This window comes from Vicia villosa, linkage group LG1 (assembly GCF_029867415.1).
Source record: "Vicia villosa cultivar HV-30 ecotype Madison, WI linkage group LG1, Vvil1.0, whole genome shotgun sequence".
NCBI lineage: Eukaryota > Viridiplantae > Streptophyta > Magnoliopsida > Fabales > Fabaceae > Vicia > Vicia villosa.
The window spans coordinates 56,572,560-56,644,648 of record NC_081180.1 but is presented as its reverse complement, the minus strand read 5'-3'; the positions used below and the strand labels follow the sequence as shown (position 1 = coordinate 56,644,648).

The window sequence follows — 72,089 nt, the reverse complement described above, 5'->3', positions numbered from 1 at the left end:
ATCCATTTCCTAGGTTATCCTCCTCACATGAAAGGTTACATTCTCTTGGATTTAAACAATACAGAAGTCTTCACATCAAGGAATGTTTCCTTCCATGAACACATACTTCTCTACACTCACTCTTCTTGTCAATCTTGGTCTTACTATCCTAGTTCTTCTTCAGACCAATCCAGAGTCCAATTGTCCACTCCATCCTCCATTGAATCTCTTCACCCTTCCACATTTGACATAGCTACTAATTCTGATCCTCCTCCTCCTCATACTCCTCTTCATTCTTCAAATAATTCTCCACCCTCTAACAGTTCAAATTCAGATCCTTTACCCTTACCTACTCGTGCATCCTCTAGAGTGTCTCACAAGCCATCTTACTTGCAGCACTATGTATGCTCTCAGTCTGCCAGCTCAGATCCATCTTCTAAAGGTATGCCATATCCCATCTCAGATTCCCTATCTTATTCCAGTTTATCCATACCTCATTGTCAATATTCTCTCTCTATTTCATCTGTTACTGAGCCTAAAAACTACAATGAGGCTTGCAAATATGATTGTTGGAATCAAGCTATGCAATTGGAATTATCTGCTCTTGAGAAAACAGGTACATGGATCATTGTGGACCTGCCTCCAAATATCAAGCCAATTGGCTGCAGATGGGTGTATAAAATCAAGCACCATGCTGATGGCACTATTGAGAGATTCAAAGCTAGGTTAGTTGCTAAGGGTTATAACCAAATTGAAGGCCTAGACTACTTTGAAACTTATTCTCCTGTTGCCAAAATGACCACAGTCAGGACTGTTATTGCTCTTGCTTCTATCCACAATTGGCATCTCCACCAATTAGATGTGAACAATGCCTTTCTCCATGGGCAACTTCAAGAGGATGTATACACGACTCTTCCCCCAGGTGTTACAGCTACCAAGCCTAACCAAGTTTGCAAACTTGTTAAGTCCTTATATGGTCTTAAACAGGCTAGTAGAAAATGGCATGAGAGGTTAAATGATTTTCTTAAACATCACCACTACAAACAAGCTACTGCAGATGTTTCCTTGTTTATCAAGCAAACACATCATGAATTTACCATTATGTTAGTCTATGTAGATGATGTTATATTGGCTGGTAATTCTTTGCAGGAAATGCAACTCATCAAACAACAGTTACATCATGAATTTCAAATAAAGGATCTTGGTCAATTAAAATATTTCCTTGGAATTGAGGTGGCTCACTCCAAACAAGGAATTTCCTTATGCCAAAGGAAGTATTGCCTTGATCTTCTCCAAGATTCTGCACTCTTATCTGCCAAACCTGTCTCTACTCCATCTGATCCATCCTCTAAGATTTGTAACGCCCGTATAATTTTAATATTAATTTAATTTTATTATTGAATTAATAATTAGAATTATTAAAGAAATTGTGGAAATAATGAATAAATGAAGTTTTTGGCTTTTGGGCCATATGTGGAAATAGAGGAAGAAGGGGGGGGGGGGTGATTCTCTAAAACCTTTTTCTAATTTTATTATTTCATAAACATTGGATTTGGGAACCAAAAAGGGCGTGAAAGAAAGAAGTCTGAAGAACGAGGAACATGAAGGAGAACGGTAGAGGGAGAGACCAAGAATCCAGAATTTTCTAAGGTAAGGGGGGACTTGTCTTGGTTATCATCTATTATCGGGTTAGGGGTTGATGATGCTGAATAGATGTAGAATTCGGATCAATTGAGTCATATGATAGGTTTAGGGATTGTGTCAATTGTATGATATTGACCCCTGTGTTTGAATCTATGATGTATGTGTTGTTATAGTCTCATTTGATGTATAATTGGTGCATTACGAGTTGTAATCTGTGTTGTTTGTGCATTCTATTTCTTCATGTTCGCACTGGTATGTGTTGGGTGTTTTGGGATACATGGAATGCTGTCTTTTCTGCAGATTGGGGTTTTTAGAATCGCGGTTCGCGCCGCGTACAGAGGGGAGGCGCCGCGAACCTGAAGGCAGAAGGTCAGGAAGTTTTGTTGCGTTCAGTACACGCCGCGAATAGGTGACCGCGCTGCAAAGGCGTTGTTTCGATTCGTTCCGCGCCGCGAATGTGTGATGGCGCCGCGTGCTGTTGATGTTTTGTGATATTTTAAGAAAGTTCAAAGAGGCATAACTTTCTAATCGTTGGTTCATTTGATGCGCCGTCTTGGGTTAAATGAACCTTAATATACGAGCTATGTGATGATGATATGACTGGTTTTAGAATGATGATAATATATGTTGCTATTTCTTGATGATGATGGTGATTGTAGCAAATATGTGCATGTTTTCGACATGATGATGATAGAATTGTGGTTGAATGATGTTAATATATATGAACATACTCGAATGATGATGATGATTATTGAGGATGATGATGATAATGATATAAGTATGTTATATATGTTGCATTCATTCATGTGCATTGTTGATACTGTATCCATAAGGGGTGTGTTGGATCAGTGAAGGGCATGATTCCCATTGTGTGGAATCTGTGCTGGCAGGGCCGTATCTGGATGATGATAGATCGGTCATGGGTTATTCCCATTGGATGACGTTGGTACCACATGCATAGTGTCAGTTCATTCATATGCATGATTTATAACATGATTGGAGGTATTCCAGTGTTGTAAATGTTGATGATGCGTTGGTTGTTACTTGTTTTGTTTTGATTGTCTGTTTATGAAACAATTGGGTGAATGACGCAACTGTGACGTGTTATTGCTTTATAACCTTATAACATTTGTTAATTATGACGGGACTCACCCTTACATGTTGTCATTTTCAGATTGAGGATAGCGGCTGATCGACTCGATGAGGATTAGCTCATGAGTCAGTGTTTTTAGTTAGCGTCAGGTGTCATGCTCTGGTAGTTGTAACACTGGGAACGTTGTTTGGAGTTTTGATTGTAACTCTATATTTATCTGTGTTGGTTGAAGTCTGATACATTTAGTAATAATGTAGACTTGATGATGTATTTTTCCGCTGCGTAGAACATGGTTTGGATAATGAGTTATGATTTTCAGGTGTTCCAATGATGCATGACTTATGTGACGTGTATTTTGTTATTTTGAATTGTGATACCTCTCTACATGTTACTCTGATTTAATAATTTGTTTAATTGCCGCAGGTTAATTAGAGGGGTGTTACAATAGTGGTATCAGAGCATAGTCGGTCGTTGTGACCAGAGTCTCAGTGCCAGTGTCAGTTTTCCTGTGTATACGACTAATACGAGTTATTTGTCGATACATGTTCTGACTGGATTGTTGTATTTAAGCAGAACAAATGGCTGGAAGAGGAGGAAGAAACGATGATGCTCTTGCTGAGGCTCTGGGCATGATTGCTGGTGTGCTTGGAGGAGGGACTGTAGGAACAGGGATTGGTGCTGATAGGCAACTGGGGAATTTTCAGAGGAACAATCCTCCATTGTTCAAAGGCACGCACGATCCTGAGGGTGCTCAGAAATGGCTTAAAGAGATCGAGAGGATTTTCCGAGTCATAGATTGTGCTGAGAATCTCAAGGTGAGGTTTGGTACCCACATGTTGTCTGAGGAGGCTGATGACTGGTGGTTGACTACCAAAGCTGAACTGGATGCCGGCGGTACAGCGGTTACTTGGGCTATATTCAAAAGGGAGTTTCTGAGGAGGTATTTTCCTGAGGATGTCAGGGGCAGAAAAGAAGTGGAATTTTTGGAGTTGGTTCAGGGTAACATGACTGTACCAGAATATGCTGCCAAGTTTGTGGAGCTGGCAAAGTACTATGTGCACTACAACAACGACGAAGCCAGTGAATTCTCGAAATGTGTCAAGTTTGAGAATGGCCTTCGTGATGAGATCAAACAGGGTATCAGGTACCAAAGGATCCGGAGATTTGTTGATCTGGTGGATTGTAGCAGGATTTTTGAGGAAGATAGCATCAAGCTGAAGTCATCTCACTCTCGCGAGTTGGTTGACAGAAAGGGGAAGAAGCCTATGGATAGAGGTAAACCATATGGTAGAGGTAAACCTGTTGATTGGAAGAAACCCAGTGGGGGAGATTCCAGTGCTCGTATCAGATGCTACAATTGTGGTGAGATGGGACATCGTAGGAATGAGTGTAAGCTGAACCAGAAGAAGTGCTTCAAGTGTGAGGAAGTGGGTCATGTCGCGGCTGATTGTAAGAAGAGAGTTGTGACTTGTTACAACTGTGGTGAAGAGGGTCACATCAGTCCTAATTGTCCTAAGCCAAAGAAGAACCAATCGGGAGGAAAAGTTTTTGCTTTGACCGGGTCAGAGACTACTCCAGAGGACAGATTGATTAAAGGTACGTGTTTCATTCATGGCACACCTTTAGTTGCGATTATTGATACTGGGGCGACTCATTCTTTTATTTCTTTGGACTGTGCTACGAGGTTAAATCTTGAGATATCTGACATAAATGGAAGTATGATTATTGACACTCCTGCGTCGGGTTCAGTAACTACTTCGTCTGCATGCTTGAATTGTCCGGTTGACATTTTTGGTAGAGAATTCGGAATGGACTTAGTGTGCCTTCCGTTGAAAGAACTTGATGTAATCCTGGGAATGAACTGGTTGGAGTTCAACCGTGTTCATATCAACTGTTTTGAGAAGACGGTAATTTTTCCTGAAGAGGTTAGGGCTGATGATGTGGAAATGACAGCTAGGCAGGTGAATGAGGCTATCGGAGATGGTGCAACCGTATTTATGTTGTTCGCATTGATGAATGTGAAAGAAAAGGTGGCTAGTAGCGAACTACCTGTGGTGTGTGAATTTCCAGAAGTTTTTCCTGAAGATGTAAATGAATTACCACCGGAAAGAGAAGTGGAGTTTTCTATTGATTTAATTCCGAGAACTAGTCCAGTGTCGATGGCACCGTATCGGATGTCTCCATCTGAGTTGGCCGAACTGAAGAAGCAGTTAGAAGAATTGCTGGAGAAGAAATTTATTCGTCCTAGTGTTTCTCCATGGGGTGCGCCTGTGCTGCTAGTAAAGAAGAAAGAGGGTTCGATGAGGCTGTGCGTAGATTACAGACAATTGAACAAGGTTACTATCAAGAATCGGTATCCATTGCCGAGGATTGATGATTTGATGGATCAGTTGGTTGGAGCACGGGTATTTAGTAAAATTGATTTGAGGTCTGGGTATCACCAGATACGTGTGAAAGATGATGACATTCAGAAGACTGCTTTTAGAACAAGGTATGGACATTACGAGTATTCGGTAATGCCGTTTGGAGTTACTAATGCACCTGGTGTTTTTATGGAGTATATGAACAGAATATTTCATCCTTATCTCGACAAGTTTGTGGTGGTATTTATCGACGATATCCTGATATATTCTAAGAATGAGGAAGAACATGCCGAACACCTCAGAACTGTGTTAGAACTGTTGAAGGAGAAGCAACTTTATGCCAAACTGTCGAAGTGTGAATTCTGGTTAGAAGAAGTTAGTTTTCTTGGACATGTGATTTCTAAGAATGGTATTGCTGTTGATCCTACAAAGATAGAAGCCGTGTCTCAGTGGGAAGCTCCGAAGTCAGTATCAGAGATTCGTAGTTTTCTTGGCCTTGCAGGTTATTACAGGAAGTTTATTGAAGGATTTGCAAAGTTAGCGTTGCCGTTAACTAAACTAACCAGGAAGGGACAAGCTTTTATTTGGGATGCAAAGTGTGAAGAGGGATTCCAAGAGCTGAAGAGAAGGTTGACTAGTGCTCCTATCTTGATTTTGCCGAATCCGACAGAATCATTTGTGATTTACTGTGATGCGTCACTAATGGGTTTAGGCGGTGTGTTAATGCAAAATCAGCAAGTAGTTGCTTATGCGTCGAGACAACTTAAAGTACATGAGAGGAATTATCCGACTCATGATTTGGAGTTGGCAGCTGTAAAGTTCATTTTGAAGTTGTGGCGACACTATTTGTATGGTTCGAGATTTGAGGTATTCAGTGATCATAAGAGCCTGAAGTATCTCTTTGACCAGAAAGAGTTGAATATGAGGCAGAGAAGATGGTTAGAATTCCTGAAAGATTATGATTTTGGTTTGAATTACCATCCGGGTAAGGCAAACGTTGTTGCTGATGCATTGAGTAGGAAAACCTTGCATATGTCTATGCTAATGGTGAAGGAATTGGATTTGATTGAACAATTCAGAGACTTGAGTTTGGTATGTGAAGGTACTCCTACTAGTGTCAAATTGGGTATGTTGAAGCTGACTAGTGGCATTCTGGAAGAGATCAGAGAGGGTCAGAAAGATGATGTTGAGTTAATAGATAAGTTGACTTTGATTAATCAAGGCAAGGGTGGTGAATTTAGAATTGATGAAAATGGTATACTGAGGTTTGGTGATCGAGTGTGTGTCCCTGATATTGTTGAACTCCGGAAACGTATTTTAGAGGAAGGACACCGTAGTGGGTTGAGTATTCATCCTGGTGCTACCAAGATGTATCATGATTTGAAAAAGTTGTTTTGGTGGCCGAGAATGAAGAAAGAAATTGCCGAGTTTGTGTACTCTTGTTTAATTTGCCAGAAGTCAAAGATTGAGCATCAGAAGCCGTCTGGGTTTATGCAACCGATGTTTATTCCTGAGTGGAAGTGGGATAGCATATCAATGGATTTTGTGTCGGGTTTGCCGAGGACTGGCAAGAATTGTGAAGCTATCTGGGTCGTGGTAGACAGGTTGACGAAATCTGCACATTTTATACCGGTGAGAATGGATTATCCGATGGAGAAGCTAGCTCAGTTGTATATCGAGAAGATAGTTAGTCTTCATGGTATTCCTTCAAGTATCGTGTCAGACAGAGATCCGAGGTTTACGTCTAAGTTCTGGGAAGGTTTGCAGAAGGCTTTAGGTACAAAACTGAGGTTGAGTTCTGCTTATCATCCGCAGACGGATGGACAGACTGAGAGGACAATACAGTCGTTAGAAGATTTGTTACGTGCATGTGTGCTGGAAAAAGGAGGTACTTGGGATAGCTATCTGCCTTTGATCGAGTTTACTTACAACAATAGTTATCATTCAAGTATTGGTATGGCTCCTTTTGAGGCTTTGTATGGTAGGAGATGTAGGACGCCGTTGTGTTGGTATGAATCTGGTGAGAGTGCTGTGATCGGGCCAGAAATTGTACAACAGACTACGGAGAAGATTAAGATGATTCAGGAGAAGATGAGAGCTTCTCAGAGTCGTCAGAAGAGTTACTATGATAAAAGAAGGAAGACACTTGAGTTTCAAGAGGGAGATCATGTGTTTATGAGAGTTACTCCTATGACAGGAATTGGTCGGGCATTGAAGTCAAGGAAGTTGACTCCGCGTTTTATTGGACCGTTCCAAATTTCTGAAAAGGTGGGAGAATTGGCATATCGTGTCGCTTTGCCGCCGATGCTTGCAAACTTTCACGACGTGTTCCACGTGTCTCAATTGAGGAAGTACATTCCAGATCCGTCCCATGTGATCCAAGTAGACGATGTACAGGTAAAAGACAACTTAACGGTTGAAACGTTGCCTGTAAGGATTGAAGATAGAAGACTGAAGCAATTGCGTGGCAAGGAAATAGCTTTAGTCAGAGTAGCTTGGGGAGGACCAGCTGAAGGAAATGTTACCTGGGAGCTAGAGAGCCAGATGAAAGATTCCTATCCGGAACTCTTTGCTTGAGGTATGTTTTCGAGGACGAAAACTCTTTTAGTGGGGGAGAGTTGTAACGCCCGTATAATTTTAATATTAATTTAATTTTATTATTGAATTAATAATTAGAATTATTAAAGAAATTGTGGAAATAATGAATAAATGAAGTTTTTGGCTTTTGGGCCATATGTGGAAATAGAGGAAGAAGGGGGGGGGTGATTCTCTAAAACCTTTTTCTAATTTTATTATTTCATAAACATTGGATTTGGGAACCAAAAAGGGCGTGAAAGAAAGAAGTCTGAAGAACGAGGAACGTGAAGGAGAACGGTAGAGGGAGAGACCAAGAATCCAGAATTTTCTAAGGTAAGGGGGGACTTGTCTTGGTTATCATCTATTATCGGGTTAGGGGTTGATGATGCTGAATAGATGTAGAATTCGGATCAATTGAGTCATATGATAGGTTTAGGGATTGTGTCAATTGTATGATATTGACCCCTGTGTTTGAATCTATGATGTATGTGTTTTTATAGTCTCATTTGATGTATAATTGGTGCATTACGAGTTGTAATCTGTGTTGTTTGTGCATTCTATTTCTTCATGTTCGCACTGGTATGTGTTGGGGTGTTTTGGGATACATGGAATGCTGTCTTTTCTGCAGATTGGGGTTTTTAGAATCGCGGTTCGCGCCGCGTACAGAGGGGAGGCGCCGCGAACCTGAAGGCAGAAGGTCAGGAAGTTTTGTTGCGTTCAGTACGCGCCGCGAATAGGTGACCGCGCTGCGAAGGCGTTGTTTCGATTCGTTCCGCGCCGCGAATGTGTGATGGCGCCGCGTGCTGTTGATGTTTTGTGATATTTTAAGAAAGTTCAAAGAGGCATAACTTTCTAATCGTTGGTTCATTTGATGCGCCGTCTTGGGTTAAATGAACCTTATTATACGAGCTATGTGATGATGATATGACTGGTTTTAGAATGATGATAATATATGTTGCTATTTCTTGATGATGATGGTGATTGTAGCAAATATGTGCATGTTTTCGACATGATGATGATAGAATTGTGGTTGAATGATGTTAATATATATGAACATACTCGAATGATGATGATGATTATTGAGGATGATGATGATAATGATATAAGTATGTTATATATGTTGCATTCATTCATGTGCATTGTTGATACTGTATCCATAAGGGATGTGTTGGATCAGTGAAGGGCATGATTCCCATTGTGTGGAATCTGTGCTGGCAGGGCCGTATCTGGATGATGATAGATCGGTCATGGGTTATTCCCATTGGATGACGTTGGTACCACATGCATAGTGTCAGTTCATTCATATGCATGATTTATAACATGATTGGAGGTATTCCAGTGTTGTAAATGTTGATGATGCGTTGGTTGTTACTTGTTTTGTTTTGATTGTCTGTTTATGAAACAATTGGGTGAATGACGCAACTGTGACGTGTTATTGCTTTATAACCTTATAACATTTGTTAATTATGACGGGACTCACCCTTACATGTTGTCATTTTCAGATTGAGGATAGCGGCTGATCGATTCGATGAGGATTAGCTCATGAGTCAGTGTTTTTAGTTAGCGTCAGGTGTCATGCTCTGGTAGTTGTAACACTGGGAACGTTGTTTGGAGTTTTGATTGTAACTCTATATTTATCTGTGTTGGTTGAAGTCTGATACATTTAGTAATAATGTAGACTTGATGATGTATTTTTCCGCTGCGTAGAACATGGTTTGGATAATGAGTTATGATTTTCAGGTGTTCCAATGATGCATGACTTATGTGACGTGTATTTTGTTATTTTGAATTGTGATACCTCTCTACATGTTACTCTGATTTAATAATTTGTTTAATTGCCGCGGGTTAATTAGAGGGGTGTTACAAGATTCATCAAGATGCTAGCAGTCCATACCATGACATTCTTGCTTATCGAAGGCTAGTGGGGAGGCTCCTATATCTTAATGCCACCAGACCTGTGTCGCGGGGAAAAATCGTATCTTTTTCGAGATGAGACACCTGATGCCTTCTTTGGGCTCGAGTGCTCAAAAAATGATTTTTCTTTTGTTTCGACCAAACTTTTTATTGTTTCCAAAGTAGGAAAAGGAAAAAAGTTGCAATAACCTTAAAAGTGGGGGGAGAGATCTTTGGGTAAGAGGGTTGGTTATACGAAGGGAAGGTATTAGCACCCAACGTATCTATAGTACTCTATAGGTTTCTTTGTTATGTTTTTCATTCTATGTTATTGGGAGGTTCTGTTGTGAGATAGGTGGGACCTAAGGTGTTTGTTTGATTATGCTCACAAAGATCATCGCGATCCTCTGCATACATATCCCTTAGAGGGAATCAGAGCATCTGTAGCTCAAGGTCTACGGGTGCTAAGGTTTGAGTGGTTTGAGGGAGAAGTTTTGCTCGCCAAGGATACGACCTTGTGCCTACGTATTCTCAAAGGGATGTTGAGAAAGTCAGAGCAATCGTAGTTCCCACTTATGCTAGTGGAAGAAAAGGAAAAGAGACAAATGTCATCTAAATGTTCGATGTATCTAATCTATATCATCACATACATCTGTTTGATTTTGTTTGAAAATCTTTTCATTATAAGCCATGGGCCATGCCACTTATGGTGCTTAGAATGATAAATATGTTTTTTAGCCAGCCTTGTGGCAAAAACTTTCAATGAAGTCAGCCTTGTGACAAAAAGTTTTGATTAATCAGCCAGCCTTGTGGCAAAAGTTTCAATGAAGTCAGCCTTGTGACAAAAACTTTGATTAATCAGCCAGTATGGTGGCAAAAAGGTTTGATTGATTAGCCAGCCTTGTGGCAAAAAAGTTAAGTTGATTGATTGATTGATTGATTGTGATGATATAGAAGAGATACTCCTATCATAGAGATGATAAATGTCTAATCTCCTAGGGTTTTTGATTTGGATATTGGGGATGCTTATAAGAAGCCCGTGGGTCCTTGTACGAAGCCCAAGAGGAGGCTATCCGAGGGTCCTTGCATTGTAAGCCCAAGAGGAGGCTATGGGAGGGACAATCGAGGGTCCTTGCATTGTAAGCCCAAGAGGAGGCTATGGGAGGGACAAGTCGTTTGTACGAAGCCCAAGAGGAGGCATGGTATAGTTGGTTTGAGCTCTTAGAGCGATTTCACCGGGAAACCATACTCTATGTCCTAACCTAAACTAGGGAGATTCTTTGCACGAAGCCCAATAGGAGGCTATGGGGAACCTAGTGTTGTACTAAATTGAACAAGCATATATAACATGAACAAACACATGAACAAGTATGAACAAACATGGACAAACATGAACAAGTATGGACAATTACATATATATGTCAAGGTGTGTGTATACAATGGAGTTTATGAAGGAAATATACCTGTAAGCATGATCCATTTGTATACACGGGGGCTCGAGACTTATACTCGGGGAGAGGCCCATTTGAGTTTATTCAAAGCTATGTAAACAAGTATTCATAAAGGGGCTTGGGACTTATACCTACATGGAGGCCCATGGTATTTTTGGGAAGATTTAAAGGAAACCTTCATTTTTGATTTGTTATTCGAAGTTAAAAATCAAATTGATCGAGATATGTACAAAAAGGTGTACAATGAAATACCTAATTTCATGTACAGGAATGGGACTTATACCTATGTGGAGGCCCACTGTTTTATTTTATAAAACATGGTTGATTGTTTTGTTAACAGACGCAAGGTTTCGTCGTTTGAAAACAGTTTGAAAGTTTTGTTTTGAAAGAAGTTTTCTGTTTAAAGAAAAACTGTACAAAGAAAAAGGAATGGGACTTATACTCTCTAATATTCGAGAGGCCCAGTTATTTTGAAAAATCAATTGATCAATCCAAAAAGGATTTAATCAATAGTCTTTGAAAAGAAAACCAAAAAGAAAAGGTTTATTTGTTTTGAAAAACCGTGATCGCTTGTTTTAAAACGGTTTGAATTTTTGACAAAAGTCAACTTAATTAAGATAAAACAAATTTTATGCTTAATTAAGACCTAAGTGATTAGGGTTTGATCACAAAATATTTACAAGTGATTAAGTTTTGAAAATTAAGTGAAAAAAACTATTTTTAAAGTATTAAAACATTTAAAAACAAGTCACTTTAAACTTAATAAAAACACATTAAATAAATATTTTTTTTGTGATTTTTTTGGATATTCATAAAATATATACATTAAATAAAGAGTGTAAAAAAATGAAGTAAAAATGATTAATTTTGAGTGGTTTATTAATTAAGTGAAGTTGTGTAAAAAATGAAGAAAAATAAGTGTTAAAAAAATGGTTTTGTCTTCACAAGGGTTTGAACCCACGCACCCACGCTTGCCAACCAAAACAATGACCAACTGAGCTGCGCGCGCAACTTGTAACTTGCTTGCTTCCATTTAATTATATTTAAAAACGAATGTTTGAATTTTCTGAAGAAAAATGGCGCCAAGAACACACCCTAATTTGATTTTTGAAAATCTTTGAAACTGAACCAAATTGATCAAGTAGATAGTCTATCTTACTCGATTTTTCATAAGGAACATGATGGTGATCTTTAATTTCATTTATTTTTGCTCTAATATCATTGATTCTCTGATGAACACGAAGAACCCTAATTCTATGATTCAATCTGAAATCGTGAATGTGCAAGTTATGATGCAATTGATTGAGGGTTAATGATCCATATGTATGCAGAAACATGATGGTAAAGCAGTTTTTCATTTATGATGCATGAAGGATAGAGTTTGAAGTTCATGAAGCTTACCTTCAAAAATGTCAAAACTGAGAATTGAATTTCGAGCTGGAGGTGTTACAGATGCTTTGTAATGATCTGGATAGCTTCAATGATGATTATGGAACATGTTTGAATGCATGGAGTGGATTGAAAACATCTGGATCAGTTGGTGGTACTTGATCTGCAGTAGGGTCAATTTGAGGATCAAGCTTGATGATTCTGATGTTGCAGGCTATATGTGATGGATTGGATAGTTCATATGTGATACATGGATGATGTTAGAAGTGTTAGTTTGGACAGAAATGAGCTTGAGTTGAATTTGGCATGATAAGGCTAGTGTTATGCATATTTGGGAAGTTAGGTAGTGATTCTGAGTTCAAGGTGTTTTTGGGGTGTTTCTAAGGTTCAAACAACTTCCATATGATGTTTATGAGTTGTGGGAATCATCATTTTGCTCAGAACTCCAATGGTTTAGAGGTTGGGATTTTTACCTCTTTTGAAAACTATGAAACCTGCAATTCAAGAAAGGAAGAGAAAACCTATGCTTATGAGGTTTCAGTGTGATTTTGAATGAGGAAATGACCTCTATTTATAGGCCAAGTTTTCTGAATACAAAGCCTTGCAAGTTGATCAAAGAGTGATGATTTGGCTTAAGAGATAAAATGGAATCTTTTACATTTAATGCAAAATGGTTAAAGTGACTTAACCATGGTTATTCTTCCAAGCTTCTTATCCTCTTCCATTCTGATCTCAAATCAGAAAATATCTCTCAATTATTGCATTGGTGTATCATTACTTGCATCATTTGGTAGAATGGTTCAAAACTTTGGCAAAATGACTTGAAATTTCAAGTGAAATGATCACTAATGGCAAAATTCAAAACCATAGCTTTGCTCCATATTTTTTCATGCTCTTGGACATTTTGGAAAGCTCATGTTATGTACTTCAAAACCCTAGTTGAAAGTTTCTTCAAGATCTTTAAGGAAATGGGTGAAAAAGATCCATGAACTTTGAAGAAAGTGAGATTTTAAGTGAAATTTTCAAAAGATACCAACTTTGAAGCTCCATATCTCTTAAATGGTTGATCTTTTGGAAAATCATTTTATGTGACAAAGTTGTTTATTGGATCAAAATATACAACTTTCATGTTGGAAGTTTTTTTCAGTTTGTAGGTGAAATTTTGAGAAATTCCCTTCCAAAGTTTGGAAAAAACCATTGAAAAACACTTATAATTTTTCTAAGTATGGAAAGTCAAACTTTTGACTTTTTGATTCTTGATTGATTTTCTTGATTTTCCTTGATCAAATGACTTCATATATCATATATTGATGATTTGAAACTTCAAAAGTCATGGTTGACCAAAATTTCCAAAAAGTCAATGGTGATCTTGTACAGTTGACTTTTTCAGACGAATCGCGTTTCTGGAGATTTCAACTGAACCAAGCTATCCTTACCAAATGAATGGTATGAATGGATCATGTTGAGTTATTGGAGGACCTTGAGCCATGGTTTAAGTTGTGGCACCATGTTCTGATTAAAAAGTCAGTGGTTCAGGTGAATTAGGTCAAAAACCCTAATTGTCGACCTGATGAAATTGATGACTGTGGATCTTGAATTGAGATGTAATTTCCATTTGATATTGTCATAAGGATTATTTGAAGATGAATGAAACCTTTGAGTGATCCCCTGGGGCTTTTTAGGGTTTCCCAAATGTGATCCCTGATTTCAGTCCCTGATAGTTCAAAAACCCTAATCTGATGATTTGAAATTTCACTGTTGATCAGTCCCTGTGTTGGAGATGTCTTGAGTCAATAGATTAGGTAAAAATGATGTACTTGGGGTCTTGAGGTCATGTCCCAAGTCATTAGGTCAAATCCTGAGCAAAAGTTAGGAGTATGCTATCTTCAGTCAAAACCCTAATCTGATCGATTCAGAGCCTTTGAGCTTGTTGAAATGGATCTTTGAGGACTAAATGTTGATTATTGATGAAGATAGTCCATTTGAGATGAAGGGAGAACAAAACCCTAATTGTTACTTGTACTGATGAGTGATTTCTTGTTTAAACCCTGCTGAGTCACAAGTAACAAACACAAACTATGCAATTTGTTAGAGATGCAAATGAATGCATATGCAGATGATATGAGGTGGTATCTTAGATCAAAAATTGGGGTATGACAACCTGATATTACTTTTTGCACTCAACAACTAAGCCAGTTCTTGTCATCTCCATCCACTAATCATTTCAATGCATCTACAAGGGTCCTCAGATATTTAAAGTCATGTCCTGGGAGGGGTATCTTCCTACCAAGAAACTCACAATTGACCTTGCAGGGATATTCAGATGCAGACTGGGCTGGATGCTCAGATACTCGAAGATCAATCTCTGGCCAATGTTTCTTTCTTGGAAGATCTCTTATTTCATGGAGAACCAAGAAGCAATTGACTGTTTCAAGATCCTCCAGTGAAGCTGAGTATCGAGCTCTTGCAGCTGCTACTTGTGAGTTACAATGGATAGTGTACTTGCTCAAAGATTTGCATGTCGAGTGCACAAAGCTGCCAGTACTATATTGTGATAATCAGAGTGCATTACACATTGCTGCTAATCATGTATTCCATGAAAGAACCAAGCATCTAGAAATAGATTGTCATATAGTGAGAGAGAAGATGCTAAATGGTTTGATGAAATTGCTGCCTTGTACTTCAAAGGATCAACTTGCAGATTTCTTTACTAAACCATTGCTGCCTCAACCATTCAATCGTTTGTTAGCCAAGTTAATGATGCTTGACATTTATCAGCCCTTAACTTGTGGGAGGGTGTTACAACCTGAGCTTCCTTCAGCAGCAAGCAACAATGAAGACACAAATGGAGAGAAAGTAACTACCCAACTGATTGATTAGTTATACAGCTGGAAGTTAGTTAGTAGTTTAAGATTGTATATAGGCAGTGCATGATAAGATAAACATGCATCACTTAGTTGTGTATATAAACAACTTGTAGTCTTCTCTATCTTCTTAATGAAGCAAGTTCCATTTCTTTCAATTCATAATAGTATTCTACTGGTTTAGTATTGCTATTGTTTCATCACCATAAGCCTATTGTTTCTATTATAATGCTATCTCCTAATCACTTACTTTCCATTATATATATATATATATATTAAGCAATTGTATGAAACATGAAAATTATTAATAGACACTAATGTGAAACATAAACAAAACAATATACAGCAGAGCAGTAAAAAGAAACTAAATAGTAGCCAACAGAACAACATGAAAACGAGACGCCAACCGGCAAGGCACAAGTTCGTTCATGGCCTAAGCTGCTGATCTGCAATGAATAATCCTCAATTTCTAGCTTTGCACAGTATTCACATCATGGGCGATCTTAGATATCTACTTCCACATTCATCAATAATAAATATCATTAACAGAAGCAATAATTCAATTCCTCTTGACCCAATTCAATTTTTTTTCGTTTTCCATCAACAATCAACACAAGATAATGCAATAAATCTATACACCCAATTCCCACATACAATTGTTCATAAGCCCCATTATAGGAAGAGAATCCCACCCTTACCTTATCAATTGAAGCAACTCAATGGGTCTCCGATTCACACTTCCGATTGGGCACCATGGATGGAAATCTTCAAGCTTTGCTCATCCTCTCCAAAACTTGCCTCTTCTCTTCAAATCGTGTCTTCTCCAAAAATGACAACTACATTTCTCATCTCTAAAACCCTAATTAATATTCCAATTGGGCTTAGTCTTTCACTTTCTTTTTATTATTCTTCACAAACTAATTTATAATAACTTCAATTAACCAAAATATCACTTTTATTAATATTCCAACAATATAATAAATTTCGACTAGTAAATAATATTATTCTTAATATTATTCTTCGACTGTCCGACTAAAATCCGACTTTAAACTTAATAAATTCAAATACGCTTCTTAAAATAACACCGACAATCCAAATTCGACCAGAATATCATATTTCCGATCTAATCTTAATTACTCAGAAAATTCCCAAAACTTCAAATATTATTCCAATAATATTTCTAATATTGAAAATATTAAAACTCTTGATTAAATATCGATCCGCTATCCCGAACTAATACCGACTAAATCGTCTCAAAATAAAAACTTCACTAAACACTCTGAACATCTAGATTAAGTGAATAATCGAATTTCCGGGCGTTACACCTGGCACATGACCTTTTCCCTTTCCTTAAAGAAATAGGAAAATCATCTGTATTAGGGTCACAAGTGTTAGAGCTATATGAGTCACTAATAGGATTGTGAGTTTCAACACTTACCTCCGGTTCTGGCAATTGGAGCTGTGTTTGGAGCAGGTCGGGCTTACTTCTTCTGTGATACACCAAGGTTGGCTCACTAGCCTTAGTTTTTGTTGGTGTGGAAGATAATGGTTCCTGCAAAACAGACGACAAAGGAGGGACCAAAATAGAAGTAGGTGACTCAGATTCTGTATTTGTAGAAGCAGGATCAATAATAGGAGGACCAATAATAGGACTTAACACAAGATTCACGGTCGACTCAGGAGACTCAATTGTTGGACCGGTAATAGGACTTAAGAGAGGAGTCATGGGTAACTCAGGTAGGACTGAAAATTCGGAATCAGATTCTACATTCTGAATGCTCTCCCCCTGAAGCTCAGGACGAGTGAAGTAGGCTAAATTATCATGAAACATGACATCTTTAGAAACAAAGTACTTACGACTAGGAGGATGATAGAATTTATATCCCCTCTTGTTGGGGGATAGCCAACAAAGATGCATATGACTGCGCAGGGGTCCAACTTACTTCGGTGATGTTTATGGATATGGACAAAGGCAACGCAACCAAATACTCGAGACTCTGCCAAATAAGAATAGAAGGAAACCGTGAAGTCATAAATTGAACATGACTGACATTACCTAACATGTGTGATGGCACCTGACTAATCAAGTAGACAGCAGTCAGAACGGCTTCTCCCCAATATGAGTTGGGAACTGCCATTTGGAAGAGAATGGCTCGAGCAACTTCATGTAAATGACGATTCTTTCTTTCTGCAACACCATTTTATCGTGGGGTGTCGACACATGTAAAATCATGAACTATTCCATGTTGGCTGGTAAAATTTGAAAGGATGTGATTGACATACTCTTTACCATTGTCAGAGCGGATTCTTTTAAACCCCTTGCCATATTGTGTTTGTACCATATTTAAAAAACTAATAAATAATTCCGATACTTTTGATTTATCTTTCATCAAGAAAATCCAAGTAGTTCGAGTACAATCATCAATAAATGACACAAACCAATTAACACCCGAAATATTAGAAATAGGTGCAGGTCCCCAAACATCAGAATGTATGAGATCAAAAGGTTCAGCACTTCTATTGGAACTAGGAGTAAAAGAGACACGGTGATGTTTAACTAACTCACAAACGTCACATTTAAAAGACTCAACTGAATGATGTAAAAATAAAGAAGGAAACATAGACTTAACTAAAGAGAATGGTGGATGGCCAAGACGCTCGTGTTGAAGCCAAATTTGTGCGGCAGAATGAGAAGAGGACATAGAAGACTCAGTCTGCAAGTAGGAAGCCAACACCTTCGAACAATTTGGTTCATTAGATAGGTAGTACAACCCTCCCTTTTCCTTAGAAACTCCAATTGTCTTCCTCGTGGTAAGATCCTGAAAAACAAAATAAGAAGTGAAAATTATTACTTTACAATTTTGATCATAGGTGAGTTTACGAACATATATTAGGTTGTGAGAGAGTGTGGAAACATGTAGCACATCTTGTAATTGAAATGAAGGTTGCAAGTTAACACTCCCAGAGCATCAATACGAGCATAAGAACCATTAGTAACTGTAACATAACGGTTCTTCTCAGAGGAGGTGTAAGAGGAAATCCAATTGGGATTGAATGTCATATGGTCGGTGGCACCAAAGTCCAAAATCCAAGAATTCTTAGGGATTTTATCACAAACACTAAAGGATTGAGAGAATACACTCGAGTCGGTCGTCGGTAGAGAATAACTTCCAGAAGGCTTAATGAGACAGTCAAGTATAGTCTTTAAAGGATTCACCTCATCCTCGGTGAATGATAAAGAGTAATCAACAAATTTTTTTTAGCCATTTGTAACAAGCTAAAAAAAAGTTATAGCAAGACGAAATATTCCTCAAAGAGAGGCCTACAAGACATCAAATGGAGGTTTGACAGAGGAAATGAATAAAGAGGGGTTTGTGGGAGGTGTTTTTGGACGGTTTCTGGACAGAAAAACTGCAATGAAGGCAGAAAAATTGTCATGATGAAGGTGACTTAGGATTTACCGAAATGAAGACGGCTAGGGTTTATGCGGAAGCAAGTCTCTCTAGATCGAGAGCTCTTGATACCATGTGGAGAACTGAATATTTGATGAAATACTTGAGTTACTAATGCACTCAAGTAATCTGATTATATACACATTAGAGAGTAAATACAAGATAATATTTTCAAGGATGTTGTTAGTTCCTAGATACATGTATGTAGTTTTCTAGGCATAGACTCCTAGGTACATGTATTGACTCCTAAATACAGATTTAAAATTCCAATATTTTATAATTCCAACTTTATCATTTTTTTTATCGTTTCATTATTTAATAATTTGATTCATATATATCAATATTTTATATACTAATAAAAAATAATATAGCAAAAATTATATTATTTGTCTGCTGCTTAAACATATTAAAAAAAGTAGAGTAAAACAATCCATCTAATCATCTTTTTTCCTCCTTATTATTTAATATTTTGATTCATAAATAATAATATTTTATGTATCAATAAATATTATTATTGTGAAAATTATAATATTTTTTCTGGTGCATAGAAATATCAAATAAAATCGAGAAAATAAATTATCTAGTGCATTAACCATCAAACACAGTATAATACAAAAAATTGTCTTTTATTGTTCTGTCCAATCCTTTTTAGTTTACATATCAAACGCACCCCAAGTTTCAAAGAACAACTCGTATTTTGTATTTAAGTTTTTTTTAATTTATCCATTATAAATCTCACAAGTATTTAAAGTGTTTTCTAATATCCTTGAATATCTTTAAAGATTTTTCAAATTTCAAAAACTCCAAAGAATGTCTACTTGACTCTTTAAGTTTTTCTATTAAGATTGACATCTTTTCTTTATGTCTTTCAAACTAAATTTTAATGCTAAATGTTATTTTTCCAAGAATGATAGAGAGACATATTTATAATTAATGAAACTCAATATAGATTCATAAAGGGTAAAAAACACAACTAATTAACAAATAGTTTTGTGAACCGAAATGACTAAGCCTGATACACATCAATTGCCAAGTTTAAACCTATTGCTCGAGGACCGTAGTCCGTTAACTTAGCCACCATTTCCCTCCACCATGATACTTATATATGTCATCGCCTTCTCCAACAGTTGATCAAACACCATATATCGTAGTCACTACTACAAAATGCATAAACAACAACACCATGGTTACTACGGTTCTTCACTACACCGTGGTGACATCTTTAAAATAAGGCACTACCATATTATTTTTGTTTTTTGATAAAAATTAATTGAATATAACAATGGTTGAGCAACCAACCGTGGTAAAACCATACAGCTTTCATGAGTTTGAACCTCAGGGCCATCATATATATTATTCCATTAATGTTAAGGCACGTCTTTTCTTTTTTATTTATTTTTATGTAAAAAACATAAAGGGATATGACTACGGTTGGTACGTTCCACCATTGTGATATATTTATAATAAATACTTATCAATACGGTTGGTAGATAACCGTTGTGAAGTAATTTACCCATATATAAACGAATGAACTCTCACTTATTGACAGCAGCGTCGTTTCCTTCACAGTGAAACCCTAACACCCATTTTTTCTCTTCTTCTCCATTATCCGTGAATCCCGTGCTTCATATGTTAAGGTATTCTTCTTCTTACATTTTATTGTTATATAGTTCTCCATTATCTCATTTGTTGCATGTTGTTTATGTTGATTAACTGTTATCATTTTCTCAGATTCGTCTTCACTACCTTAACAAAGACCATACTTTGGCTATGGTACATATTATTTGTGTAGCTGCGGAAAAAAGTACAAGAAGCATGAAGCTATGATGGAACTTCATCCACCTTGTACTTCTTCTTCATAGCTTCACAAGCAAGATGTTTTCATATTCTGTTGATAAATAAGTCTGTGTTTTCACATGTTGATAATAACTTTTATTGTTATTATAGGACTCAACAAGAACAACACATTTTAGTTAATGAAGAAATAACAACGGCAGCAAACTTCATCAAGTTTGAGATACAATGAGAAGAAATATAAGCAGTATAAAGTTGTTGTGTAAGCTTCCCCCTCCTTATATTTCTTTTTCAGTGCTTCACAAACTATATGAGCTTCAAAATTAATTCCTGTTCCACGATTAGTTTCAATAAAAGGTGCGTCCTGGAAATTTATAATATATCTTTTTCATTGCTCACAAATTTATAATATCTGGTTCTGTTGTATGATGTTGTTTGAGTTTATTATATTTTATGTAGATTGTTTGTTTCTATAAAAGGTATTTCCTAAAATGTATGTTATTGCATGTATTTGTTGTGTTGTTGACAAATGTTCTGATCAAAACAAGAATAAGACATTGCTAAGTCACAAGAAAGAGACTTCTTGTGACTTACCAGTGTTTTGTTCTTTAAATTCTTATACAAGTTGACAGTAGATGAAGTATAGTTTATTATATGCTATGTAAATTGTTTGTTTCATTAATATTTCACTGAAAATATATTCATTTAAATTGACATACAAATTTATAATCTGAAAATTAAGTTATATTTGAAAACCAACTTATATAAATCAATGTTTTCGGATTGCTTGCATCTCATCATTTATTTTACGTTTTTACCATTTAGAATGTGATTCAATGACCTAATTCCTTTAATACATCGATATCTTCTCTTATAGTTTAATTTGAATAAAATCTAATTATTGGTTGGGTCTACCTCATTGTCGTCGCTTATCATCGTGATTGTTATGATGATAAGTTATTATAACAATCACGATGATAAGAAACGACAATGAGGTAGACCCAGTCAATAAATTAATGTTGTTCAAATTAAACTAGAATCAAAAGAATCATACCATTAAACCATATTTTAAGTGTTGAAGAGCATGAAATGAATGGTGAGAGGCATGCAATTCAGAAAACAGTGGTTTGTTTAAGCTGGTTTTCAAGAATAGTTTAATTTTTCAGATTATATACTTCATCATAAATTTGAATGGTTGTATTTCTTTACTGAGGTGTATGGAAAAATAAGCAATCTACGAAGTATATAATAAACCAGGACCATGATTGTAAGTAACACATTTACGACAACACTCTATATAACAACGCCTGCACCCGCGTGATTATATGTATTTCTCAATCGTTGTTAAATGGGTTTTCCGTAGTAGTGCCATTATCCATTGGCCACTGACCTTCCAGACTCGCATCATCACAACTCCAACACTATATGCTTCAATCACTCCGCCAGACTGTCGCCCATGCCTCTAGCATCCTTCATTGAATTTCGTGATGATTTTCTTGGCATCTAGTTTCTAGAAATATATAAACATGTTAAATTTATCTTTTTCATTGGAAGAAGATTATTCGAAGATTCTACCAGAGGTTGATTCTTCGACGTTATTTGTTGAGACTTATTTTTCATTTCTTTTTTTGAACACTCCACTAGATGAAACTTCTTCTTCACATTTTCTTCTTGATGAAGTTTCTCCATTGGACGTTGAATCTTCAGAGACCTTTCAACCAGCGGAGAGTATTCTTTTGAAGAAGATTACTCGAGTTATTTTTTCTTCTTAAAAAAATGTTATTGGATGAAGTTGCTAGAGATTCTTCTCGGTTTGAGCTCATGGCTTCATCCTTTAACAGTTGAATAAACTCATTACATTTCTCGATAATTTCTTCCTTCTTATATTTTTCTTGAAAAATTGTAAACATTCATATATCTCGATTTAAGTATTGGATAAGATTTATAATTCCAATTCTTAATTCTTAAATATTTGTTTGCGATAAAGGTTCTATTAGTATTTCCAAAATATCTATAGGTTGAAAAGAATTCGTGAAAGAATTATTTAAATCCACCTTCTTCGCCTCGTGTGTTCATTCCCTCTTATTCAATACTTGGAGAAATTCCATATATCATTTTAAGACTGTCTCATATTTTTCTCGGCGCCATTACACTTAAGTACATAAAGAAATTTATTTTCATTTAAAGACATAACTAAAATGTTTTTTAGTTTTAAAATCAATTTCAAATTTTCTATTTTTCCTCTTTGGTCAAAAGGAATTCAGATTTATTTACTACTTCACCATTAATGAAGTGAGTAGGGTTAAACTGACCATTGATAATTATTTCCTTAATTCAAGATAAAAACTTTGAGTGAATATTTTAAATCTAGATTTCCTCAATTCAAATATATCACCATTAAACAATAGAGGTTTGTTTAGGAAAGTCCTCCTGTTAAAAACATTGTTGGAAGTCAACTTCCTCCTAAGACGATTAGTCTTTAAATAAGAGTTAGGCTCTGATACCATTTATTGGACATTTGAATCTACACACAAGAGTGTGGAGAATTAAAAATTGTTTATTTAAAAAAATAAAAATACAACAGAAATTCAAACTAAGACAATTAAGTGGAAAATAAAAGAGATAAGGGAAGAGAGATGACACTAGAGATTTATAGAGTTTTGATCTAATGAAGTGACATACTCCTCTCCCCTGAAATTGATCTTGAGAGTATACATAATTTCTTGTGAGCTTTTAGAAGGTTATGTCTATGAAACCCCCTTAAACAATGAAATGAAGTTTAGGCTAACCAAACAATGAACAAATATTGAAGCGGCCAGTCTCCAAACCAAATAACAAATAGTTCTTTGAGCAGTTAGTCTCTAAGTAAAACGGAGATTTTGCATAAGATGATCTCAAACCAAGACAGAGTTTAGAGTTGGTTATCCTCCTAAGCGGACATCAGTTTTATACACAGGCTGACTACGAACCAAGACAAAGTTTTGAGTTGGCTATTCTCTAAAATAAACCGTTATTTATACATAGATGATCTCAAACCTAATGAGTTTTTATACCATACTGAACTCAAAAACTGAATGAGATTTTACATTAGAATATTCTCGAACCGATTGAGCTTTCGACTGGGTTGAGCTTAAGAATTATTGTGAAGATTTTCCACTAGTTGATCTTCACGAACACAAAAGGTATATTTTTCAATGGAGGAGCTCACGAACCAAACATATACTTAGACAAATCCCCCAAATGTAAAATAAGAACATTTTCAATTGATTTAGCTCTCAACCAAAATGATAACTTCATAAGAAATTTTTTATTTACTCAAGAGAAAAATATCTTCTACATAAATTTATGATAATACCCTTACCCAGAACAAAATCCTCACTGAGACTCAATAATTGTCTCAAATTACTATGGCTAAAATGTGTGAAAAAAGAATAATGATTTAAAGAGGTGATAAGAGAAATAAAAAAAATGAGATTTTTCATGTTTTTTAAATGCTATAAAGTGATAGAGAATCTCTATATTTATAGGCCAAGGCACTGTGTAAATTTGAAAATAATCCATAGACTTTTTAATAACTTGAGTAACATACTAAGCACCATCACTTGATAAATAACTTGTCAAGCACCACCATTTGAGCAAGTACATCAAGCATAATCACTTGAACAACAAGATAACAACTTGTCATGCACCATCACTTAAGCAAACATACCCTTGAATAACAAGACTGCTGAAAAATCCTCTTAAGAGCATTGTCAACATCAAAATCAAATCAACATGTTATTACAATATTCATACCTGCAAGCACATAGATTCATACTTAACTAGTTTCAAAACCATTCTTAATCATTTTTTTATATGTATAACCTTGTGTTGCATACAATGATTTCCAATATGCCATTTCAAAGACAAATGAATTTTTTTTCATCTGCTTGTGACAAGTTTACTTGTAGAGTTATTTCCAAAAATATTTTTTTAAATGCTTTACTTATTTTCTATTGATGAGGTTTGCACACTTTGTCGCAAAGTGTATTTGAATACATTTGAAAAATACATGATTCATTTAGGAAGCTTTTAGGCTTTAAATAGCAACATGATTTTGTTAAAGATGTTCTATTTAATATATAATTTTGGTGAATAGGATAATCTATAAAGAAAGAGGCATCTGTGAATTTTTTGACTGACCCACACAAGAGAAGATCGACACTTAAAAAAACATATGTTTTAATATATGGGTGAGTAGGAGGGAAACATGCATGTGTGTATTTGATTATGATTTTATCATTGGCGGGACTGAAACTAGAGGTTTTACTGTGAGATAAACAGTCATGAAAATCGCTTCATCAAATAAAGTGGTCAAACACGAGAAAACTTATTTTGATAATCAACATATTTTTATATACTATTTATCTTTTAACACTTTTAGTTTCTTAGCACGAGAAGTATTGAATCTTTTAAAGATAATTCAAAGATTTATACATAACAATATTGTATCTCCCAAGCCAATAAATTTAAAAAGATTGATTTTTTTTTCATTTAAAAAGTAGTATTGTAACTTTTTATCTATTTATCTTCTATTTTTATATTTACTTTATTATTAATGATAATAATGTTTTTTTCTCTAAAAAAAATGATAAAAGTTGATTTTGTTATTCTTTCTATTTCTTTTTCTCTTCCCTTATATTTCTTTTGTTATCTCCTTGATTCTACATTCTTACATTATCTTCATTATTTTTACTAATACTTCGCAATGAATAATCAATATGTGTTTTGCATGCAGATGGAAAAGGGAAACAATTTTCAAAGATGCTATAAATCATCTAATAAAGCAATTAAATAAACGAATGAAGACTTTACAGGAACAGGTAGCCTATAATGCTAGGGTTTTTTAAGTTTCAATATAAATGATTTTCTTTTTTCTTTATTCATCATTTGAATTATATCTGAATATCAGTGCAGAGTTCAAGAGATGGTAATGCTAAGGTGTTTTTTTTTTTTTTTGCACAATAGCATTTTCAAAACTCTGAAGCTATTTCTTTTCTTCACACAAGAGGGACTTTTTTTATAAAATATGTGTAATTCTTCTTCACGTTTTGAGGGATTTATATTATTTGTATTGTCGTTTTATGATGGACCATTTGAAATAAAATTATTATAGTTATTGTTTGTGACTAAATGACAACTTATTATGTTTCAGATATAGGGGACGACTCAAGTGAGAACACTTGGTTGTTATGAGAAATGAGAACAATGAATCACGACCATTAAATTTTGATTTTGTTGATTTTAATGGACTTGATTGGTTTCTCTTTCTATATTGATTTAAAATAAATATTAAGGATAGAACTCAATCCAGTCCATTAAAATCAACAAAATCAAAATTTAATAGTCGTGATTCATTGTTCTCATTTCTCATAATAACCAAGTGTTCTCACTTGAGTCGTCCCCTCAGATATAATATTGGATTGTAAGACAAGAAGATATAGTATTCGATTCATATAGATGCATAATATCTTGAACTACTTTAGGTTCACGTTTAATTAATTCTCATTGAATATGATTGTAACTATATAAATCATTAATTAGCTTCTACTAGTACATAATCATAACCTATCCGGAATTTATAACAAATCAATTTTTTGTTTATCGAGGAAGTTGACTAATTATAATGTGGTAAGTTGTCATTGGTGTCATACCTCAAAATTTGCCCTCCTACATTCAATCAAAGGTCCCTCAAGCAATCCCCAATGTCATATCCTAAGGCCACGTTTTTTCTATAATTATTTGATTTTATATTAATTTTTAAATTCATTTAAAGATAATATAAAACAAATAAATGTGAGAAAATGAAAGATTTAATTTTAGAGGTAAATAAAATTAATATTTATTATACTACTCAATATTGGATGTATAATTGGTGCAAAGCAAGATTAGGAGGATTAAATGGAAATTGGATGAAATTGGAAAGTTTGGCAAATATATTTTTTTAAGAATCACTCAAATATCAATCACCAAAATTATCAAGATTTGATTCAGAATTGGTGACCTAATATATGCCAGTATATATAGAGAACAGAGGGAATGCGTAAGGGGTGGTTTTTTTCGGACCTCCATGAACCATAGCCGAAAAAAAATCTAAGAAAAAGTGAAATTTGATTTCATTGTTGCAGGGAGATTCAATTAGTTATAACGATTCTAACACGTTCCTGGACATTTTCTGAAGCTAACCAAACAATCACCATTGGCCAGAAGTTCGTAAGTCGCTCCTACAAAGGGCCACGGTTTGCAAAATTGTTGATTTTTGATTACGGCAATTTATTCATCATAAACATGTTTTGATTGTATCATTGTGTTTATAATGATGTTTGCGAGCTATCTGGATTTTTTAATTTATGTTTAGTTGCAGATTGAAGGTTATGCCATTGATAGGGTTTAAGAGCTTCAAATTGGGATTTTCGGTTGAAGGTGAAATTAAGCCAAATCAATGAGTCCATTGGATTCATAAGGGTTTCTATAGTTAATCTGGGTTATTTTCGGGTATTTATTGATACTAATTTGTAGTTTGGATGATGGTTATGCTATGGCTACACATGGTAAACCGTAGCTAGAAGGGTGTTTTTATTTGCAGAATTTTAATGGAGACGAAGGGGCTGGGCGCGGGTTCTGCTTTTAAAATTAATTGTTTTGTTTTTCATATATATTGGTTATCGTTTATGTTATTAACAACATGGAAAAGTGGTGTAGCGGTGAAGGGGTTACCTTAAGGCTATGTTTGGGAGTTTGGAGGGGAGGGGAGGGGAAGGCTTCCAAAAATGAAATTTTAAAAAAATATAGGAAAATATTTGACATTTTTTGAAAAAATGATTTTGTTTAGAATGATAAAAGAGTCATTATCATGACTAAATTTTTAATTTTCACAATACTATAACAACCTAAAAGATATTTGGAAAATTTATTTAAACCCTTCAAAACCCTCCAAAACCCTCGTTCAATACAATTTTTGAGTTCCCCCATTTTATGGGGTTTTTGGTGTTATTAATAAACTCAAACCCTCCAAAACCCTCCAACCCAAAATCCTATTAACCTTTTCACCCAATTCTTCCTATTTTCCAAAGCCATCCCCTCCCTTCCCCTCCAAACTCCCAAACATAGCCTAAAGGGCTTAACGCGCAGGGGCATGGGTTCAATCCCTGCCTCCTGCATATATATTTTCTTAATTAGCCATGTGTAGATCCAGTGCGCTACATCCCTCAGGGTTCGCCATACGCCCTCACCAATCAGCCGTCAGATCAAGTCAACACGAGATCCAACGTACAAAGATTGGAGGCTGCACCATAGACCCTCAAAAGACCACCATATGAGATAATGCGCCCAGGTTTTCCAATTATTTTTTTATTTATTTGTTTGTTTTATATATTATTTTTGTATAGTTGTATAATCAATTTTAAATTATTATTTATATATAATTTGATATAAAAATTAGATTAATAGTAAAAATTAGGATTAAGGTTATAATTGTATAAATTATTTTTTCGATTATTCGATGTAGTTAATTTAATTAACTTTAATTACAAAAATCACAAAAAAACCTAAAAAGAAAAAGATTGATCATGTATTAGGGTTTGCCCCATCCCATTGGCCATTGGCCAAAGTATTAGGATTAGGGTTTTCTAACCAATTTAGGCTTTAGCCAAACAATTTTAGAATTTTATTCGCTTCGATTAAATTAATTGATCGCGGTGGGTAATAATCAATCCTTTAAATAATCAAATATAATTCAAATAAACTTATTTTGCTAAATGGTTTTAACCAAATCTATTGGTTACGATGATTAGCATTCCTTTATCAATTCGTTATTATTTGTAATCAAAGCTATTGATTATGAGGGATAACGATAAAATTAAATAATTAAAACAAATCAATTTGCTAACGGTGATAATCGAATCAATCGATTAGAATAATTAGCAATGCTTTTATTAATCTGTTAATTATGGTGATCAAACCTATTGGTCATCGCGATTAATAGTATAAATTAAAATCAGGGTTGTACGCCCATCTCAAAACACTTTTCAAACCTTTCAAAAACTTCAATTTCAAAATACGGATTTTTATCCTCATTCAAACACTACGATGTTCATAACTACGATAAGGTAATTCAAAATACCTTCGAACTTCGCATTTCAAAACAACTTCAAATACAATCAAATTCCAATTCTAAGGCGTACAATCCTGTGCCCGAACTACGTTGACTCTGATCCTCCATAAGGAGGTACGTAGGCACTTGGCAACAAGGCGAGTCCCCCTCTTCCAAACTCTAATCATGTTCATATAATTAGCCTTTCAACTCTATTAACTGTCTGTCATCTTTCTTTATCTTTTGCCATAAACCTTAATCTTTGAGATGTTTGCCTTTAGGAAAGGGTTGAGGGTGCCTAACACCTTCCCTCGACCTGAATATAGTATCTTACCCTGATCTCTTAACTGCGTAGGGTTTCCTATTCGCCCTTCAGAATAGGTGGCGACTCTAAAAGTCTATTTTTAGGGCAGGTTGCTACAATTGGACCTTGAGATTATTATAAATACCTATTGCAATATAATATAATATTAGAAAATGTTTGAGTAGATGGCATATCTAATGTGTTAGTTGATTTTTTTTTTGACAGCAAGAAACTAAACCATTTCATTATAAATAAGATTGTGAATACATGTAGGTACATCGTTAAAAAAATGAGAACTAGCATGAAATGGAGCCGCCTTAGCCAAAGCATGAGCAACCTTATTAGCTTGTCTTCTAATGAACTTAACTTGAAAGTTCTTAGTAGAGTGAGTCAAAAGCTGATAACAGACTCGAGTAATGGTGCCGAAATCTGAGTCGTTTGGCTTGGGGATAGTCACACTATCCACTACAGTTTTTGAATCCGACTCGAAATCAACATTATCATAGCCCAACTCCAAAACCCATTTAATAGCAGCCAAGAGACTTAGAGCCTCGCCAATATCAACATCAGTAATAGGTGAAAACCAATCTGTCCTAGCTGCAAAAAACCTCACATCATCGTCTCTGATACAGGCACCTAAACCGACCTTGTTATTAGAAAAAGATGCATCAATGTTACATTTAAACCGACCATAGGGTGGCTTACACCACTTAGTAACAGTTGTCAGTTGCTCTACGGGAGACACTATGTTCCTGACCTGATGGGCATCTCTCCAACCTGATAAAAGATGAGAACATCGCATACAAATATTATCTGGAGACTCCTCGATTTGATTCCAGAGAGCATTGTTTCTACTTTTCCAGATACTCCACATAAGAGTTGAAAACACCGCCTGATTTTCTTGATTAGAGGCCTGCATGAAAGAAAACACAACAGAAACAAAATCTCCACCATTACTGACCAATTGCTGAATAGTGTGCCATAATCCTATTTTTTCCCAACAGACGATACTCTTGGGACACTGAAAGTATAAATGGTTATTATTCTCAAAACCACTTCCACAAATTACACAACTATCAGGACACCCAACACCTTTGTCAAGGAGACGCACTCTGGTAGGCACACAATTCCTACATAAGCGCCAAAGAAAGTTCTTGACTCTTGGGGGAATCTTCATCTTCCAAATTAATTCCCAATTTTCATTGATACGGAGATGAGAGGTGTCAATGGCTTCGTTAATACAGTAACGATAAGCACTACGCACAGAAAAAATGTCGTTCTTTTCAAGATTCCAAACTATTCTATCATTGTGGACCGCTTTGAATAAAGGAGTGTTGACAATTTTCTGCGCTACTTCGCCACCTACTAACGGATGAATCAAGTTTAAATTCCACTGTTTATCGGTCGGACTAAGAAGATCTGAAACTTTGAGATTTACCACCATCGGATTATCTGGCCACGGATTAGTAACCGTTGAACAATCATGTAACCAGTTTTGATCCCAAACCGAGATGTACTCGCCCGTACCAATACTCCATTTATAACCTCCTCTCACCACAATCTTAGCACTCCAGATACTCCGCCAAACATAACTTGGATTATATCCAATCTCTGACTTAAGAAAATTGCAATTTGGAAAATATCTAGCTTTGTACAGGCGCGAAACCAGAGTGTTAGGATTTGTCATGAGACTCCAAGCTTGTTTACTTAACATGGCATAATTGAACGCACTTAGATTTTTGAACCCCATACCACCAACATTCTTAGGCATAGAGAGCCTATCCCACGATAACCAATGTATACCTTTAGCACTACCTCTTTTATGACCCCACCAGAACGAATTCAACATTTTCTCAATTTCATCAATTGAGGAGGAAGGAAGTAAGAAAATACTCATAATATATGTCAGAATAGATTGAAGGACAGATTTTATGAGCGTTTCCCTACCTGCTTGCGAGAGACTGCGGCTACTCCAGGAATTTATCTTCTTCCAGATTCTATCTTTGATAATTTTTAGTTTTAAAAGTTTAATTTTTATCATCAACATTTTATATATATATAACGCCGGGTTAAGGTGACAAGTTTTAAATTCAATTTCACTTCATTCTTCTTCCTTACTTACTGACTTGAGCGTTTGAGTTCTAACGTCGCAGGTTCCTCCACTTCACTGCGTCGCAATCTTTGATCCACCACCATCATCACTTTTTATTTCATTTATGCATGGTTCTTGAAATGAACAATAGCGTTGTATATGGGAATTGACTTCTGATTTCTATGATTTCTTGGAATTCATGTTCGCTCTTTAATTCTTCAGCTCGTAACCTCCTCAATTCACCAAATCGAGATCTCTATAAATTGAATTCGAAGATCCATCGTGTTTCGATTCAGCCAAGCATCATCTCAACTTTGATTCCTCGAATTTCCAGATCTCCAGTTTCTATTACTTCAAGTGATGGTTGGAAATAGAACTACTGATCTGCCGTAGCGCGCGAAGCCATTACTAAGAGTTTCTCAATGAACGACCATGTAAAGTACTGTCGAATCGACGGTCCTCACATTCCAACACTTATAAATTGGCTAGACATAGTTGGAATGTAAATAAAAACAATTGATTCGATCGTGCGATAAAAAGAATTAGACATAATAAAATGAATTTAAACTTGTAATTAAAGAAAGGTAGAAGTAGAATATGTGATAAAAGTAAAGAGACGATAAAATAAATGAAATGTGAAAAGTAAATTGACGACAGGATTGAACTTCAAAGTAAATTGCTCTAAATTCGATTACAGTCTCGATAACTTGATACGATAACTCTCCGATGTGAAGAGTTGATCGCTTAGAAAATTCGACAGTATGAAACTAAGCCTGGGTCCCCTGAATGATGGAATAAGGGAGTATTTATAGGATTCTTCAAATCCTTAAAATCACGAAAACAGCTTAAGAATGCGTGGGGATAATCTAAGGGGGATTGAGTGACTTCTTAACTAAGAGAGCCCTAACCCAATGAAATGAGAGAACTACACCAGAGCGGGGAAAAAGATACTAGAAACCGGCGGGGCCAAAGAAAAACAACAAGAAACCAATAGCGAAAAATATAGTGAAATCACAACCCTACTACTAGAGTAAATTGGAACGAAGTCACTCACCCAATCCACACTATGATAAAGGAAGAAAGATACATAGATATTGCTGAAAATCAATCTTCCATTTCTTAGAGATTAGAAAATTTTCTTAGAGAAAGGGACAACATCAATCTATTATGATGAATCAATTTCAATAAAAGAGTGCCCAATTTATTTGATTTATATTTAAGATAAAATGTATAAATTATTCATAAATTTAAAAAATATAAACTTTTTGTTCTTACAACATTGATTGCATAGAATATAAAGTTTCACCCATCTTATGTGGGGCTCCCAATTTCTACGAAGCTTCTTGGGTTAAATGATTACTTTACAGAACATCATTTTCACCTGATCATGAAACAAGTAGTTGAGAGTTGAGAAAATGTACCCAAAATTTGACTAAAAAAAAAGTTTTGTTTGTGAAGAGTGGGACCATCATATTAAAAAAAGTACACCCAAGAAAATTGGACATCATATTCACACGTGGTTAATACAGAACCGGGTACTAAACGTGTCTCAGTATTATGTTTCCTCTTTGTAAAACAGGTTGATCAATTTATGGAGCATTGTGCACCATCTTCATAAACAAATCAACAACAACACTTTCTCTCTTCTTTTGCTTCACCTACTTTTCTTCAACCAAGGTAACCTTTGTCATCCAAAATTTCATCAGTGTTAGAATTAATCTTTTTCTTAAATTTTTGAAATCACAAGTGTTTTAACTGTGACCTAATTGTTTGTTTTGTTAATTTTTCAGTTGGTTTTGTCCTATACAAGGAAATCAAGCTCAAAGATGATTCAAATTTCGTCGTCCAACTACATACCTGAATTTGTAAGTACACAACACTGTAACTGCATTTTTCAATTGTCTTTCACTGCAGAAACACGGTGAACCCTAATAGAACTCACCCTTTTTCTTTGAAATTAACAGGGAATAGATGACACTAGTTTGTTTCAAGCAATGGATTCATTTGCATTCGACTTTGATGATATTCCATATTTCAACTCTTTCTCATCATCTACACCTGAGAGTACTAATTCCTCTCATAACATTAATAATCACAAGAAGCGATTCTATTCCGAAAGCACGCAAAACAGCTCTTTCCCAGTGGAAAGTCCTGATCAATCTGTTGTCTCTGCAACACCACCAACAAAGGCTTCTCCATCTTCCAAAATCATTTCTTTTGATAATATGCATACAAAGGCTAAGAAGCCTAAAACCGAGTCTGGATATGGTGAAAACTTGAATTTTGGAGGTGACTATGATAAACAAGAGAGCAAGGTTGCAACAACAATAACAAACAGAAACCCGATCCAAGCACGAGATCATGTAATAGCTGAACGAAAACGAAGGCAAAAGCTTAACCAGAAATTAATTACCCTTTCCTCCATTCTTCCTGGACTCAAAAAGGTACTAATTATAGTAATTACTTATACACCTTAGGATTATTATTAAAATCTTTATTCTTATTACTATTACTATAAATCACAATGAATAATAATGAATGTGTGATTTTCATGCAGATGGACAAGGCAACTATTCTAGAAGATGCTATAAGTCATCTAAAGCAATTAAAAGAACGAGTCCAGTCTTTAGAGGAACAAGTAGCTGATAGAAAAGTCGAATCCGCAGTTTTTGTTAAGAGATCTATTCTCTTCTCCGATGATGATTGCGATGAAAACTCAGACCAATCACTCCCGAAAATAGAAGCTAGAGTTTCTGGAAAAGACATGCTCATCAGAATCCACTGTCACAAACACACCGGCCGAATTCCTACCGCAATACTCAACAAACTCGAAAAACATCATCTCACCATTCAGAGTAGTTCTTTTTTACCATTTGGAAGTAACTATGTTGACATAACCATTGTTGCTCAGATGAATAAAGAATATTGCTTGACGATAAAAGATCTCATAAGAAGCATAAATCAGGTTTTGATGCAGCTCATTTGATTCAACCCATTAAATTCAAGGCATCATTGTGGTTATTTTAATGTGCATGGTTCAAGAGATGATAATGCTAAGGTGTTTTCCTTATGTTTTTTTGCACTCTGGCATTCTCGGATTCTGCAGATTTTTTTGTCTTCACACAAGTGGTTTTTTTTTAATAAGATTTGACTCTTAGATTGATCTGTTTGATCCCTCTTTCACGTTGTGAAGATTGAATATCTATGTTGAGTGTTTATTATTTTTTATGTTGTTTCTTTTGTCGTTTTGTGATGAACCAGTTCTATATAGAATTCTTATGATTATTGTTTGCTGCATCACTACTATTATTGGATATTCGTGTGGATACATATCTTGAACTACTTAATATTCACGTTTAATTAATTGAAAGTGAATGAGATAAGCTCTGTAGTTTTAATATTTTTGACGATAAATATAATAAGTTATTAAATAGCATCTTCATAAATACTAGTATTAGAAAGCTGTGCAAAATTTTTTTGAATCGGAGATTAGTTATTTATTATTATCCTTTTAATTTAAAAGATTTGTCTATGCACATGTGTAGAAGGATATCTGATTTATTATAAAATAAGAATTCTACGTGATTTTAAACTATCTAAAATGCTGTATTTTTATAATAAATCAATTTTTATTTATGAAATCAGTTGACTAACTTTAATGTGGTACATTATTATTGGATCATGAGATTATCATACATACCTGTTGCAATATAATAAAGAAAACCCTCTAGCCAAATCATGTTGAAAAAAAGAAGCATAAATCAGAAGGAAAAAAAAATAACAACACGGGGTATCTTGGACCAAAGGGTGGGCGAGAGGGACATTTCTGACCACTGCCATATTTGGCTTAACGTGGGTAGGATCGATTGGGGGCCAAAGCCGTTTCGATTTATCAACGCTTGGTTCCACAATTCTGCCTTTATTCCATTCTTGAAGGAGGAGTGGGGGAAAATAAAAGTAGAAGGGAGAGGTGATTACGTTCTCTACGAGAAGCTGAAAATTCTTAAATCTAAAATCAGGAAGTGGAATAGAGAAGTGTTCGGATGGGTAGACCTTAAAGTGAGCGAAAACGTCGACAGCCTGAATGAGTTTGATAGAAGGTTAGTTGATCATCAAGGTGAAGACATTGCAGCTTTGGTTGAAGATAGATACAAGGTTTCTAAGGATCTATGGGAAATATTAAAACTGAAGGAAAGCATGTTAAGGCTCAAGTCAAGGCAATTGTGGCTAAAAGAAGGTGATAGAAACTCTAGTTTCTTTCACAATCAAATGAAGGGTAGGAGAAGAAGGAACTCTATTACAGCAATAAGGGGCAGTGGTGGTTTGATTGAAGGGGTTGATGCTGTAAAAGATGAGGTTAAGAGACATTTTGAGGAGTTTTTTAGGGAATGTAGTAACAATAGGCCTGTCCCTGAGGAATTGTCCTTCAATCGATTAAGTGAGGAGGAGAGCAGTAGGCTAGATAACCCTTTTTCGGAGGCTGAAATTAAGGAGGCAGTGTGGGCGTGCGACGGAAATAAAAGTTCAGGGCCTGATGGCTTTTCTTTGGCCTTCTTCAAGAACTGTTGGGAGTTTATCAAAGAAGATATTTTCAAGTTTGCTGGTGACTTCTATAAAGATGCTAGGCTTATTAAAGCTGTCTTTTCGTCTTTTATAACACTGGTCCCTAAGGTCAATCATCCTCAAAACCTGCTGGAATTTAGACCTATTTGTTTAGTAGGAAGCTTGCATAAGATTCTTTCTAAGTTGCTAGCTGCTAGATTAAAAGGAGTGATTGGTAAGCTTGTTTCGACCAACCAATCGGCCTTCATCCCTGGAAGATCAATGTTGGATAGTGTGCTGATGGTTAATGAAGTTCTGGACTTAGCGAATCATGAAAAAAGAGAGTGCATTGCTTTGAAAGTTGACTTCGAAAAAGCCTACGACTGTGTCAACTGGGATTTCGTTTTATTATGAACAGAATGGGTTTTGGTTTCAAGTGGCTCAAATGGATGGAAAGTTGTGTTTTTTCGAGCTATACTTCAATTCTAATCAATGGTAACTTGACTAAGGACTTTAAGTTGGAAAAGGGGCTAAGGCAGGGAGATCCGCTTTCACCGTTCCTCTTTGTATTGGTTACGGAAGCGCTAGCTGGTCTGATGAGAAAGGCAGAGGAGCAAGGAATTTATAGGGGTTTTAAATGTAATGGTGTTGAAGATGTGAGCCTTGTGCAATTCACGGACGATACAGTCTTAATAGCAGACGGAAAAAGTGATAATTTCTGGGCAATGAAGGTAGTTCTGAGGGGTTTCCAGCTTATGACGGGGCTAACGATTAATTTCCTAAAGAGTAAACTTTATGGATCCAATGTGTGTGAATGGCTTATGGAGGCAGGGTCTGATTTCTTGAACTGTGACAGGGATGCATATCCGTTTAAATACCTTGGAGTCAAGGTTGGCGACAGTCCTCGTAAAGTTTCTATGTGGAGGGATTTAATTGAGCAGTTAAAAAAAAGGCTGGCTACTTGGAAAGGAATGCACCTGAATATGGTGGGTCGAGTAACGATGATCAATGTTATTTTGAATGCGATACCGATTTTCTCGTTATCTTTCTATAGAGCTCCGGATAGTGTGATCAAAGAGATTCGTAAGATACAAAGTAACTTTCTATGGCATAACTCAGAAGGCAGCCGTACTATCCATGTGGTAAGTTGGAATTCTGTGTGTAATCCGAAAGACAAGGGAGGTCTCGGTATGAAAGACGTTAGGATCCTTAATACAGCATTATTGCAAAAGTGGAAATGGCGTATTTTGCAGGTGAAGGAAGCAGATTGGTGTTGATTTTTAAAAGGAAGATATGGAGATATTGCTCTAAAAGTTATTATAGGGAACAAAGTAGTGTTATGTAATAATGATTCTGTGTGGTGGCGAGACTTGGTCCTATCGGCATCTTCTAGTGATGCTAACAATAATTTGTTTTTGGGAGCTATTTCGTCTAGAATTTCCAATGGCAGCGATACTTCGTTCTGGCATTCTAAGTGGATAGGAAACCAAACCATCAAGGAGAGCTACCCGGAAGCCTTCGTATCGGCTGTAAATCAGAACTGCAGCATAGTAGATGTGATTAGATGGAACGGGAAGGTTTATAGCTGGGACTTGGAGGTTTTGTTTGGATGCTAACGACCCTTATTTCCTGTTACTGGCAGCGGAATTGAGGGAGTGGTTAGAGGGTAGCTCTTTGAATAGAGACGAGGCCGATATCCACGAGTGGAGGCTAACGGAAGACGGTATCTTTAGCGTTAAATCCTGCTATGTTTTGTTGTTCAAAGGGTTGATGAGGGCTCCCACTTGTCAAGGGGATACGGCTAGAGCAGTGGAGTCTCTTTGGAAGGTCGAAGCTCCGGCAAAATTGAAATTCTTTGGATGGAGAGTTTTGATCAATAGAATAGCATCTAAGGATAACCTTATCAAGCGCAATATTAATGTGGTAAGTCAAGATCCTTCATGTATTTTCTGTCATTTTGCTTTGGAAAACATCGACCATCTTTTCGCTTCTTTCCCCTTTGCGGATAGTCTGTGGAAGAAAATTTCTGTTTGGTTGGATGTTGATGAATTCGTATCGGTTGAGGAGTTAAAGCATGTTTTTCTATATTCGGATAAGATCATGAATAGGATGAAGAGGAAAATTGTAGAAGTGGTGTGGTTAGAGGCTATATGGAGCATTTGGTTAGTTAGGAACGATAGCGTCTTTAACCAAGCCAATCCGTCTTTTGTTGAATGTTTGTCTGCTATTATTTTTAGACCTTGGATTTGGCTACCGTCTTGTAGTAAGTTAAGTCTGGGTTGTAACTTTGCTACTTGGAATACTCACCCTTTTCTTTGTTTTGGGAGTTGAGGCTTTCCGTCTTGTATTGTCGGCTTTTTAGCCTCTCAATTTTAATAGAAATCTTGCCTATTAAAAAAAACAAAATATTAATGTAAAAATTTCAAAACTGAAAAAAATCACGGCCGTTGTTGAATGACAATCAGATAATAATACTGTGTGAAAATTGTTACAACATATAATATGTCTTCAACAACCTCAAGGTTTCATTGCACCCATACTCTTCAAAACAGATATCATCACTACGAAAAAAAACTCATTAGTGACGTGAAATTCACGTCACAAAAAGCAAAAACACATCACAAATTAAAATTTGCAAAATAGCTAACTACGTCGCAGGAGAGCGGGTGACAACTATTTAGTGACGTGATTTTCATTTCACTAATTAGTGACATGAATATCATATCGCAAATGTTTGCACACAGATTCATACCATTGACATCAAAGCAGGCGCAACAGTTAGGGTTTAGAAAAAACAGTTTTATTTGCAACGTGATTTTCATGTCACTAATTAGAATCATAAGTTTCGACGTGATTTCCATATCACTAATTAGTGACATGTAAATCACGTCACTAATTCCTTTTCTTTTTAAATAAATTCTGAAATCAAATAATGAGTTGTATATATAAATTAAATTAATAAACTAAATATATTAAAATATATAAATTAATAAACTAAAATATTATAAAATTATTAAACTAAAATTATAAATCAAATATTACTAAATATAAGGTAATTATAAATTAATTAATATCTTACACAAATTCAAAATCAAAAGTTACAACAAAATAAAAATAAAAATAAATCAACGATCAGTCTGGATCGGGAAAGTCATCATAATTTTTGTTCTCCTGATCCGTCGGCGTATAACAACCCACATTTTGATTTCCACCAAACGATTGCATAAATTGTCGCATTTGCGCCTTCAATGTCGTCTCCATTTCGACCCTCAAAGGCATCTCATGTTCCGCCGCCTCGCGTCTCGCCTCATTTATCGTCAATTGTCTTACTGTTTCTCGTTGTTCCTATGTCAAATTTAATGGACGTGACCCTCCTTCACCGTCAATAACTCTTTGATATAAAGTTCTATCACCACCTCTCAAGGTGCCTGCCAAATTTCCACCACCAAAAAACACCCGTTAGGCTCGTTTCCGTCAATGACTTCACTCTAATTATAAAAATCCACATCTGGATGAAGCGGCTCTCCTTATCTCGGAGTATATTGAGAATTAATTTTCAGAAATCGTACAAGCAATATCTGATAATCATCGTACACATGCAATAAAAAAAATTAAGTTAAATATAGTTTAAATTAAATTAAATTTACACCTGATTTTCACGCCGCAACTTCTAAGTTGCCACATGATTTTCACGCGACAACATATCACATGCCACGTGAAAATCACGCCATAAAGTTGTCAATAAATAAAAAATATGAAAATGTAAATTAAATAACTTACCAAAGACCCCCCGTTTTCTTTGTCCGACTCTTTACCAGCTCGGTCATCAGAGGTGGTCTATTTAATTCCTTAGTCTAAATAATAAAATTAACTATAATTATTAATATATCTTATAAATCAAATTATAACTTTAAAAAGTGGTAATAATTATTACCAAACATCGAAGATTCTCAGCAGTGCTTATACTTCCAACAGCATTAAGGCATCCCCTTTTTCAGATGCTCTCATCTTCTTTGCATTTTCAGATTTAGCCTTAAATTCATCACTTCCCAATATTTAAGAAGTTCCTGAAAGATTTCTTTGCCTATCCAACTGGGACGGAGGCCAAGAAGTTCCCAACGCTTTATAGCACGTCGCATGTCAAAAAGTCGTCTTGCAGTTCTGCCATAATAATTTTTTTTAAACTGCCTCTCTTTCAGTGGATCTCACACACATTTTACCTACAATGTTGTATGATATTAAAATAAATAGTTAGACGGTTATAATGAAAAAATCATTTAAATAACAATAACTTAAAAAAAGTAATTAATTATTCCTGAAATTGCTTAAACCAAGGTTCTATATCCTTACCCTTAACATCTTTAAAACTCTTTATAAATTTTTTATAATTCTGCTGAATTATATAATTTATAACATTGGCAGCAGTCCAGCTCGACCTGAATCTAAATTAAACAACAATAATTAAATTAGCATTATTTATAAAGATATTAAAAATGGAAATGTATACTTAAATAAAAATTTACAAATAAGAAACTTACGAACTTCCTTCGAGCCAAATCCAAAACTCCCCTCAATGATATGAATCTGGCTTGGATCATCATCCCCTCGAAGATCGCTCTCATCCAACTCATCATCGCTCCGCCCATCTCATGATCGTCAGCTTCCGACTCCGCCTAATCATCATCCTCAATTTGCTGAAAGGATGATGGCACATGTGGGATGCGACCAGTCTGTGTGGGTGGTGGAAAACTAGATCTTCTGGTCAGTTGAAAGGATGGGGGCACATGTGTGGGATGTGGGGTGCAACCAGTTTCTGTGGGCGGTAGAAAACTAGATTCTACGGTCTGCTGGAAGGATGGAGGCACATGTGTTTGCTGGAATGGATAACTAGGTTGTGGCCTAACAAAAGATGGTCTCCTAGCTGGGCTGATAAAAGACGGACTCCCAGATGGGAACATAGGAAAAAGAGAGGAGAGTAATGGCATAAAAGCCTGAGTACTTACCATGGACATAGGATCAACCTGACTCGGCAGGGGAGGACACTTGGCCGAGTGAGGTGACTGACATACTACTATACATGGACGTTGGGACTTCTGCTTACCACTATCACTCATACCCTTACCATTTTCAAGTCGGGGTAGCACTTTACCTATTTATAGAAAATACATTGTTAAAGTATAATATATTTAGAAAACATATTCTCATCAACATATATTCATTAACACATTCAATAGATGGTTCATTAAGTAAAATTACAAAAATAAAATTTCCTTCGACACATTTTCATTAACACATTCAATAGATGGTTCATTAAGTAAAATTACAAAAACACATTCTCAACAACACATTGTATTAGACAAACTTGTAGTTTGTTCATCTGCAATCACATCATTAATTTGTTCAACTTCATTAATTTGGTAAGCAAGATCTTCCACTAGATCGCCAGTTTCAATATGACCAAATGATTTTGTTTTTATTACAACACATCACCCTCGTTTACGTGGCATAAATGAAGGATAAGGAACATAATAAACTTGCCTAACAATATGTGACATTATGAAAAGATCATACTCTTTATACCTCCGATCCATTTGTATCTCAACAGTACCATATGTCTTATCTATTCTTGTGCCTCTAGTCGGATCATACCATTCACTATAAAATAAGACAACTTTATTTTTTGAGTCCAAATAATTATATACTAACTCATAGATATGTTTAACGAAACCATAAAGGTCATCTTCACCACCATCTCTGACTCCTTTAATATACACAACTCTTTATGGTTTTTTTTCCTAGTTGGGGTTACGAGTTTCAACGAAGCTTCTTGGGTTCAATGTTATTGCTGTAAAACACCATTCACCTGATGCTGAAACAGGTAGTTGAGAGTTGGGAGAGAATGTCCCCAAAATTTGACCAAAACGGTGTTAGTGAAGAGTGGGACCATCATATTAAAAAAAGTACACCCAAGAAAATTGGACATCATATTCACACGTGGTTAATACAGAACCGGGTACCAAACGTGTCTTATTATTATGCTTCCTCTCTATAAAACAGACAGGTTGGTCCATTTATGGAGCATTGTGCACCATCTTCACAAACAAATCAACAACAACACTTTCTCTCTTCTTTTCCTTCATCTACTTTTCTTCAACCAAGGTAACCTTTGCCATATCCAAATTTCATCAGTTTTAGAATTAATCTTTTTCTCTAATTTTTGAAATCATAAGTGTTTTGACTAGGACCTAATAATTGATTTTGTTAATTTTTCAGTTCGTTTTGTCATATACAAAGAATTTAAGCTCAAAGATGATTCAAATTTCGTCTTCCAAGTACATGCCTGAATTTGTAAGTACATAACACTATTAAGTGCATGTTTGAATTGTCTATAACTGCAAAATCATGATGAACATTGAACCATATTAGAACTTACCCTTTTTTTCATTGATATTAATAGGGAATGGAAGACACTCGTTTGTTTGAAGCAATGGATTCATTTGCATTTGACTTTGATGATATTCCATATTTCAACTCTTTCTCAGCTTCCACACCTGAGAGTACTAATTCTTCTCATAATAATAAGAGATTCCATTCCGAAAGCACACAAAACAACTCTTTCCCCAATGAAAGTCCTAATCAATCTGTTGCCTCTGCAACACCGCCAACAAAGCTACAACTCAAGGCTTCTTCATCTTCCAAGATCATTTCTTTTGATAATAAGGAGGTTAAGAAGCCTAAAACTGAGTTGGAGTACGGTGAAAACTTGAATTTTGGAAGTGAGTATGATAAACGAGACAACAAGGTTGTGACAACGATAACGAACAGAAACCCGATCCAAGCACGAGATCATGTATTAGCTGAAAGAAAACGAAGGCAAAAGCTTAACCAGAAATTAATTACTCTTTCCTCTATTCTTCCTGGACTCAAAAAGGTACTAATTAATTGCTTTAGGATAATGAAAATTGGAAATATTATTAATATATTTATTCTTTATTACTATAATTCACAATGAATAATAATGAATGTATGATTTTTATGCAGATGGACAAGGCAACTATTTTGGAAGATGCTATAAATCATCTAAATCAATTAAAAGAACGAGTCAAGAGTTTAGAAGAACAAGTAGCTGATAGAAAAGTTGAATCTGCAGTTTATTTGAAGAGATCTATCCTCTTCTCCGATGATGATTGTGACGAATACTCAGACCAATCAGTCCCGAAAATAGAAGCAAGAGTTTCTGGAAAAGACATGCTCATCAGAATCCACTGTCACAAACACACCGGCCGAATTCCGACCGCAATACTTAACAAACTCGAAAAACTTGATCTCACAATTCAGAGTAGTTCCGTTTTACAATTTGGAAGTAACTATATTGACATAACCATTGTTGCTCAGATGAATAAAGAATATTGCTTGACAATAAAAGATCTCATAAGAAGCATAAGTCAGGTTTTGAAACAGCTCGTTTGATCCTAAGTAACAAGTTCAAAAGATCAACATTTTCCAATGAGTCATGACTATAGAAATGACCCTAGATATTAATGGTTTTTTTAGTTTTTATATCACAATGGTTTTTTTCAGTGTGCAGAGTTCAAGAGATGATGATGCTAGCTAAGGTGTTTTCCTTATTTTTTGCATTCTGGCATTTTGGGGACTCTGCAGCTTATGTTTTTCTTCACACAAGAGGGATTTTTTTATAAGATTTGTCTCTTCCGATTGATCTGTTTGATCCCTCTTTCACGTTGTGAAGATTGAATTTTATTTGTTTTGTTTCTTTTGTCATTTTGTGATGAGTTTTCAGTTATATATAAAATTCTTCTGATTATTGGATAGAGAGTTGCTATTCTTACATTTAAAATTTAATTAACACCCTATCTTTACACCTAATTAAAATACAACAATAGCATTTATTTCTTTGTATTAAAAAAAATTGAAAAATAATGATTAAATATAGTAAAGTAATTAAATAGTATAAATATACCGTGTAAATTATAAGTTTTGGTGTACAACTATCATTTCCCCATTGGATACTCGTGTGAATGCATATATTCAACTACCTTGTATTCACCTTTAATTCTTTTTTTAAAGGCCAAAGAAAACAAGTATTATTTAAAAAGAGGGCGAAGTGATTTTTTAGGTTGTATTTCCTAGGAGTTGTTTAGACGAGACATTAAGTTTAGTCTCTTAAGCGAGACTTAAATTGAGTCCTTTAGACGAGATTTTAGTTGAGTCCTTCAAACTTAAGTCGAGTCCCTTAGGTGAAAAGTTAACCATAGTCCCTCATGCAAGATATTAAGTTAAATGGTTTATGCAAGGTATGTCCCCTGGGGCAACAATGATCTTTTAGGAAAGTCCATCATTCTTATTTCACCTTAAGGATGGCAAGGGTCTTGCAATGGAAGTACACCATTTATATTTCCTTTTGAGGGAGACAAGGATCTTCCTGAGGAAGTCCAACAACTATATTGCCCTTTTAGGGAGGCCAACAGTTATATTGCCCTTTTAGTGGAAGTCTGATATGGGTCGAGTGAAGAACAAAATAACTCCTATAATCGATACTAAAGTTTTTCAAAGAGATTCATACAGTGAAAGGAAAATCGTCTTTCACCTTTAACTACGCAACCGAAAAAATTAACTATAGTAATATCTTCAGATAAGTGAGTTCCAAATTTTAGGGATGAGTCATCCATCTAGTTTCCTCAAGCTTGTAGGCTCCAAGAGGTTTTTTTGATACATATGGTATATAGTCATTCTCAGTTGGGTTGCAGTTTCCCTTGCAGGGAGGGCATGACAACCTGTCTTAGCACTAGGCTGCCTTCCTACATTTTCCTTTGAAGCACCTTCAAGTTTTACCTTTTGGCTTACTTTTGCTTGGCAGAAAATTCTCAAATATGGGCAACGTCTCCCGTCTCGTCAATCAGGTCGGTGGTGCATCTTAGCCCTGTCTCATTTTCTTTTGCATTTAATTAAGAGCTTTACCAAGTGGGCTTTTCAATTTCAATAGGTAGCATTACATTCGTTATATATAACATTGTGGGTTAAATTATCTCCAGGGTCCTTTAAGTTATTTAATTATAACAAGTTAGTCCTTTATTTTATTTTTTTGCTACGTGTGGGTCCTTTATGTTAACTAACGCCTTCACCGTTGATCTTTCTCTCAAATCCTTTCCAAAAACGTTGAAGTGACACTAATGGTACTGATATGTCACTTAACACAGGTTAGAGACCATCATAGGATAATATAATAAAATTTTCAAAAAAATTTAGTGCATAAAATATTTTTAAACTAATTAAAATACACACAAAAAAACAAAGGCTTAATTGCAACTTTGGTCCCCCTATTTTATCTTTTTTTCGATTTTGGTCCCCCTATTTTTAAAACCACGATTTTGGTCCCCCTTTTGAGTTTTATGTTGAAAAAGGGACAACAATAGGGACTAATTTTGCAGAAAAAAACAAAATAGGGGGACGAAAATTGCACAAAAAACTTAAAAAAGTGACTAAAATAGTGGTTTTTAAAATAGGGGGATCAAAATCAAGAAAAAGACAAAATAAGGGGACTAAAGTTGCAATTAAGCCAAAAAGAAATTAAGGAAAAATAATAAAACAAAAAAAAATTCTCATAAAATTACATGAAGTGTAAAATGATAAAAAAATATTTTTAGGAATTTTTTCATAATTTTTAGACCAAAAACGAATTTAATATGAATTTTAGAAATTAAAATAAAATTAATAGAACAAAACAAAACAGAAAAAAGGTCAACGGTACATGCGTTAGTTAACATAAATGACCCACATGTAGCGAAAAAAACATAAAGGACTAACTTGTTACGATTAAAATAAGTTAAAGGACCTAGGAGGTAATTTAGCCTAACATTGTGAATAGAGTTTCTTTGGTGGACGAATGAGGGGTGGTATAGAATAACCATCACACTTTGTGAAGTTGTTCAACCCAGAGTTCTTTGGCGTCATCTAACTTCTTCTTAACCCCCTTCAATATCACTTGTTTGTTTATTTAACCTGTGAGTTTTTATTTGGATGGACAATGGAAATAAACTTTGTTTTCACTCCTAAGTCATGACAAAATATATCACGATAGCACTGGAAAATTGATTTCTATTGTCTCGAATGAGTAGCTGCCAATAAAAACGACAGACCTTTTCTATTCTAATCATGTAGACAGCTCTAGCTTATATCCACTTTGTGAAATAGTCTAATCTAATTATATGAAACTTTAGCTTCCTAGGTTCCAGGGGAAAGGGCCTAAAATGTCCACTCCCCATGTGTATATTGGCCAAGGCGTTGAGACATAATGATGAAGCTCAAATGATGCATGATGTAGATTCGTGTGCCTTTGACATTTGTAGTATTTCTTGATAAATTTTATATTATCCTTCAATAGAGTGGGAAAATAATAGCCCGCCCTTAGAAACTTATAGGCCAAGGCTCGAGCACCAATGTGGATGCTACAAGCCCAGTGATGAACCTTAGCAAGGACTATGGTGACTTCATGATCATGTAGGCATCTTAGCATTGGGGACGCTCGTCCCAGTTTCCACCAATTGGGAGTCACTTTTGGTCATTAGATTCGACACTCCCATCTCGAGGGAGAGGACCATTTTAACGATAAGGGCTTCATATTTATATTTTAATACAAAGTACAAAAAAAAATACAATATAATAATAAGTTTATTCATTTTAATTTATCGCACTAAGACCGTCCTCGAACTTCTTCTAACTTTCCCGAGTTTTTCTATCCTTTTTCGGACATGATCCGAGGACCAGTTTGTTTATTCTGGAGCAGCTGCTGTCTTGGAAAATGATGCATGAACAGAAGTCAAAACTTCATTCTTCTCAGCTACATTTTAGGCAAGATATTGTACCTTTTTCCATCAGAGTGAAGAGATACTTTGTAGACTCCACAACGACCTATATCATCATGAATTTGTTGGAAGCACCTCAGATTATCTCCAAATACTGATTTCGCTCGACTATAAGATCACCAAACCGTTTCTTGAATTTCTCCCCTCCCGTCGACGACAATCAAGTAAGAAAGTTTCCCCTCTACCAGCAGCTCTGAATGTCAAAACATCCAAAGTGCGATGATTATGAAAAGCCAATTCAATCAATTTTTTTATCGAGCTTCCTCAAATAGACATGAGAAATAAGTATAATTCCTTTAGGGACATGTCTCATTCCTTGTAAGCATAAGACTCAGCTCTCGTCAAGTAGTGACTTTGAGTCTCATACTTATGATGCTCGAACAAACAGAGGTGGGATCAGGTTCCAAGTGACACATCTTTGGATGCAAGTCCTCGCCTAAAGTGATAACCAAGATAAAAAGAATATCGAAGTACTTCATGATGTCACAATAAGCTCCAAAGTATTGAATATGCTACCTAAAAAAAAAATTAGAAACTTTTCATAAGTGGATTTATTTTGAACCTTGTACTTCCTTTATATTAGCACTAGTGCTGGAAGTCTTTAACAAATTCCTAGTTCACTGAATGTAACTATGAAAGAGAGGTTTACAAATGATTTAATACACCAACGACAAATTCGTTAAAAAGAAGACGATAGCCTATGATGGAGAACAAACATTCATGAAAAGGGATAGTACATCTGTTATATCAGTTGCAGATCCTCTTATATTCATCCGAGGGAAGAACCTATCAGTCAACTGCGAGGCCGATGTCCGTTAAAGATTGGTAAAAACACCTTTGCAAACAAAAGCGGAAAGAGTCCTTGGTATACTTATATCACATCCAACACTGTTCCACGCGCGTGCAATTATCAATCATCTTGCTTATTTAGAGATGGAAGCGTGCCACTTCACAAGTACTCAAATCTTTCCCCTTAAAACTTCATTTTCACTCTTTTACTTGAGCGTTGAAGAGTTAACCTTGCAGGTCAACTCCCTCTCCACCGCATAGAAAGATGCAAACCACCTTAACTGAGTGTGAATTCACTCTAATATCAGTACGCAACAAGAGCTATCCTTATTGTATGTTTTTTTATCAAATACAAATAATAATAACAATAATAATAATAATAATAATAATAATAGTTTTAGATTTAACAAAATAAAGTAGTTTTAAAAATTATTAAGGAATACAGATACTCATAAATACTAGTATTGTCAAATTCGTTTCCGTAAACTAATTGGTATTAAATATTCGTTAATCTTACTTATAATAAAGGGTTAAGTATGTTTTTGGTCCATATAAAATTATCAAATTTTGTTTTTGATCCCTATTTAAAAAAATGACATGTTTTAGTCTCTACAAAATTATTATACACGTACTTTTAGTCCCTATTATTAAACCGATGTATATTTTTGAATGATCATTTTACATATATGTTTAGAACGTTATAAAAAGTTCTTCGAAAAAAAGAACTCAAAATTTGATTTTTAAGTCGAGATTTGCATTACTTTTATCATTGTCTTTTGAAATTTAAAAAATTCATATTTAATTATTTTTCATTTTAAAAAATTCAATAATTTGGCAAAGAAATATGTTATAGTATTCTAAACACGTATAAAAAAAGAGAAAAAGGTTCATATACTGACAGTGTAAAATTATTTTACACTTTCAACCAATCACAATCTTGTATCAGAATAAATCATATTTTAAATTAAAAATTCTTTTAATGACAAAACACTTTGTTAGTTTTCTATTGAATGACAGTGTAAAATGATTTTACACTGTCAGTGCATAAAAATTAAACTCTAAAAAGAATTATTAAAAAATTTATAAGTTTAAGAATAATTAAATCATTCTCAAAATGTTAAAAAATAGTAAGAAATAAAACTACATTCATAAAATTTTTGTAGAAATTAAAATATATTATTTTTTATAAGAATAAAAATGAAATTTAAATTATTTATGAGGACCAAAAACATATTTAACCTTATAAATTAAGAAATGGTGTATGTGACGGTTTATAGTTGTGTATACCGTGTGTTTCTATTTGTAATTATATACCAGTCTATAGTAACCTCTGATCAAACGATAAAGTATCACCTTAATATAGTAATTAGCCAACATTTTTTATAAAACAATAAAAAATTGTTAAAGTATTCATTTTCGGATCGTTTATGATTTCTGTAGGTAGCTATTTAATCATTATAACTTCAAAATTATATAAAAGCACATAGTTTATGTCATTGATTATGAAGAAGATATTATGCATCCACACGAATCCAATACTATATTTGAAATTGTACAAGTTGTCATTTAGTCTCACAATCAATAATCATAAGAGTTTTATAGAATTGACACATTCCAAAGCGACAAAAGAAAACGTATAAAAATAGAAACTATCAATATCGGCATTAAATCTTCACAACGTGAAAGAGGGATCAACTAGATCAATCTGACGAGTCAAATCTTTTTAAAAATCCCTCTTGTTTGAAGAAAAAAAAATCTGCAGAGTCCCTAATATGCCACGGTGCAAAAAGTAAGGAAACCCCCAAATGACGCACCAAAAGAAGGAAAAGAAAATGACTGTGAAATTAAAACTAAACAAAATCATTATAGACTATACTCCCTCCGTCTCATGATAAATTACGGTTCTTAAGAAAATGATTAGATGTGTTGATTTTAATGAGAAAACTAATATCATTTACTAAAATACCCTTATTTATGATAAGTACTCGCTCTGACCTTATTTATAAGCAAAGATTCTCTTTTAGGATTCATTGAATAATAAATGTATCTTCTGTTATGTAGACTAGATACATTCATTATTCAATGAACCTAAAAAGAACACTTTTGCTTATAAATCAGGCCGGAGTAGTAATAAAGTTGTTGAAAAACGTGAAAATTAATATATAGAGGTATAGTAGTGAAAAAAATAATAAATGTTACATTCATATTCTAAAGAGACATTTATTTTGAGACATAAAAAAATGCTAATGAAATAGTATTTATTATGAGACGGAGAGAGTATACACTGTAGTCATGACTCATTAGCATGCACATCAGAAAATGTACTAAACCAACATGTGTGTGAATATGATGGTGCACAATGCTCCATAAATGGACCAATCTGTCTGTTTTATAGAGAGGAAGCATAATAGTAAGACACGTTTCATACCCGGTTCTGTTTTAGGCACATGTGTGTCAGTATGATGGTTCTTGTCTTAGTAACACCATTTGGTCAAATTGTGGCTACTTTCACTGAACTCTCAACAACTTACTAAGACCATCTCCAATGGTAGTTCTTTCTAATAAGTTCTCCACTTAGACATGCCACATCATAGTACCATTGCATTGCAATGCAACTATGAAAAAATTGTGGTACCCAATCAAATTAGTTTATGAGGTAAAGTTGTGGGCCCAATAATAACTTTTTAAAATTATACAATTAAAATAAAAATTATAAAAATTATTTTAAGATGATGTGGCTAGTGGGACCCATAAAAAACTCAAAAATGGGTTGCACCATTAGAGATGCTCTAAGTTACTAGAACTTGTTTTATCAGGTGAACGGGGATTTTCAAAGTAATTTTTTATTTATAAAAACACAAAAAATGGTGTTTGAAAACTTTTTATTCTCCATTCACTTTATATAATAACTTTTGTGTGTTGGATCATCGATGTTCAATGGAATTCGAAATAATATTTATAAATTATAAACCTATTTACATATAGTCCCATCAATAAAATCTTCAAACAAGAAGATTTAAATCAAAATTCTTGTCATATATGAACAGATTCACTTATCAAATTGGACAATTCTTGCATTGACATTGAAAGTCAAACTAACATTCTCTATTTTCATGTTTCTTTTTTAGCAATATTTATAGATAAGAGAACTAAGATTCTCAATTCCGATTATAAAAGTTCTTAAAACAACTCAACAACTCAATAAAAGAGAAATTATTAATCAATTGTTCCTACAAAAGATAAAACACCGGATTTTGGCTAAATTCGTAGAAATTAATTACAATTGAGTCTAGTAATATCGTCAATAAAATACCACTTTCAAACTGTAATTTTAATATTTCAAATAATCTCAATGACGTTTCAACCCTGCTTTTCGAAAATAATTTCGTTATTTAATAACCAAATATTCCAGGAGATAGCCAACCAAATAACTCCTTCTTTTCCAGATTTCATTTTTTGAGATTTGCAAAAGAGAAATTGCCATCTCAAAAGACTATCTTTGAAACAACCACATTATTGATCAACAAAACCAATCCATTCCCCTTTATCCTTCCAAATCAACCTAACAACACTACATAACAAAATAGAATACCATAGAGATTCCCCTAGTGTCAAACAAAGAACACATTTTAGATTTGGTTTCGAAGAAATAATCCCTCTAATCCTAAATAGATTTCGTGTAGGAAGCTTATTAAAAAAGCAACGCCAACCGAAAGCCTTAATCTTCGAAGGTGCATCTTTAATTTCCAAAGCTTCTGCTAAGCTGAATCGTTCTGATTACTAGGGCCAGTGGAGAAATAAGCTCCTGCAATCAATTTAAAACAATAACTAACAGTTAAACCATAAACCACATCCGGCTGCCAAAAAACCTAAACCTCAGTAGCAGAAACGCGGGCATTTGCGGAAAAAATAGCAGTAAATCCCCCAAACTCTCAACGGTTGCAGTAATCGAAACAGGAGATAAACCGAAATCTTCCCACCTCCTACTCTCCTTCGATCCACCCCCTATTCCTGCGACAATGACCTTTTTAAGGCGCAATTCCAAAAGCAACAATGGAACACGATCTTCAAGACAAACATCCCCCGTCCAAATAGAAAACCGAAAAGAAGTACTAAAACCATTCCCAACAACAATCCTATGGTTTTTGGAAAACACAAGATCATTAAGCTTCTTTTCAATAGTAGCAATATCTACCCACCAAGAGGATTTTGAAAATTCTAGGATTGATGATTTGCCCCCATATCCTCCATCTCCACTTGAGAAGAAGAGCCACATTGAAATCTTGAATACTTTTTAAACCCAAACCTCCTTTGTTCAAAGGCCTCCACAGATCCTTCCATCCCACCTAATGCACCTTTCTACGATCCTCCGCTTCACCCCACAAGAAATTACTCTGAAGCTTTGTGATTTCTTTAGCTATTTTCACCGGCAACTTATAAAAAGAAAGCGTAAAAATAGAAAGAGAACACAAGACAAATTTTAGGAGAGTAATTCTACCTCCTAGGCTAAGAAAGCGCCCTTTTCAACTCGTTAATCGCTTCTTCATCTTAATTAAAAGCGGTTGCCAAGCCGAAATCCTTTTCAGATTGGATTCGATAGGTATGCCTAGAAAGTTGAATTTATTACCTTCCACCCTACAAGAGAGAAAAGATGCAGCTGCCTCTAAAAAATTGAGTTTCGTAGTTATTCCAATAGGCTTACATTTGTAAAAATTGATTTCAAGACCTGAAATCAATTTGAAACACCTTAGAACCGCTTTAATGGCCCAAACTTGCTTTCCAATGTAATTAACCTCACCATCTAGGGGTGGCAAAACGGGCCGGGGCCCGCCGGGCCGCCCGCGCACCCGCCAAAAATTAGCGGGTTGGGTTGGGATTTTAGGCTCGCCGCTCGCCAAAGCCCGCCCCGCCAAAACCCGCCACCCGCCATACCCGCCCCGCCAAAGTCCGCCGCTCGCCAAAACCCGCTCCTCCTCCAAAACTCACTCTTTTTTTAGTTAATTCTAGTAATTTCAATTCTTGATGGTTTATTTTATACATTTATTTATAAATATATGTAATATTTTTTAGAGTAAATTTGTTAAAAAATTACTTTTATAAAAAATTGTTTTAAAAAATAAGTGAAAAGTTTAATTAAAAGGTAAAAAAAGCATAATAATTTATTAAAAAAATATAAATAAAAATAGGCGGTAAGCCCGCCACCCGCCAACCCGCCATCTTGGCGGGGCGGGCATGATTTTGATGCCCATTTTATTTGGCGGGCATGCCCGCCCCGCTCATTTTTTGGCGGGCATAAGGCGGGGCGGGCGGCGGGCGGGGCGGGCGGCCCGTTTTGCCACCCCTATCACCATCCAACAACGTGTCGTTTGCAAATTGAGGAATAGTTTAATATTAAGTAGAATTAATCTACTTAATCTAAATGCAAAGAAGTCATGATGGCAACCCTAGCCACATGTCTTCTTAGCAACAATTCTCGCCACATGTCATTTGCCAAAAATTCTAAATACAAATTATAATTATACAAATAACTAATATCATAATAATAATAATAATAATAATAATAATAATAATAATATTCAACCACTACTATTATTAATAATAATACTACCACAACTTAATAATATTGTATTAATAATATAATATAATAATAAAAATAATAAATAATAATTTAATATTTAGCTAATCATAATAATAAAATAAAATAATAATAATAATATAATATCTAACACTCACTATTAAAATAGTATGATTTATGTAAATCATAATTATTTATTTATTATTGCAATCCTATTAAATTTAATATTAATTTCAATAAAAATAGAAAGTAAAAAAAATTTACTAAAAAAAATACATTTAATAGCTTATAAAGAATAAAATATTATAATAACATTTAAAATATAACAAAACGTTATTTTAGTTTAATCCAATATATATATATATATATATATATATATATATATATATATATATATATAATTTTTATTATGTAAAAAGTAACGGTTCTTACACTAAAAATCACTATTATCTTAATAATCATTAATAAAAAACTGTAATTAATTAAACATTTCTCCCAACACTAAAAAAAAGTTTCTCTCTTTTCCCAATTAAAAAAATAATTATTTTAAATTTAAATTAATAATTTATGTTTAGATAATGCATAATAATAATAATAATAATAATAATAATAATAATAATAATAATAATAATAATAATAAATTAAAAGAATATAGTTCTGGAATATAAAAATTCTAAGAAACTTTAGAATTAAATTTTTTAAAAAACTCATAAAAAGAAGTTAATGCAAAAGATAAAACCCTAGATAAAAGCTTACGTGTCATTCTCACATTTTTTTCAATTTAAAAATATTAATATAATTCATATAATTTTAATATCTTAAAATTGATGTAATTTATGAGATTTGAATAATAATAATAATAATAATAAGATTTATATTTCTATCCCAATTTTAATTATAAATTAAAAAATTATTTTTATTTATTTAATATTATTTATTTATTTCACTATATCTTTTAACTATAAAACTATTATTATTTCTTTGATAACACTGATTTATTTATTCCACTATCTCTTTTAATTATTAAAGTATTATTTCTTTGATAATTATCCTACTAACTAATAATTTGGCATTAAAAAATTATTATTTTCAATTTAGTAATTTTTTATTTTATTTTTTTATTATTAATGACACTAATAAAATACATTAAACACATAATAATTAATTAGTTAAATTACTAAATAACATAAATCATTTCTATTCTCATAAATAATAATTAAATTAAAAATAAAACTTCACAATAATAATTAATAAATTAAATTTTTAAATAATAGAAAATCTTTCTATTCTCATAATTAATAATTAAATTATAAACAAAATATGGATACTGAAAACCACTAAATAATCATCCTACTAACTATTTTTTTTTTCGAGAATAGAAATTTATTTATTCCTCAAAAATCACATTACAAAGCAAAATCGATCCTCATACAGATCCAGGCTACCAGGTTACCAGTCAAACTCCATCAAACAAATAAACCAAAGCACCTAATTAATTTGAAGTGAATCTATATCTATATGGTGTCTACTAACTAATAATTTTGCATATAAAAAATAATTGTTTTAATTATTATTTTTAATTTATTAATTATTTATTGTATTATTATTATTATTACTATTATTAATGACACTAATAAAACACATTAAACACAATAATAATTAACTATTTAATTGCTAAATAATTCAAACCGTTTTTTTCATAATTAATAATTAAATTAAATATAAAACGTCACAGTAATAATTTATTAATTAAATTGTCATATAATAGAAATGGTTTCTATTTTCATAATTAATAATTTAATAACTAAAACCGCCACTATATAATGCAGGTAATTTTGCAAGGGATCCCATCTTTAATTTTAGTCCTAACCTCATTTTCATATAGTTTAGCCATAACAGATTTTACCTTGACTTCACTACTCTTCTTAACATGTCATTTTGTAATAGAAGCTCCTTGCACGCATTCAAATCACGCTATCAATATTCTTTGGAGCATACAATTTTTTAGTATGTAATTTTGCAAACTGATTCTTTCTTATTTTTTTCTAATATTTATTAATTTTGTTATTTGTTATTATGTTTTTAGGTGTATTTGAAGACACGAAATAAGGTTTGTTCACAAAACTTTTTCAATCTCTCAATTTTCATTTCATAAATTGGGTCTTTGTTATTTTCATCTAATATTTATTGAAGTTTGCTATTGATTGATTATATTTTTTTCAGGTGTATTTTGAAGACACAAAATAAAATTTGTTCATAAACAGCAGACCTAGACACAAAATCACAAACAGCACCACCGCGATTATCACCAGACCCCAATCGGCCATCTTCTTATCCTTTTTGAAGGTGCACACGAGCACGGAAGGAGAGTATTGAAAGAAAGAAAAAGGAGGGTTTGTGTGAGAAGAGTGTTGGTGTGGTGTGATGTGGAGAAAGATCTAGAATTGTTTAAAAGAGTAGAAAATAGACGTTTACTTTTGTTTTGTTACAAAACACTTAAATTTCATTAAAACATTATTAAATTTCGTACATTATTATTTTTTATGGTATCCTTTCAATTTTCTATTTTTTCATAACCACTCAGTCTTTATAACCACGATTCAAAGATTTATTTTTCAATCATATTAACTTTTCCATTGGAACTCAGTCTTATTCACTTTTCATTGGAACTCTCTCAATTGTTTGTTCGTGTATTATTATTTATAGTTTTGGTGGTATCACTCACACTTTCCTTTGAGCAGAACTAGGAGTCATCCAGAATATCAAAATATCTTATTTAAAAACACTGATGTTATCCACATCCTCCGTAAAGTTAAATCAAATTGTAGATTTTATGTCAAAGCTCGCCTCCACCAATAACAATCTTCTGATTCACAACTCCTATTCATCGGGAAGAAATTTATTTTTATGTTTATAGTTTTTCTCTCTTTTTTAAGAATTATAGTAAAAGAAAGTTGATTTTTGTTATGCATCATTTTAATAATAACATCTTTTTATATGAATAAAAGGTATAATTTTTATTTTATTTTACACATCAATTGAATTGTATAAATTATATTATTATTATTATTATTATTATATTATTGTTATTAATATGATAATAATTATTAACTATCTCTAAATGTCCTTTTAAGTTATATAATTATTTACGAGAATTAAAACTGCAAAATAAAATTAAATATAATGTTATAATTGATTTAGTTGTTAGTTACATAACTTTGAATATTATTTAAGAGTTACGTAATAATAGAGTATTTGATTTATTGTAATATTCAAATAATATGTATTATGAATAATTGATTTATTTTATTAAATGGATGAAAAATATGATGACTTATCATAGTGACAACTAAATATCACTATTTAATAAAAAAAATTAAGATAGTTTGGCTAAAAAATTAATAACCTAAATTAATAAATTTTAGAATCATCCATGCATATAAAATTGAGAAAAAACTCTTTAAAATTTCATTTTTATTTTCAAAATCATTTTTTCTTTAATTAAATAAAATTAAATTAAATTATTGATGTGAAAATAATTAATTTATTGACATGATTATATAAAAAATTTCTATTCATTACTGATAAACATTAACCCATAATAAATAATAGTTTTTTATAATAAATAATAATTTTTTATATCTCATAAAATAAACAATTTATCAGTCATGTCACAACATATCTCTTCCACTATAATAAACAAACAAAAAAATCATGAAAATATAAAATGGAGTTACTTTTTTTTTTGAATAAAAATGAAGTTACTTAATTAACATAGGAACACTAAAGAAAAAATCAATATGGTATAATTTATTATAATTTTAAAAAAAATCTAAAGAATATATGATTTAAAACTTTTTTGGACTTGACATTAAATAAAAAAATTCTTAGGTTTTGCAAATTATAGATTAAACACTTATACGTATTATAAATTTAATATTAATCACAAATAATATATACAAACAAATTAATATAACATTTTTTTTAAAATATTGCATTATTCACGTAAATATGACTTATATTTCAAATTTAAAAAACATAATTGAATCTTATATATATATATATATATATATATATATATATATATATATATATATATATATATATCATTAAATATTTTCATAATGTTAGAATTTTATTTATGTTTAATACAATTTTAAAACAAATTTAATATAAGATTATAATTAACTATAATTAATTAAATACATTTTTTCATTTAAAAAATATTGAGGTAAAAATTCTAATCAAACCCGTGCGTTGCACGGGCCATATATCTAGTTTTTTTAAAATAAATCGTATATCTTATGCGCAGCTTTGATTCAAAATAATTTAAGACAGCTATTGAATCATTTATGTAGAAGTTCTTTAATCATGTATAGATATTTTTTATTGTCAAAAATATTAAAACTACAGAGCTTATCTCGTTCATTGTCAATTAATTAAACGTGAATATTAAGTTGAAGATATTATGCATACATACGAATCCAATACTATATTTGAAATAGAACAAGTTGTCATTTAGTCACAAACAATAATGATAAGAATTCTTTATACGTATAGAATTGATACATCACAAAAGGACAAAAAAAAAACAGTATTAAAAGAAAAACGCTCAACATCGTCATTCAATCTTTACAACGTGAAAGAGGGAACAAACAGATCAATCCGAAGAGTCAAATCTTATTAAAAAAAAAAAAACTGCAGACTTTCGAAAATGCTGGAGTGCAAAAAATAAGGAAAACACCTTTGCATTATCATCTCTTGAGCTCTGCACGCTAAGATATATAGTTCAAATATGATGAACCAAAAAAGAAAAGAAAATCTGTGTGATATGAAAACAAACAAAAAAACCATTAAAATCTAAGGTTATTTCTATACACTATCGATATTGACTATAGTCATGACTCATTAGCAAATGTTCATATTGATACTCTGTTGCTTTGAACTTGTTACTTAAGATCAAACGAGCTCCTTCAAAACTTGACTAATGCTTTTTATGAGATCTTTTATAGTCAAGCAATATTCTTTATTCATCTGAGCAACAATGGTTATGTCAATATAGTTACTTCCAAATGGCAAAAAAGAACTACTCTGAATGGTGAGCTGATGCTTTTCGAGTTTGTTGAGTATTGCGGTAGGAATTCGGCTGCTGTGTTTGTGAATTGTGACAGTGGATTCTGATGAGCATGTTTTTTCAAGAAACTCTTGCTTCTATTTTTGGGACTGATTGGTCTGAGTATTCGTCACAATCATCATCGGAGAAGAGGATAGATCTCTTCACATAAACTGCAGATTCAACTTTTCTATCAGCTACTTGTTCCTCTAAACTCTTGACTCGTTGTTTTAATTGCTTTAGATGACTTATAGCATCTTCTAGAATAGTTGCCTTGTCCATCTGCATGAAAATCACACATTCATTATAATTCATTATGAATTATAGTAATAAAGAATAAAGATATTAATAATATTTCCAATTTTCATTATCCTAAAGCAATTAATTAGTACCTTTTTGAGTCCAGGAAGAATGGAGGAAAGAGTAATTAATTTCTGGTTAAGCTTTTCCCTTCGTTTTCTTTCAGCTATTACATGATCTCTCGCTTGGATCGGGTTTCTGTTGGTTATCGTTGTCGCAACCTTGTTCTCTCGTTTATCATACTCACTTCCAAAATTCAAGTTTTCACCATAGCCAGACTCGGTTTTAGGCTTCTTAGTCTTCTTATCCATATTATCAAAAGAAATTATTTTGGAAGATGGAGAAGCCTTTGTTGGTGGTGTTGCAGAGACAACAGATTGATCAGGACTTACACTGGGAAAATAGTTGTTTTGTGTGCTTTCGGAATGGAATCTCTTATTACTATGAGAGGCATTAGTACTCTCAGTCTCAGGTGTGGATGGTGAGAAAGAGTTGAAGTATGAAATATCATCAAAGTTGAATGAAAATGAATCCATTGGATATTCATTATTATTAAACAACAAACTAGTGTCTATTGAAGAGTAATTCAATATTCAGAAGTTGTGATGTGGGCTGATCTTCTGATGGTTACTCAGAAGATGTCGTTGACCAGAAGATGTTATCTTTTGGGTCCCATTAGCTTAGCTGTTTAGTAGTAAGGGTACTTTAGTATTTTGTAGTACTGTTTGTACCTTAGACTTGTTCACTAAGTTTACTGTTTTAGGGCTTATGTGGCAAGATTCTTTTTTTTATAAATAGCCTTGTAGTAGCTATCATTTATTAACAACGCAAGTAGAATACAACATTTATTCTCTCATCTCTTTTGCGCCGTTATTCTATTATTCTCTTTGTCACCATCTTTATTCATTGTGCACCAACAATTGGTATCTAGAGCTCCGGTTCCAAACACAGGGAAACACGAGTGAACGTGAGTTTGTGTGACTGTGTGATTGATTTTGTTTCTGGGAAACAAAGTTGTGTTGAATCACATTTTTCTTGATTGTTTGTGGGTTGGGAAACACTGTGTGAGTGTGAGTGAAATCTGTTTTTGTCTGCACAAGTTTAAAGATGAGTGGAAGCAACTTGAATACCAAACTTCCAGTTCTTGATGGTAAAAACTGGAATAGATGGATGATTCAAATGCGTGTATTATTTGGTGCTCAAGATGTTCTAGATCTTGTCACTGGAGGATATATTCCGGTTGCAGCGGATGCAACGTAAGAACAAAGAGAAGCGCAGAGAGAGATGAAGAAGAGAGATCAAAAGGCGTTGTTCTTCATCCATCAGTGTGTGGATGTGAATGTGTTTGAGAAGATTGCTGATTCTATGACGTCAAAGGAGGCGTGGGATATACTGGTCAGATGTTACGGTGGTGACGTATCAGTGAAGAAGGTGAAGCTTCAATCCCTGAGAAAGGAATATGAGAATCTCAACATGAAGAACAATGAGAAAGTCTCTGAGTATATCTCTAGAGTGATTGTGATCACTAATGAGATGAAGGCTTGTGGAGAAACTCTTTCTGAACAAGTAATCATAGAGAAGATATTGAGGTCACTTACTCCTCAATTTGATTACATTGTTGTAGCGATTGAACATTCTAAAGATCTGGAAACCATGAGAATAGAAGAGTTGCAAAGCAGTTTAGAAGCACAAGAGTTGCGTCTGACTGAGAGAACTTCTGAGAGAGAAGTTGAGCAAGCTCTGAAGGCTTCTTTTGTCAAGAAGGACCAGAAGCATAGACGTGGTGATAGATTCCAGAAGGAAGCCTCAACTTCTGATGAGAAGAGATATCAGAAGGTAAAGGATAAGAAGAAAGTTCAATGTTACTGTTGCAAACAGTTTGGCCATTTTGCTAGAGACTGTTTGGCAAACAAAGGAAGGAGATCAGAAGAAGCAAATATAGCCAGAGGAGGATCAGATGATGAACCTGTGCTATTGATGGCTTCAGAGTCGGAGAAAAAATGTTCGTCAGAATGGTGGTATATGGACACTGGGTGTTCAAATCACTTGACTGGAAACAAACAATGGCTGATAGACTTTGACTCTGAAAGGAGGACAAAGATCAGATGTGCTGATGATAAGTACCTATATGCAGAAGGTATGGGAAATGTCAAAGTCAAAGTGAAGAATGGAAAGACTGTTCTGATCAAGGATGTTTGGTATGTTCCTGGAATCAGAAGCAATCTGATGAGTGTGGGTCAGCTTATTGAGAAAGGTTTCTCAGTTGTTATGAAGAACAACCTCTTGAAGTTGTATGATTCCAATCAGAAGTTGATTATGCAATCTGAACAGGGAAGCAACAGAACATTCAAGGTGAATGTAGAAACAGCTGAAACAGAGTGTCTGAGTGCTGAAGGCTCAGAAGGTGATAGTAAGCTGTGGCACAAGAGGTTGGGGCACTTGAACTATAGAAGTCTGGGGCATCTAAGTTCTAAGAAGCTCGTATGTGGCATTCCTAAGATTGTAAAGCCTGAGAAGTCATGTGAGGTATGCATGAAAGGCAAGCAACCCAGATTGCCATTTGTATCAGAAGTTGCTCCAAGAGCAAAGCATGCTCTGGGAGTAGTGCACTCTGATGTGTGTGGACCATTTCCAGAACCTTCACTTGGAGGAAATAGGTATTTTGTGTCTTTTGTGGATGAGTTCACAAGAATGACGTGGGTAACTCTCATTAAGTTTAAGAATGAGGTGTTTACAGAATTCCAGAAGTTCAAGGTGAAGGCTGAGAAGCAGAGTGGTCAGAAGATAAAGATTCTCAGAACGGATGGTGGAGGCGAGTATAACTCTACAGAATTCCAGAAGTTCTGTGATGATAATGGAATTGAGCATGAAGTTACTGCTCCTTATACTCCTCAACACAATGGTCTTGCTGAACGTAGAAACCGTACTTTGCTTGATATGACGAGAAGTATGCTTAAAGAGAAGAAGCTTCCTCATAATCTATGGGGAGAAGCTGTTGCTACTGCAGCATATATGCTCAACAGGTGTCCAACGAAGAGGCTGAAGGAAATTGTTCCTTTAGAGAAGTGGACTAAAGAGAAGCAAAGTGTTAGTCATCTGAAGGTTTTTGGTTCTGTGTGTTACAAACACGTTCCAGAAGCTAGAAGGAAGAAGCTGGATGATAGAAGCAAAGTGATGTTATTGGTGGGGTACCACAGTACAGGTGCATACAAGCTCTATTGTCCAGAGACTAACAAAGTTGAAGTCAGCAGAGACGTCACTGTGAAGGAATCAGAAGTTTGGGATTGGAGAGAGTCTCAACCAACTTCTGATGTAGAGATAAGTTTTGAAGAAAAGTTAGAGTCAGAAGATGAATCTTCTGAAGACGAGTCAGAAGATGAAGTATCTTCTGAAGATGAGTCAGAAGGAGAATCTGATTCTGATCCAGATTCTGATGATGATCCAGATTCTGGTGGTAGTCATGATTCTGGAAGGGAAAACTCTGAAGACATAGGGTCTGGAGGACAAGCTTCTGGAGATGATCATGGAGGTGGTGACTCAGGAGTAGCTGACTCTGAAGTAGCTCAGCGACCACAAAGAGTCAGAACTATACCAAGAAGGTTTGCAGATTTTGACATGTTGCAAGACACAGAAGTTGACTCAGAAGGAGAGGTCATTCAGTGCGCCATGTTAGTAGATTCTGAACCAGTGAGTATAGAAGAAGCGCTCAAGAAGAAGGTCTGGTTGAATGCCATGAAAGAAGAACTTGAGGCTATAGAAAGAAACAAAACTTGGAAGCTGACAGAACTTCCAAAGAAGAAGAAAGCCATCAGCGTCAGATGGGTTTTCAAAGTAAAGCTGAAGCCAGATGGATCAGTTGGTAAACACAAAGCAAGGCTAGTGGATAGAGGTTTTCTTCAGAAACCTGGACTAGATTACTTTGAGGTGTTTGCTCCTGTAGCTAGACATGAAACAATCAGGCTGGTGATTGCGTTAGCTGCGAACAGAGGTTGGTCCTTGATGCATCTGAATGTAAAGTCTGCATTTCTGAATGGTCCATTACAAGAGGAGGTATACGTGTCACAACCCCCTGGCTTTGTGAAAAAGAATAAGGAAGGGATGGTGTACAAATTACACAAAGCTCTGTATGGATTGAAGCAAGCGCCCAGAGCTTGGAATTTGAAGATTGATTCATTTTTCAAGAAGCAAGGGTTTCAGAAGTGTGAGATGGAATATGGAGTTTATGTGCAACATTCTGGAAGGAATATGATTCTGTTGTGTCTGTATGTTGATGACATATTGCTTACGGGGAGTTGTCCAGAAGATCTGATGAAGTTCAAGAAGGTGTTGATGAATGAGTTTGAGATTACAGACCTTGGGAAAATGTCATATTTTCTAGGGATGGAGATTCTGTACTCAGAAGATGGTATCATTCTGCATCAGTTGAAGTATGAGTTAGAACTTCTGAAGAAATTCAAGTTGGAGAATTGCAAAGCTGCTGTTACACCGTCAGAAGTGAATCAGAAGTTGGACTCTGATTCTGATGGTGAAGATGTTGATGCTACGGTATTCAAACAGCTGGTTGGTTCTCTAAGGTATTTGTGTAATACCAGGCCTGATATATGCTATGCAGTTGGATTGGTTAGTAGGTTCATGAGTAAACCTAAGTGGTCCCATTACCAAGCTGCTGTCAGAGTCTTGAGATATGTCAAGGGAACTCTGAAATATGGCATATTGTTTCCTTCTGGGAGAAAGGAAGAATCAGAGTTATTGAGTTATTCTGATTCTGATTGGTGTGGAGACAGAGTTGATAGAAGGAGTACTTCTGGATATTTGTTCATGTTTCTGGGAGGCCCTATCTCTTGGAGTTCCAAGAAGCAACCTGTTGTTGCTCTATCAACCTGTGAGGCTGAGTACATCGCAGGCGCTGTAGCTGCATGTCAGACTGTGTGGCTTCTGAATCTATTAGAAGACCTGAAGATTAGGGTGAAGAAGCCTCTGAAGCTGATGATTGATAACAAGTCTGCAATCAATCTTGCCAAGAATCCGGTGTTACACGGAAGAAGCAAGCATATTGAGACTAAGTATCATTTCTTGAGAAGCCAAGTCCGGAATGGAACATTAGAAGTTGTGCACTGTAGCACCCAGAAGCAGATGGCTGATGTTCTGACGAAGGCAATCAAGACGGATCAATTTCTGCTCTTGAGGGATGGAATTGGCGTTGTCAGCTTTGAGTGAAGAATATGAATTAAGGGATGGTATTGAAGAGTAATTCAATATTCAGAAGTTGTGATGTGGGCTAATCTTCTGATGGTTATTCAGAAGATGTCGTTGACCAGAAGATGTTATCTTTTGGGTCCCATTAGCTTAGCTGTTTAGTAGTAAGGGTACTTTAGTATTTTGTAGTACTGTTTGTACCTTAGACTTGTTCACTAAGTTTACTGTTTTAGGGCTTATGTGACAAGATTCTTTTTTTTATAAATAGCCTTGTAGTAGCTATCATTTATTAACAACGCAAGTAGAATACAACATTTATTCTCTCATCTCTTTTGCGCCGTTATTCTATTATTCTCTTTGTCACCATCTTTATTCATTGTGCACCAACAGTGTCTTCCATTCCCTGTTAATATCAAAGAAAAAGGGTAAGTTATTGGTTGAGAAAGGGTTACCTTGGTTGAAGAAAAGTAGAAGAATAAAAAGAAGAAAGTGTTGTAGTTAATTTGTTTGTGGAGATGGTGCATAATGCTCCATAAATTGACCAACCTGTCTGTTTTATAGAGAGGAAGCATAATAATAAGACACGTTTGGTACCCGGTTCTGTATTAGGCACGTGTGTGTGAATATGATCGTTGTTGTCTCAGTAACAACACCCTTTGGTCAAATTGTGGCTACTTTCACTTAACTCTCTCAACTACTACTTGTTTTACCAGGTGAATGGTGTTTTTAAAAAAAATAATTAATAACGCCAAGAAGTTTCATGGAAAATGGAAACTCAAAAAATGGTGTTTGAAAACTTTATATTCTCTATCCATTTTTTTCATTCTTTTTATTATATAATAACTTTTTGTGTGTTGCATCTTTGATATTCAATAGAGTTCGAATTAATATTTATAAATTATAAACCTATTATATATAATAGATCAAGAAAGTCTTCAAACAAGAAGATTTGAATCAAAATTCTTGTCAAATATGAACAGATTTACTAATCAATTGGACAATTCTTACATTGACATTGAGAGTCAAACCAACATTCTCTTGTGTTGACGATTTACAAAATATATTCATCTCAATTGACTTCTCCGTCCATTTTCAATTGAGTTGGTAAGTGTTTTTTATTTTTATAATGCGAGGTGTTCAACGTCTTAAATTTATTTATTTTCTTAATTTTTTATTGCGAAGTGTTTAACACCCAATAAATCTTTTTTTTGCAAGGTGTATACTCCGGGCACAAACTTACCCTTTCATTAAATTTTTAATAAAATGTAGGTGACTTATTTACGAAGTGTTTAGCGTAAATTAGGGGTGGTAAAACAGGTCGTCCGACCCGCCTTAAATCCACAAAAAAAGAGCGGGACAGGCAAGCCTTCAAAATGAAAATAAGAATAAAAATTTAACTCCCTCCGCTGAGGTGGTGGACGGTGAACTTGCCTGCCTATTATTTATTTATTTATTTATTTTTATTTTTAATAGATTAATATGCTTTTTTTTACCTTTTAATTAAATTCTTTACTTATTTTTTAGAACAATTATTTATAAAACATCTTTTTAATAAATTTTACTTAAAAAATGTTGCATATATTCATAAATAAATATATAAAATAAAACTATAAAAATTGGAATTACTATAACTAATTAAAAAAGAGCGGATTTAAGGCGAGACAGGCTGAACGAATAGGCAGAACGGTTTTTAGCCTGGCGAGCATTGACAGGCGGCAGATTTTAGCCGAGACGGACTTTAATGGACGACAGACTCAAAATCTCAACTCAAAATCCTAAACTATTTTACTATATCTCAACTCAAAATCTCAACTATTTTATGGCGGGTCGGCCTAACGGACCGTAGCCTGTTTAGCTACCTCTAGTGTATATTATGAGCATCCGAAATAGGGATGGCAAGCATACCCAAACCCACGTGTCTCATCCGCACCCGAACCCGAGTCAACGGGTGAAAACCCGAGTTGACTGAGTTTGGGTTCGGGTGCCACCCGATATTTCGGGTGGGGTTTGGGTAGTGTGAAACTCGCACCAAAAACCCGAAATATATATATATTGTGGAAAATTGTAAAAAAATATATTTTATGTATTTTGTTGCGGGTTCGGGTTTGGGTGAAAAAACTCGAATCCAACGGGTGTGGGCGCATGTGTTATTTTGCCACCCGAATAGCGTTTGGGTTTGGGTGTCAATTTCGAGTGCGGGTTTGGGTAGTGCAAAACCCGCACCCGATCCGACTCGACCCGTTGTCAACCCTAATCCGAAAGTTAATTTCCAAAACTACCAATAAACATTTTTAAATTTTATAAGAGTCCACCATCAAGACACACTTTCATTACAACAAACCAAAATTCAAAGTTTATGCAATCTATATAAAACAAGACTCTTTTCTTATGTTACTGTAAACCGTTATATTTTTGGGCTCATACCTTAAATTCAGATTGAAACTGCTATGCGCAAACCACAATCTATCTCCCAAACCATATGAAATTTATTTTGGTTGTTCCAATATTATTTTTTATCTATTTATTATGAAAAGGTTTAAACTTCCTTTATTTTGTACAAATACTTTCTAGTATTTTTTTTAAGGGTTACACTCCTAGTATGATTCTATAATCAATTGCTTATTAAAAAACATAATATTTTAATGAATCTGCTGCTAACTAGTGTCTCAGACACATTAGTTAAAAATTTCCAAAAAGAAAATATTTTATATTCAACAAATTGAATACATACAATATTTTTTTAAAAAAATTAACTATTTATAATGCATTAAATAAACATATTTTTAGAAGAAACTTATCTTTCCAATCTCTAATGCCCATCTTATCGCAACATATCTGATCATTTGCAACATTTGCGATTCATTATAGAATGACTTGATTGAAACCCTATAATTTTAGAGATATTGAATAGTAAATTACGAAAAAATTAAAGTTTTCTTATACTTTCAAAATACATCAATTAAAATTTGTTTTTATTTAGCACTTTGGAATTAGTCACATGACCCGTCACCATTTTCCATAAATGAACATGGATAGCCTCTCCGTCAAGGTCTAAATCTCCCCACACAGTCCACTTCGTGTACATTACTTCTCCTTCCCACGTTGCAATTATTGGTGAAATTTATTTCAACGATCACTGAATTCATGATCTTGTTGCCACCGCATTAGTACAAACTACAAACAACTTTAATTACAACAGTCCAACTCCCAGGGTTTTCGCCAGTTTCTCCATGCTCATGTTCCATTCATCGTCCATCTGTTGACAAACAAACAAACTAGTGCTCGGACATCAGTGACTTCAATTAGTGGAACAACATACTTTTATATATATATATATATATATATATATATATATATATATATATATATATATATATATATATATATATATATATATATATATATATATATATATATATATATATATATATATATATATATATATATATATATATATATATCATTAAAAAATATTGCAATTTTAATATACAAGATTGCAATAAATAAACTTAAAAAAATTGTAATAATATAATATTGCAATCTTATCATCTACTCCCTCCGTTTTTTATTATAAGTCGTTTTAGACTTTTCACACAGATTAAGAAAAATAATAATTGTTGTATGAAAATGAGAAATTACGAAGGTTTTTACAAAATTATCCTTCATTAATAACATGTGGAAGATAAATTTATATAATTGAAATGAGAGAGAATAATAAATATTTAAAGATATAATAGGAAAAACAGCATTAATTATTCATTGAAATTGTAAAACGACTTATATTTAAATACAAAATATTTTTTCAAAACGACTTATAATAAAAAACGGAGGGAGTAACTAATAATGTAGGCCAAATTGTGCTATATTTAAACTCTTAAAATAGTATAAGATTGCAATATTATAAGATTTCAATACATAAAATATTTATCAAAAAATTTTGGTCTACGTTATTAAATAGATGATATAATTTTAAAATATATTAAATACTATTTTGAAAACTAAATGTCATAGTAATTTAATATGGGACAATCTTTTTCTCAATTACAAATAGATCAATTTTGTGAGACAGAATAAATATTAATATCTGCAAAAACAAATAGCATAACTATTATCCTTTATCTAATTTTTTTAAGAGTTCATTCTAACACAATGAATTCATCTTTAAATATTATTATTGACATCAAGTTTCTATCAAAAAAATTACGATTAAAATATTATTGGCAATATTTTTTTTTTTATTAATCTACCATGTACTTGAAAATGTATTCATAAATATTACGGTAAATATTAGAAAATATAATAATATATAACATATTTATAAATTGTACTAATAGAATAAATTTTCTTCAAATATAATTATATTATATCATTTTATAAAATGACAAATATGTTAGCCCAACAATTGGAGGAACGTCGAACGAAGAGCATTCTTATTTTGTGGAATTTTTTTAAGCAATACACCTTTATGGAGACACACCACTTGTCTGTCCAAAACTTTAAGATGGTAGATAAGTGAATTCTATTTTTTTTAATTTTAATAAATAATTAGATGAAAAAGTTAATCATTTAATAAATTTAAAAGTAATCTTTCTTTCATAAATATTACTAGAGGTCGTAGATAGGGATGAAAATTGGCTGGACCGAGTTAGGCTTTGTCAAACTTAAGTCTGCCTGTCAAAATTATCGTAGCCTAAGTCTGACATGTAACCTGTCGTAGGATTAATTTTTAGGCTTGAGTCTGACATTTTTGAAGGCCTGGTTAACCTATTAGCCTACATAAAAGCCTATTTGTTTTAGACATATATAAATAAGCAATTAAAATGATGTTTAAATAGACAGACAAACTAAAAGACTAAAAGACTAAAAATTTGTTTGCATTGACTTATTTTAACTTACCTATTAACACTTTGTCAAAAAAAACTTACCTATTAACATAAGTTCTGGGAGAGTATTTGTTTAAGAGAATTTATGAAAATTATGTTTATCAGGTGTTTTCATCTTATTTTCAAAAGTTCTTGAAGATAATCAAATTTTATTTATGTATATTAATTGAAAGTACAAAACATAAGATAATAATAATTAAAAAATTATACATATTTATTTGAATAGACCGGTCTGATAGGTTTAAATGACTTTTTTTAGGCCTAACTTTTTTTTTTTAACTAAATAGATATATAAAAAGCCTAGGCCTTTTTTATTTAAAAAAAATATTTGGCCTGACCTAAGCCTATATAAGCTAGTCTGTATGTTCTGTAATCGGTCTGACCTATTTCCACCCCTAATCATAGATTATAATAAAATATTTCAAAACTATATTTACTTCCATTTTATTAGAAGAAAACCATTTTACATTAATTTTTGTAAGTAAGAAAGAGGTTTCTTAATATTTATCAATATAAATTTTGTTAAATTTTATAGATTCATCTAGTAGTTGAGACTTGGATTTTGAGAGCGAGTCTCTCAAAATTTCAAATTTAAATTTTGCTGGATATAATTTATGTGTTGGACGGTCCAGGGCTTTAGATTTCTGCTAGGCACAATTTATAGAAATTTTCTGTGTAGTAGCTGAAAAAATATTCATTATTTATCTGAATCATTGAAGTATTAAATACTAACTAAAATAAATTGCAATATATTTTATTGTAAAATACTTTTACATGGTTATAATTGAAATTTAATATGAGCCATGCTATTTATACACCCACTTTTTATACACCGTATCTTACACCTTGAATTATAGCAAAAGAAATCTTTCCAGCACAAAATTCAAGACTACCAAAATTATTTAAAAAATAAATTTGTATACTTTTTGTATTCAATTAGGGGGTAAGTGTAGGAAATAGTGTACACTTATCATTTCTCATTTAATATATGTTGTACTTGGTGCCACTTTTATAAGATTCTATTAAAAATCATAATATATATTTTTTTAAATAATGGATAAGGGAAAGTTAAAACAACTTTTACACGTTGTATGTTCTTAAGCTCTAAAATAATAATTAATTAAAAATGTACCTTGGCGATGATGGTTATGGCAAGAAGAAACGAACCAAAGGACAATGAACTCCCACCAATAACTGAGAGATGAAGTTTCTCTATCTCTCTATACACATTCACCATCACTGCCTTATTTTTCTCACAGAGGATTCGAATCACCACATTCTTACCCGACAACCTAGCTTTAACTTCTGGCAGTGACATATTTGTTTTTGAGGTTTCATTACACGACGAAGTGAACGAAAATTCTTCATCCACCATTGATTCTAGACTGTTCTTTTTGCTTTGTTCCTCCAACAGTTTCACTTGCTCCTTAAGTTCTTTCACATACTTAATAGCATCACATAGCACAGAAGTTTTGTCTATCTACAAATGTATTACATTATTAGAATAAGTTTAATTTGTATATATAGATTAGCAGCTTATATGTAAGCGGTTATCAATATAAACATTTACGAATTAATTTAATATAAAAAATAATGTACATAAGCTGCTTATGAGTTAAGACATGCCTATATATAATCACTTACATATATTTATTAATTATGTATAAATATAGATGAAAAATACCTATAAAAGTATTAGTTCAATTCCATGCATATAAATATTTAAAAATTTGAATCAAATGAGTTTAAGCAAAAATGAACCTTTTTTAGATTTGGAATAAGCGCTGAAAGAGCTATGAACTGTTGGCTAATCTTTTCTCTTCTTATTCTCTCAGCAATAATATGATCTGGTATGTGATGAGATGCAGATTTGGAAACTGAACCGTTCTTCTTGTTGCTCTCTTGAGTATTAACACGTTTTCGTTCATTCTTTGAGTTCGTAGTTTTGGACCTTGGCTTAAAAGCTGGTTCAACTCTTATTGGTTGTGGATTTTCATTTTTAAAAGAAATATTGTATGAGCAAGTTGATGAAGAATCTGTTTTGACTAACTTTGAAGGCCTCTCAAAGTTTCTCTCAAAACTACTAACAATGTCTGCATTTATGCTTGATTGGTTGATGAAACTGTAATCATATGGATCCTGGAAAAATATAAAAAACTTTAAGCATACAAAAAGAATAATATTATTTATGTTAATATGAAGACAAATTTATATAGTAGAATGTGATTTTACTTTACCATTTCACATAACCAATTAGTCCATGATTCCTCCATTGAAGTCATCTGAAGTTGTTACTTGTATTCTTGTGGTTTGCAAGTAAGTTGAGAATCAATGGTCCTGAAAGAAAATGGGAAACTGGTATATTCTAATAGAAAATGAAAATGACCATTTCTTTTGGATATTTTTCTTGTGAGGACAGGTGGATTTAGAAACTAGTGCAGGATCATACTTTCGTGTCACGTGTTACTCAATAAGGTAGTTGAGGAGCTACTAACATACAGTAATAATTTAGAAAATTTCATGAGTCCTCCTTCCAATATTTTTATAAGCAAATTCATTGATTTAGAGTATAATAATTTAGAGTATAATAAATACTCTTGCCCTTTATATTATCAATAACAGCAATGCTACTTGTAACTCATCTCTAAACTAAATATCTCCATCATATATATATATATATATATATATATATATATATATATATATATATATATATATATATATATATATATATATATATATATATATATATATATATATATATATACACGATGAACAATATTTTTGGTAAAATACTCTTTTTAGTCCCGTAAGTTAACCTCGGGGTTCACTTTGGTCCCTTAACTTCAAAAAATTCCATATTGGTCCCTTAACTCTTCAAAAGGTGTTAATTTAGTCATTTTTGTCATATTAGCTACGGAAAAACTCAAAAATTGGTCGCTAATATACCTAAAAGGACTAAAATGACACCTTTTAAAAAGTTAAAGGACCAATATGAAGCTTTTTGAAGTTAAGGGATCAAAATGAATCCCAAGGTTAACATACGGGACCAAATGTATTTTATTAAAATAACATTATATTTAAAAAATTATATTTATTTTTAAAATTTATTTTATAACACAAATATAAAATTGTGTTATTAACCAACTTCGCAATTGGATTAACCAAAAAAATGAACGTCATTAACCATTTATTTTGATTTTTTCTTTACCCACCTCCCTATGGGGTCACCCCTAGCGAAAACCCCACTTTACCTCTGCTTCGGAAATGCATTTTCGAAATATTTTTTTTCTAAATTTTTCCAGACTTCGGAAGTGCATTTCCGAAAAAATACCAAAAATTAGGATTTTGATTAATTCGGAGATGCATCTCCAAAAAAACAAAAAAAAATCTAAAAATCCCAAAAATTAATTTTAGGATATTAATTAATTCATATATCATAAATTTGATATAATTTATGAGTAATAAATAATAATAATTATATATTTTGATATATTTTATTAGTTATGAATAATAATTATTATATATTTCTATTCTAATTCATATTTTAAAATTTAAAATAATTTTAATTAAAAAAACTAAAATAATTTCACTTACAAAATGAATTATAATTTTTTATTTATATATTTAAAATAATTATTATGTATTTAAAAAAAATTAAAAAAATGAGTGTTTTAATTTATATATTTATATAATAATTATAATAATTATTATATATTTATAAAAATTATTATATATTTATATATTTATAAAAATTATTATATATTAATTATAAATATATT

General features: G+C 33.6%; 5 protein-coding genes across 5 annotated transcripts; 3 read left to right on the top strand and 2 right to left on the bottom strand.

The window, feature by feature from the left end:
- Positions 1-32,629: 32,629 nt before the first annotated feature.
- LOC131606840 (transcription factor bHLH19-like) lies at positions 32,630-34,499 on the top strand. The gene is made up of 4 exons (XM_058878951.1): positions 32,630-32,703; positions 32,817-32,891; positions 32,991-33,470; positions 33,584-34,499. Exons 2-4 carry the CDS (start codon positions 32,853-32,855, stop codon positions 34,010-34,012), a joined length of 948 nt encoding a protein of 315 aa, XP_058734934.1. The 5' UTR covers positions 32,630-32,703; positions 32,817-32,852; the 3' UTR covers positions 34,013-34,499.
- A 1,488-nt stretch (positions 34,500-35,987) lies between these two features.
- LOC131643311 (uncharacterized) lies at positions 35,988-37,899 on the top strand. Its single transcript, XM_058913502.1, has 2 exons — positions 35,988-36,756; positions 37,211-37,899. Exons 1-2 carry the CDS (start codon positions 35,988-35,990, stop codon positions 37,897-37,899), a joined length of 1,458 nt encoding a protein of 485 aa, XP_058769485.1.
- A 3,763-nt stretch (positions 37,900-41,662) lies between these two features.
- Positions 41,663-43,400, top strand: LOC131606829 (transcription factor bHLH19-like). Its single transcript, XM_058878942.1, has 4 exons — positions 41,663-41,727; positions 41,842-41,916; positions 42,026-42,499; positions 42,610-43,400. The coding sequence occupies exons 2-4, from the start codon at positions 41,878-41,880 to the stop codon at positions 43,036-43,038; spliced, it is 942 nt and encodes a 313-aa protein (XP_058734925.1). The 5' UTR covers positions 41,663-41,727; positions 41,842-41,877; the 3' UTR covers positions 43,039-43,400.
- Positions 43,401-57,539: 14,139 nt separating this feature from the next.
- Positions 57,540-58,572, bottom strand: LOC131606818 (transcription factor NAI1-like). Its single transcript, XM_058878936.1, has 2 exons — positions 58,321-58,572; positions 57,540-58,210 (listed from the first exon to the last, which is right to left on the bottom strand). The coding sequence occupies exons 1-2, from the start codon at positions 58,537-58,539 to the stop codon at positions 58,010-58,012; spliced, it is 420 nt and encodes a 139-aa protein (XP_058734919.1). The 5' UTR covers positions 58,540-58,572; the 3' UTR covers positions 57,540-58,009.
- A 7,804-nt stretch (positions 58,573-66,376) lies between these two features.
- Positions 66,377-70,667, bottom strand: LOC131606808 (transcription factor bHLH18-like). The gene is made up of 4 exons (XM_058878930.1): positions 70,545-70,667; positions 70,069-70,446; positions 69,440-69,787; positions 66,377-66,680 (listed from the first exon to the last, which is right to left on the bottom strand). The coding sequence occupies exons 1-4, from the start codon at positions 70,587-70,589 to the stop codon at positions 66,615-66,617; spliced, it is 837 nt and encodes a 278-aa protein (XP_058734913.1). The 5' UTR covers positions 70,590-70,667; the 3' UTR covers positions 66,377-66,614.
- Between the last annotated feature and the right edge of the window lie 1,422 nt (positions 70,668-72,089).

Excerpts from the sequence above, each read along its gene's own strand:
- LOC131606840 (XM_058878951.1), top strand. The coding sequence starts at position 32,853 with ATGATTCAAATTTCGTCGTCCAACTACATACCTGAATTT. Across the intron at positions 32,892-32,990 it reads CCAACTACATACCTGAATTT|GGAATAGATGACACTAGTTT; the intron begins GTAAGTACACAA and ends TGAAATTAACAG. Across the intron at positions 33,471-33,583 it reads TTCTTCCTGGACTCAAAAAG|ATGGACAAGGCAACTATTCT; the intron begins GTACTAATTATA and ends ATTTTCATGCAG.
- LOC131643311 (XM_058913502.1), top strand. The coding sequence starts at position 35,988 with ATGGGTTTTGGTTTCAAGTGGCTCAAATGGATGGAAAGTTGTGTTTTT. Across the intron at positions 36,757-37,210 it reads GAAAGACAAGGGAGGTCTCG|CGGAATTGAGGGAGTGGTTA; the intron begins GTATGAAAGACG and ends TGTTACTGGCAG.
- LOC131606829 (XM_058878942.1), top strand. The coding sequence starts at position 41,878 with ATGATTCAAATTTCGTCTTCCAAGTACATGCCTGAATTT. Across the intron at positions 41,917-42,025 it reads CCAAGTACATGCCTGAATTT|GGAATGGAAGACACTCGTTT; the intron begins GTAAGTACATAA and ends TGATATTAATAG. Across the intron at positions 42,500-42,609 it reads TTCTTCCTGGACTCAAAAAG|ATGGACAAGGCAACTATTTT; the intron begins GTACTAATTAAT and ends ATTTTTATGCAG.
- LOC131606818 (XM_058878936.1), bottom strand. The coding sequence starts at position 58,539 with ATGGATAAGAAGACTAAGAAGCCTAAAACCGAGTCTGGCTATGGTGAA. Across the intron at positions 58,211-58,320 it reads TTCTTCCTGGACTCAAAAAG|ATGGACAAGGCAACTATTCT; the intron begins GTACTAATTAAT and ends ATTTTCATGCAG.
- LOC131606808 (XM_058878930.1), bottom strand. The coding sequence starts at position 70,589 with ATGACTTCAATGGAGGAATCATGGACTAATTGGTTATGTGAAATG. Across the intron at positions 70,447-70,544 it reads CTAATTGGTTATGTGAAATG|GATCCATATGATTACAGTTT; the intron begins GTAAAGTAAAAT and ends ATATTTTTCCAG. Across the intron at positions 69,788-70,068 it reads TTATTCCAAATCTAAAAAAG|ATAGACAAAACTTCTGTGCT; the intron begins GTTCATTTTTGC and ends ATACATTTGTAG.